Source organism: Momordica charantia, assembly GCF_013281855.1.
Source record: "Momordica charantia cultivar OHB3-1 chromosome 10 unlocalized genomic scaffold, Mcharantia_2.0 BLBB01000010.1, whole genome shotgun sequence".
Taxonomy (NCBI): Eukaryota; Viridiplantae; Streptophyta; class Magnoliopsida; order Cucurbitales; family Cucurbitaceae; genus Momordica; species Momordica charantia.
In genome coordinates this window covers 13,629,488-13,701,576 of record NW_028275158.1, presented here as the reverse complement: position 1 = coordinate 13,701,576, position 72,089 = coordinate 13,629,488, and the positions used below count along the sequence as shown (strand labels likewise).

At 38.8% G+C, this 72,089-nt stretch overlaps 2 protein-coding genes, 1 long non-coding RNA gene, 2 other non-coding genes and 1 pseudogene across 7 annotated transcripts; 1 reads left to right on the top strand and 5 right to left on the bottom strand.

The window, feature by feature from the left end:
- Positions 1–10,547: 10,547 nt before the first annotated feature.
- On the bottom strand, positions 10,548–10,654 carry LOC148208605 (small nucleolar RNA R71). The gene has a single exon (XR_015788577.1). It is a non-coding gene; the product is annotated as a small nucleolar RNA R71 (small nucleolar RNA).
- A 2,087-nt stretch (positions 10,655–12,741) lies between these two features.
- Positions 12,742–16,299, bottom strand: LOC148208604 (uncharacterized). The gene is made up of 4 exons (XM_088119124.1): positions 15,413–16,299; positions 14,695–15,196; positions 14,123–14,298; positions 12,742–13,588 (listed from the first exon to the last, which is right to left on the bottom strand). Exons 1-4 carry the CDS (start codon positions 16,297–16,299, stop codon positions 12,742–12,744), a joined length of 2,412 nt encoding a protein of 803 aa, XP_087975250.1.
- Positions 16,300–31,426: 15,127 nt separating this feature from the next.
- LOC148208602 (uncharacterized) lies at positions 31,427–42,493 on the bottom strand (annotated as a pseudogene). The gene is made up of 2 exons (XR_015788510.1): positions 33,055–42,493; positions 31,427–31,925 (listed from the first exon to the last, which is right to left on the bottom strand). The product of XR_015788510.1 is annotated as an uncharacterized LOC148208602 (transcript).
- On the top strand, positions 34,911–35,016 carry LOC148208603 (small nucleolar RNA R71). The gene has a single exon (XR_015788592.1). It is a non-coding gene; the product is annotated as a small nucleolar RNA R71 (small nucleolar RNA).
- Positions 42,494–52,094: 9,601 nt separating the features above from the next.
- LOC111025022 (fimbrin-1) lies at positions 52,095–57,643 on the bottom strand. Of its 2 annotated transcripts, none has more exons than XM_022302877.2 (15): positions 57,396–57,643; positions 56,940–57,059; positions 56,665–56,835; positions 56,235–56,473; positions 55,968–56,139; positions 55,808–55,846; positions 55,637–55,705; positions 55,438–55,554; positions 54,641–54,852; positions 53,984–54,139; positions 53,661–53,860; positions 53,390–53,547; positions 53,200–53,296; positions 53,011–53,102; positions 52,095–52,853 (listed from the first exon to the last, which is right to left on the bottom strand). In XM_022302877.2, the coding sequence occupies exons 2-15, from the start codon at positions 57,024–57,026 to the stop codon at positions 52,593–52,595; spliced, it is 2,070 nt and encodes a 689-aa protein (XP_022158569.1). In that variant the 5' UTR covers positions 57,027–57,059; positions 57,396–57,643; the 3' UTR covers positions 52,095–52,592. The 2 variants fall into 2 exon arrangements, with proteins under 2 accessions (XP_022158569.1, XP_087975002.1); XM_088118876.1 differs by having other exon boundaries at positions 57,454–57,643.
- A 6,938-nt stretch (positions 57,644–64,581) lies between these two features.
- On the bottom strand, positions 64,582–67,564 carry LOC148208601 (uncharacterized). The gene is made up of 3 exons (XR_015787277.1): positions 66,799–67,564; positions 66,674–66,714; positions 64,582–64,910 (listed from the first exon to the last, which is right to left on the bottom strand). It is a non-coding gene; the product is annotated as an uncharacterized LOC148208601 (long non-coding RNA).
- Between the last annotated feature and the right edge of the window lie 4,525 nt (positions 67,565–72,089).

Below are 72,089 nucleotides of genomic sequence, written 5' to 3'. Positions count from 1 at the left end.
GCCCACTTCCCTTCAGCCCCACTAAATCTACCATCCCTCCCTTTGTCCCAAGCATAATACCGCCCTCCATCACTGAACATCCACGCCTTCTCTTACCCAAGCGGCTGTCTCTCAAACCCCAACCAACCCCACTCCCATAACCACTGTCCACGCGCCCATCATCGTCGAGGAGATTCACCCATCGGTGGTCCCCAACCAACCCCACTCCCATAACCACCGTCCCCGCCTCGCGTACCCGTAAAACCAAACACCCATCACCCTCCTTGCCCAGCCCCAGCCTAGCCAAAAAGCAAAAAGCCCCAAAAGTAGCTCCGCCACCGCCCACCAAAGTGAAATCGGTAAAATCCGCTTCCCCATCTAATGGGAAGCGGTGCAGTAGCATGCCCTCTATTTTGCAGGTACCACCAACACCGAGCTGCACCAACGCATCAAAATTGTGCCGTCAGACCAGGCATCCTTTCAGAAGTTCGTGGACCCAGCAGCGCGAGCAAACTACAAAGCCATTAAGAGCAAAGATCTTTATCTAGAGAAGGACTTTGTAGAGGTGGACATGCCCCAGTTTGTAAAGGAGGGAGCAGCAAAGCTGAGGTGGGAGCATTTTTGTGTGCCCCCAATGCCAGTGCTTATGGAGCTGGTACGGGAGTTCTACTCCAACTTTGATGCTGATAGGGTGGGCCAAACAGTGGTAAGGGAGGTTGAGGTGGATTGGACACCAGGGAAGATCAACATAATCCTCAAGCTCTCAAGCAACCTGCGTGCTGATTTTAATGAGCTCGTCCAGCAGCCCTTTATCCGAGAGCTTGACCACGCCTTCTAACTGATAGTGGTGGAAGGTGCCTCATGGTAGGTCACAGACAAAGGTACCCGCTCACTCAAATCTAGTTAACTCACTGCCGAAGCTAACGTCTAGCTCTACTTTGTTGAGAGTCAAGTCATGCCGACAACGCATGATTCGTCTGTTATGAAGGAAAGAGTCATTCTATTAGCCTGCATCTTAGAGGGGCGCTCAATCAACGTCGGACAACTCATACACAAGGAGATCGCCCAATGTGCTTCCAAGAGAATTGGACGCCTGTTTTTCCCCAACCTCATCACCAAGCTCTACCTTGTAGAGATGTTCCAGTCCTTGATGACGAGGAGCCCCTTAAAGACAAACTGGTGATAGACAAGTATACGTTGGAGCGTTGGGCCATTGACAATCCAGCAAAGAAGAGGGATGCTAGAATCTTGGCAGTGCTGGACGTTTAAAGGCAGTGGCCCCGTCTGTATCAACTGCACCTCCTCCTGGCCTGAAAGTTCTGCTGGAGCAGTCTGAAAGCTCCGGAGAGGAATATCAATCTACGAGCGACTATTTGGAGGAAGAAGAGCTTAGAAGGAAGCTCTGCTTGACCAGCGAAAAGGAAATACCCTTCCTTTTTGCTTTAACAACTGAACCCCTTCAATGTGTTTAAATTTTTAGATTAGATTTCAATTTCTGCATTTTTTAGTTTTCCGCATTTAAATTTTGTCTTTATTTTTATGTCAATAGTTTGGTTCATGTTTTCCTGCCCATGCCCTAGCATCCCTCTCGTAGTACTGGCCCCAGGTAGCACCTTAGGGAGGAATTTCAATGGTTATCTATCCAAAGCCACCCTTATCTTTGTATAGCTAGCATGAACCTCTTCTTATCTATCCCCTTAGTTGTTAGCATTTGACTACCATACTCATGTACTTATGAACTTAGCAGCCATTCTTCTCATTCTAATATTAGTCTCGCTTTAAGTTGGGGGGTGTGCTAGAGCATTACATACTAGATGTCCTTAGCTGCATTGAGGACAATGCAACCTTTTAAGTTTGTGGGAGTGAAATTTCAGTTCTTATACCTTAATCAATATTTGTATATAACCATGAATCTTTCTAATCCTGTAATTCAGCCCTTAAACAAAACATTAAGAAAGGACGGGCTAGTAGCCCACATCTAGAGCATAAAGAGGCTGTAGGATGAGGAAAGGCTAGTGGCCCATGGTTAAAAAAGCCTAAGTTGGTAGTGCAAAGGGTAAAGGTTTAAGCTAGTGAAAAGGGATTGAGAAAGGAATCCCTAAGAGAAGTTAAGCTTGAGGTTGGGAAGTAGAAGGAAGCTATAGTTGGGAAGAAAATACCGTCTTCCAGAGAGTTTCATTTCTTTGCTCCAGCTGAAGTACTTAGTAGAGTATGTAAGTTCTAGCAATTTTTTTTAATGAGAGGTTGAGGCATAGGGTAGGATGCTTGAACTGTAAGTTTCTAACATTCCTCATTGGTGAACAAGGGAAAAATGCGTGTTCTTGCTTGAGGATAAGCAAGATTTTAAGTTTGGGGGTGTGATAACTCTAAAAAAGAGAGTCATTCTAGTATATATTTGGGTGTTTTTATGCAAAGAATTGCCGAAGTGTGTTAGTTTTAGCTCTTAAATAGCATAGATAAGATTAGAAAGCAGAATCCGATCTAAAAGTCTCTGGTCTTAAATGTTTGACTAAATATTGCGTTAATAACTCTTATTTTGGGCTTAAATGCACAAGTTTGGAAAAGGAAGACAAAGCATGAAGAGACTGCTGAGCCTAGAGAAGAGTGGTTGAAGCATGATCAAGACAGACTCGGAGCGAAGCAGAGCTAGAGCATGGAATTACTGCGCAATAATAGCATAGACACGGGAATTATCGTGTCCGTACAAGCTTCAGTTGAGAGCCCTAAAAACGAGACCTGATATTAAAGGGACATTTAACCCTAGCTGCCACACATAGATCCCAATAGAGGCACATCTTTTAGAGCTGAAACAACAAGGAGGAGGAATCTCTCAATTTTCTGGGATAGAAAGTTGACAACAGAGGGGATATTCGACTACTGCATCAAGCCATCATATTTTTCCTTGGGTTTCTGCTACTTCCTTGAAATGGGTTGTCTTCTTCCTTCACCCATTGTATTTTCTTCTTTATCCATGAGCTAAACCCCATTTCGAGGGAGATTCATATGTTATAACTGACGAATAACCAAACCTCTAGCTACTCATTTATTTTTAAATAAAGTTGTGTTTATTTCTTAAATGTTACATTAACATTGTTGACTGCTTTGTCTTGTCTGCTAGCTTTTGTATTGACCCAGGCGGGCTTACAGATTGCCGACATGCTTTTTTGTGATTAGTACTTTTCTATAGTAATTTGTGGATGTTCAAGAATTGGGTCCCCTAATCATGCATAGAACTTGTTTTTATTGCTTGGAAACTTTGCAACGGGAGTTGTGGGTATCTATGTTTGGGTGTCTCAGGAGGGAACAAGTCGAATTGGGCACTAATTAATGTATGTAAACTAGTGGGTAGGTCGAGAAGTCTGTGAAAGCATGTTGAATCTCCCACACTTTTTTATATCTTTTAACTCCTCATATTCGTATTATGTGTTATAACCTCTTCCTGTTAACAGTAGTGCGAGTGTCTACTATTGAGATTTTTTACTGCTTTGTTTATTATATTTCATGTAATCACTACACAAATGCCTATATTTCTGGGCTTTTACATTTTGGTATTTGCGAACATCGATTAGAATATTATCCAAAGTTCCTGTGGATTTGACCTCGTTTCATGCTACAATCGACAATTTCGTGTATACTTGCACGAGTTGTCAACAAGGTTGTGTGGACGCAACATCATCCTCATCCAGAACATCTGATAAGCTGAAGCATCAGGAACAACCCACTGCTCGAGCAACCACAACAGAATATGTTCCTATAATACCCTGCCCAAAAAGGCTGCAGAAAAATAACCAAGATGTGCAGTTTAAACGATTTCTCGAAGTGCTCAAACAAATACATATCAACGTCCCATTAGTGGAAGCCTTAGGTAGATGCTTACATATAATTTTTTTAAAGATGTTCTTACTAAAAAGCGTAAGCTGGGCAGTTTACTTAACCAATGAGTGTAGTACAATTCTGACTAGTAAGATACCCGAGAAAATGAAGGATCCTGGAAGTTTCACAATCCCAGTGTCAATCGGGGGTCACAAAATTGGTCAAGCACTATGCGATCTGGGAGCGAGCATTAATCTAATGCCCTTGTCAGTATATAAAAGGTTTGGCATGGGAGAAGTGATGCCAAAAACAATCACCCTACAACTAGTTGATCGATCCATTGCAAATTCAGAAGTACAAACCGAGGATTTATTGGTACAAATAGAAAAATTTATATTTCCTACTGACTTTATTGTGCTTGATTTTGATGCAGATGAAGAAGTACCAACCATTATGGGAAAACCATTCCTGGCCACAGGACGAGCCCTAGTAGATGTGCACAAGGGAGAAGTCACTATGAGGGTGCATGATTAAGAGATTAAATTTTTGATGTACGATTTTACGAAATATCTATCGGATGTTGAGGAGTGTGCTGTCCTCAAAGTACTAGATGAAGCTGTGATGGCAACACTAAGTTTAGAGGTTATTCTAGAGCACCAAAATAACAAGTTGAATAGAATGTTGGAGCAAACAGATGAAGATCGCCAAGAAATTCTCTATTTGGACAGTGACAGGGAATTTGCAAAATCATGGTCTATAGTGCTGAAAGTTTGGATATAGAGGAGATTGATCGAAAGCAGTTGAAGCCGTCTGTTGATGAACCACCTAAGCTAGAGTTAAAAGCCCTACCGCAGCATTTAAAGTTTGCTTATCTTGGTACCTCTAGCACCTTACCTATCACCATTGCTGCAAATTTGTCTAAGGAAAAAGAGAACGAGTTGTTGGTGGTGTAGAGAGAATATTGAAGGGCCATAGGATGAACAATCGTAGATATCAAGGGAATAAGCCCCAGTTATTTCATGCATAAGCTTATTTTGGAAGAGGACTGCAAGTATTCAGTGGAGCCATAGAGAAGGTTAAATCTAGTAATGAAAGTTGTGAAAAAGGTAATTATCAAATGGCTGGATGATGGGATTATATACCTTTTGCGTCCATACAACCATGTTGATAACACGTCCAAGTATTAAAGAATCAACATATGATGCTTATCACAACTCTCGAGCTTTGAATAAATAGAAACATATCACAAGAAACAGTTTATGCAAATGTTTAACTCTACATGTACCGTACATGTCAAACTCATCCTTACACATTAACTACCAACCTCTAGTTTCCCTAACATCTCAAGTGGCTCTACGCTTATCACAGCTATCCTAGCCTTCCACAGTTAACTCCTTCGAGTAGAGTCGGCCCCTGACCATTTATACCTAGAGCCCCGACACTGCTCCATCGGCCCTCGACCATTTATACCCGAGGCCCCGATGACTTCACCATCTATTGGCCCTTGACCATTTATACCCGAGGCCTCGATACTCATCCTTATCCAACATTGGTGTATCGACCCTCGACCGTTTTTACCCGAGGCCTCGATACCCAATTAGTGGCGTATCAGCCCCCGACCATTTATACCCGAGGCCCTGACACCCACCCATTCACTTTCTCCAAGAATCCAACTCTCACCAAAGTCTTACTATATACTTTCTTAAGCCACTACCCCTGCATCTTTCAACTCACAAATACAATCCAGCATGCTTCCACAACATAGACAACTTTCTAATAATGAGATAATAACCCAATCATGCTTAATATCCAACATCATTATTCAACAAGCATTACTAAGTATAATAACTCACAAAACCCGCCCAACAATTCATGCATATCCAGGCAACAAACATTACCACAGCAATACTCAACAGTTTAGCAAAGCAGAAATCTCACCATTTTCATCGACAAATATACAACACTACTCCAAGTATTTCGACCAACACAATGAGAATTATTTATCACGATGACGTAACAAATTAGCATTAAACGCCACAAAACCAGCACATTAGAGTCCATTTAGCATACATTAACGCACGCACACGCCCCTTGTCTACTTACTTTGTTATGTCCCAAAACTCTCACAAGAGTCCTACTTGCTACTACACCATGCCTCATGCATCAACAATCTCATAACAGTCCAATATGCGATACACCAAAATGATCATATGTAAAAGCCAATCAATCTAAAATAGTCCAACATGATCCAACAGCTCCAACAGGCATCGTTCACAGAAAAAGCACAATCAACCACTTAACCAAAATATAATTGATAAATACCCAGCATACATCAAACACAACCGATTTCTCATAAATATTCAATATGCCTTCAAAACAACAGATTATAGTACCGGTATACAAATTTCATCATGAAAACCAATTAGAACATAATAACAATTCAATCATAGTCATCCAAGATTACCTGGCTACAATTTATTCACACAACCACATAATTTTCCCAAGATATATCAACAGTTTTATCAACAATGACGTTTACTAAATGATAACAACGACAAGCAACATGCAAATATCACACGTGGGCACACGAGCAAACAACCATATCATATCAGCACACAACAACCAATCCCTCCAGTAAGAACTACTTACAACAAGTGCCCTGACACGTTACTAAGCTCGCCGAAGGATTTCCTAAACCATAGGCAACCAAACTTAAGTTAGAAACTAACTAAAACCACTTTAATTAAATCAAAATCCAATATAAGTGAGTTGTTACCTACTAACTCACACTAAAACCCCTTGGGTTAGGAGTGGGTCGACGTCGAGGGGGTTCGGGCTCCCAAATCAGAGTTCAAAAGGCCTTAAGCTTGTTGTTCCGATGTCTAAAAGCGATGGTTAATGCCGATTTGGGTCCGATTTGAGGTTGGTTAGCACCGAACCAATGCCGAATAGAGTGGGTATCTTGAGTTGAGCGTCGGTTTAGTGTGGGTAGGGGTCAAAAGTTGTTGGAACGAAGAAATCCTCACCAATCCGCCAATGTTTTCGTCAGAACCATAGCACAGGTCGTTGGAGACGCCGATTCGTGTGCTGGCCACGGAATAAGCATCGCCACCGTTGGGTTCGGGGTCATCGAAGTTGCTGCACGCAAAGAGAACAACACTGTGGGTCGTGGGTCGTCGGGTTTGGTGTAGACCAACGCCGGAGGAGCTGTCGCGCACGAGGCCGCTGGAACCAAGACGAGCCGCCGCGAAACTGGTGCAGGACGTCGGAGTTGCTGCGAAACTGGTGCAGAAGCCACCGCTGTCGCCGGAGGGCGTCGGGTCTGCTCGTGGAGGGCCGCTCGTCTTGGAGAAACGACACAAATCGACGTTGGCCGAGGCTTCCAGTCGCTGCTGCAGGAGGACGTCGGCCGCTCGAGCTGTTTTGCTGCCGTCGTCTAAATGCGTCGTATGTGCTGCTGCTGCCGTGACACCGTGAGGCGCTGAGTCGTGAGGTTGCCACCACCGTGGAGTCGCCAGAGAAGAGAAATCGGGGGACTGCGACGGCTGGTTTGGGGAAGAAGAGGAAGAAGAAATCAGGGGGAGGGGGCGGCTACAAGGAGAAGGAGGGGGGAAAGAGAGGCCACCTAGGGTTTTCTTTGTTTTATGTTTATGTTTATTTAATTTGCTTTTAAACCAAAAAGCCCACATTCCCAATTTTTAAAGAATCCTTTTAATTAGTTTTTAAAAATGAAAAGCCCAACTCCCAACTCTAATGAAAAGCCCATGGGCTAGAGGGAACTAGAATTCTATTTTAAAATAGTTCTAACGGTCCAAAACAAGAAACCCGAAATTTCACGTTAGTAGTTAAAATAAAACTCACCATAATTCGAGATAAAATAATTAATTTTAACTCTAAGACGTAAGAATTATAATTCAAAGAAAAGTAGAATTTATGAAGGAAAATCCTAAAACCCCTGAATTTAAGATTTAACTAAAAATCTCCTACACGGTCGAGAACTTAGATTATCTTAATCCAATGAAATTAAACTTAATTCCGAAGTTAGAAGATCCAAGAATTAAAGTTATCAACTTAGGGAAAAATCCAAACACACTATTTATCTCTTAAAATAAACGAGTCAGAGAACGCGGGGCGTTACAATCCATCTCTTGTACTTTAACTGCTCCATGGGGAAAGACGTGCGAGACCAAAAATGGGCCTGACCATATTGATTTTACTTTCCCTGGGAAAATTTTGAGTCTCGAATTAAAAAGCAACACTTGTTGCCCTTCCTCAAATCTCCTAGGATTGATTTTCTCATCGTGCCAACGCTTCGTCTTTTCCTTGTATAACTTCGCATTTTTCATACGCGTCTCTACGGAATTCTTCAAGCTCTAGCAGTTGTAAGCGGTGAACTGATTACGCTTGTTTACATGCGTAAAAAGAAGGTTTTAGATGCTGTTTTTACTATGTTTTAGTTTTGTTTCGGACTTTTCTCGGTCATTTGAGTTCCAATTCATGCAAAATTCATATATGATGGTTTGTGGTTGGCTTATATTATATTTATGACATTTTAGGACCATTTGGGAGTGGAAATTACTCAAAAGAAGCAAAAAGACGGAAAAGTACCTCAGGAGGCGCCAGGCACCTAGGCTGCTGCAGAAAACGTGGTTTTCTTCCAACTTTGCCCTTAATGAAACGCGTCTTCCAATGCGTTTTGGTGGTTCCAACCGATGCATACGTGTAGAAGAAGTGTTCCACTATCAGTTTGAGCAGATTTAGTCAGTCAAAGGAGTTGGAAATGGGTGATTCACCATCGTTTTAGGACCTACCTAACCAATTCTGCACAGCTATAAATTCCAGCAGCTTCTCCACCAAATTCATCAAGCCTTGCTTCCTTCTCTTGATCATTTTTAGTGTTCCATTGTTGCTTTCTAAGTACTTTTGAGTTGCTTTCATTAGTTGCTTTATGTTTTTAAATCCCGAGCACTTTACATTCCTTTATTGAGCTTTGTTTTGTTTCCATTTGTACTTAGTTATTTCTACTTATTCAAATATATAAAAATCCAGCACTTTGCTTATCTTCCTTTTGCCTTAACTTTATTTTTAGTTAAGAGAGTTGTGTTTTTGGAGGAAAGAGCACGTGACACTCCCCCTTGCTTGAAAGAGAAGGGCGAAGCACTCAATCCCGAGAAAAACTCTCTGTTAGTTAACTTTTTTTTTCACATATGCATTCCACATTCAACTATTTTACTTGTTGTATTTTCTTCAATATGTCTTTCTAAATTCCCGTCTCTAGCCCGGTTATGGATAGTTAGCTTTTTATTTCTAAAAAGGGTTGCTAATAAGTAGTGTTTTTGCTTTCCATTCATTGCTCAACATGTTTTCCCAAAAAGTTAGGATTTAGAGAAGGCCACTGTAAGTCTTAACAAGTCAATACTGAAAAGGTTGCTTATTTGCATTGTTGAGTGGTTAAACTGAGGAGAGGAGCGCCTTAGACATAAGGGTTCCGCTTAAGTAGCCTAGACATAGGACCCTAACCCGAGGTTGCGACTATTTCCATCCTAAAACTAAGATCTCTCTCATAAAAGACATATTATGGAATGTCTTGGGACTTTGAACTTACTTAGACATAAGTCAAGTGAAAAGCGTAGTCGTTGGTTCCTAAAGTAAAATGCATATCGTCCTTAGCATATCCTTCATTCTTTGTTGGCTAACTTGAAGTAATTCGGGCTAGGTTTTACCATTATAAGTCCAAATCCCAAAACCAAAACCATTATTTGTGACCACTTCCCATTTTACAAGAATCACTCATTTCAACATTCACTATTCATTAAAACTTTAGAGTTTGGAAATTATTTAGAAGTCCTTGAGGATCGATACTTGGATACTCCATCCATTTTATATTACTCTGAACGGTGTGCGCTTGCATCTATAGAATTGTTACCACGCTTAGTGCGTGCGTTCAGCATAACGCTAGTCAAGTTTTTGGCGCCGTTGCCGGGGACTTTAGTTTTAAAATTATTTTAAAATTATTTTAGTTTTTATTTTTGTGAATTGTTGTTGGGTGTAATTTCCATCCACCGTTTTTGTTCTATATTTTTGGTCGTTTATCTCACAAGGGTAAGTTAAAGTGCATGAGCACAAGATCTTTTCTTCTACCCCTTGACCCTGAGATTGAGCGGACCCTTCGAAAAACTCGAAAGGAGCAAAGACTTCGAAAACAACTAGAAAAGCAAAAAGAGAGAGAAGGTGAAATCAGTCCTCAAAGTGAGGTAGAGAGTACGAGCACATCAATGACAGATATTCCACCTCGTGATTCGGTTGATCCACCTGCTGTTGACGGTAATATGAGGGATCATGCAAGAAATGATGAATTCAACCACATCCAGATGGCGGACAACAGAGACGTGGCAATGCGAGAATATGCCGCCACGGCTTTTCAGAACTTTGATTCAGGGATAGTCAACCCTATTCCAGCCCACGCAAACTTTGAGCTTAAACCAACGATGTTCCAAATGTTGCAGACAATTGGACATTTTGGAGGGCAGGAACAAGAGGATCCACATGATCATCTGAAATCATTCATTCAAATTGCAAATGCATTTCGATTACCTGGTATAACAGACGATGCTCTTAGACTAACACTTTTTCCATTTTCTTTGAAGGACCAAGCTAGAGCATGGCTCAATGCATTTCCACCGGGATCCATCACCACATGGGGGTCGTTAGTGGAGAAGTTCTTAACAAAATTCTTCCCACCTACTCACCACGCTGATATCAGAGAGGAGATCATCTCCTTTAGACAGTATGATCGTGAACCTGTTCACGAGGCGTGGGAAAGATTTAAAGAACTAATCAGGAAATGTCCGAACCATGGCTTGCCGGCATGCATCCAGATAGAACATTTCTTTAGAGGTTTAGATCATCCTACTAAGATGATGCTAAACAATGCTGCCAATGGAGCCTTTACAAAGAAGACATTCAACGAGATAGTCGACATCTTAAATGACTTAGCTTCACACAACGAACTATGGTGTTCGCAAAGATCTAGGGCAGCACCAAAGAAGCAAGATCCAGCTTGATATGAACCAAGGAGCTACCGTTGTTATGCCTCATGGACCGATTACAAGATCGAGAGCTAGGAAACTTCAACAAGCTTTGCTACTTCGTGTCCAAGCGTTCTTGAACTCGACAAGAGAAATAAAGGAAGATGTGCAAGAAGTTAGAACTATGCACTTCAATTTGGTGCAAGTTATGCATTTTTAAGTGTTTTTATGGCAAGTTAAAGTCCACTTGGTCAAGGTCAAAGTCAACTCCATCAAGACAAGTCAAAGTCAACTCATTCAATTCAAAAACCAAGTCAAACACTCACATCCCTCATTATGGACGGGATTGCAATTATTTTGGTTGGCTTTCCATGTTCTTAACCTTTTCATTTGCTTGTCTTTTCATTTCTCGTAAGTTATGTCTTTTCATTTACAAGTCTTTTCATTTCTTGTAAGTTACAAGTCTTTTCATTTGCTTAAGACTTTTCATATGGCTTGTTAGGATGGCTATATATAGCCTTGAGATGTCTTGTTGTAACACAATTTGAAGTTGAATGAAAAGTGAGTTTTCTCATTAGCTTGGTTGAGAGATTTATCTCCCATTTCTTGTGCAATTTCTTGTGTCTTTAGAATTTGCATCTTAGGATCATTCAAGCGGTGTTGATCATACCTCTTGTGGAGTGATTCGAATCACGAGTTTAGAAACAAGTTTTCTCTACTCTTGATATTGATCATCAAGGTAATCCGTTCTAAAACTTTTCCTTGGGTTGATTCCATACTTGTTTTCGGGGTTTTTGGGATTGAGTTCTATGGGTCTTGTTCGTTAGCAAGGTTCTTAGATCCAACTCTCAAGGGTTTCTTTCCTCCCCATCTTCAGAAGGATTCGTCCTCGAATCGAAGTCATCAACTACATCAAAAGGAGACAAATCAGAAACATTAAAGGTAGCACTCACTCCATACTTACCTGGCAAATCAATCTTATAAGCATTATCATTGATCCGTTCAAGGACTTGAAAAGGACCATCGCCTCGTGGTAGCAACTTAGACCTTCGTTGAGTTGGAAACCGTTCCTTTCGAAAATGTACCCAAACCCAATCCCCTGGCTGGAAAACAAGGAGCTTGCGTCCTTTATTGATGCGGGAAGCAACCTTAGTGTTTTGCTTCTCAATCCTTTCCTTAACTTCTTTATGTAGCCTATGGACAAGATCAACCTTTGTGCTAGCATCATAACTCACAAATTCATTAGGAGGCATAGGCAACAAATCAAGTGGGGAGATAGGATTGAAACCATATACAATTTCAAACGGTGTGCATTTAGTAGTACAATGGACAGCCCTATTATATGCAAATTCAATTAATGGCAAACAATCCTCCCAAGTTTTAAGATTTTTATCTATGATTGCTCGAAGCATGGTAACCATTGTCCTATTTACTACCTCAGTTTGTCCATCAGTTTGGGGATGACAAGTAGTAGAATAAACAAGTTTGGTTCCCAACTTTCCCCATAACACACGCCAAAAATGACTTAAAAATTTTACATCGCGATCACTAACAATAGTTCTAGGAATGCCATGCAAACGAACAACTTCCCTAAAAAACAAATCAGCAATCAATTTAGCATCATCGGTTTTATGGCATGGTATGAAATGCGCCATCTTGCTAAACCTATCAACCACTACAAATATACTATCCCTACCCTTCCGAGTTCTTGGTAAACCAAGGACAAAATCCATAGAAATATCAACCCAAGGAGTAGTAGGAACAGGCAAAGGTGAATATAAACCATGTGGTTGTAACCTAGACTTAGCTTGTTTGCATGCAATACAATGCTTACACACTTTATGCACATCATGCTTCATCTTAGGCCAATAAAAATGTTCAGCAAGCATATCATAAGTTTTAGAAACACCAAAATGAGCCATTAAACCACCCCATGAGCTTCCTTTACAAGCAATTCACGAATTGAACAAGATGGAATGCAAAGTTTTCCTTTTCGAAACAAAAATCCTTCAAACAACATGTAATCATCAACAACAAGTCCTTTTTCACACGATTCAACAAAAGGAGCAAAGAACACATCATCTAGATACAAGGACTTGAGATGTTCAAATCCTAAAATCTTAGCATTCAAAGTATTAAAGAGAGCATACCTTCGTGATAAAGCATCTGCAACAATGTTCTCCTTACCTTGTTTATACTTAATCACATATGGAAATGTCTCTATAAACTCCAACCACTTGGCATGTCTGCGATTCAGTTTGCTTTGCCCTCTCAAGTGCTTTAGGCTCTCATGATCCGTATGAATGACGAACTCCTTTGGCCAAAGATAATGCTGCCAAGTGTGCAAAGCTCGTACCAAAGCATAAAGTTCTTTGTCATAAGTTGGGTACCGCAAAGAAGCACCACTCAACTTTTCACTAAAGAACATTAGTGGCTTATGGTTTTGCATTAGTACAGCCCCAATTCCAATCCCACTTGCATCACATTCAATTTCAAAAGTCAAATCAAAGTTCGGTAAAGCAAGTAGAGGAGCATTGCACAACTTATCCTTTAAAACATTAAAAGCATGCTCTTGGGATGTACCCCAAACAAAAGGAACATTTTTCTTTACCAATTCATTTAGAGGTGAAGCTAGGGTGCTAAAGTCCTTAATAAAACGCCGATAAAAGCTAGCTAGCCCATGAAAACTTCGAACCTCCCCAACATTCGTGGGAGTTGGCCATTCGCTAATAGCCTTAACTTTCTCACTATCCACCTCAACTCCTCGACTAGACACAATGAAACCAAGAAAATTAACCCTTTCCATGCAAAAATTACATTTCTTTAGGTTAGCATACAATTTCTCGTTTCTAAGTGTAGTCAGAACAGCACGCACATGCATTACATGATCTTCCAAAGACTTCGAATACACAAGTATATCATCAAAATAAACAACCACAAATTTTCCCAAATATTCACGCAATACATGGTTCATCAACCTCATGAAAGTACTAGGAGCATTAGTTAAACCAAAAGGCATAACAAGCCACTCATACAATCCATATTTGGTCTTAAATGCAGTTTTCCATTCATCTCCAACATTCATACGAATTTGATGATACCCAGATTTCAAATCAATCTTAGTAAAGAGACTACAGCCATGCAATTCATCTAACATATCATCTAACCTAGGAATAGGATGACGATATTTAACAGTGATCTTATTAATAGCCCTACAGTCTACACACATTCTCCAAGTTCCATCTTTTTTAGGCACTAAAATAACAGGCACACTACAAGGACTAAGGCTTTCGCGTACATACCCATGAGCTAACAATTCATCCACTTGCCTTTGAATTTCTTTGGCTTCAGTAGGATTAGTCCTATAAGCTGGTCGGTTAGGTATGGTAGCACCTGGAATGAAGTCAATCTTATGCTCGATGCCACGAAGTGGTGGCAATTCCTTGGGCATCTCCTCGGGAAACAAGTCCTCAAATTCCTGTAAAAGAGAAACAAAAATACTAGGCAAGGAGGTGTTAAGCTCGTTAGTAAGAAAACAAGACCCTTTGTACAAAAGTACAAGAACAGTCCGTTTCGCCATTAAAACATTCCTAACCTCACTTGAACTAGCATACAAGCTCACCGTTTTGGCTTTTCTCTCATTTTTCCCACTAGGCTGATTGCTACTCCCTTGCTTTTCACTCAAACTTTTTTTTTCTCTCAACTCATTTTCTTTTGTTTCTTTTTCACTTTTTGCTTTTGCATCAGCCTCTTGCCTCTTCTTTTCAAGTTTGCATTGATCAACATGCACATCTTTTGGTGACAAAGGTACAAGAGTAGTTTTTCTTCCATGATGAGTAAAAGAATAGCGATTGGCATACCCATCATACATTACCCGACGGTCAAATTGCCAAGGTCTACCCAACAATATATCCCCGGCATGCATAGGTACAACATCACACAAAACATCATCAACATATTTTCCAATAGCAAAAGAAACAAGAGCTTGTCTACTCACCTTTACCTCCCCACAATCACTCAACCATTGAAGTTTATATGGTCTAGGATGTGGTTTTGTCTCTAAGTTAAGCCTCTTGACCAGAATAGAACTTACAACGTTGGTACAACTACCACTATCAATAATCACACTACAAGGCACAGTTTGGACAAGACACCTAGTGTGAAATAAGTTCTCTCGTTGGTCTAGGCCATCCTCCTTAATTTGAGTACTGAGAGCTCTCCTAGTGACTAATGACATATGTGTAGGGTCCTCTTCACTATACTCCTCACTCTCACATTCACCATTGTCGTCCTCTTCTACCTCATCTTCCTTCTCATCTTCTGTTACAAACTCTCCTTCTCTAATTATCATAGTTCTTCTATTAGGGCAGTCTCGACTGTAATGTCCTACTCCTTGACATTTCCAGCATTTAATATCCCGATTCCTCACATTAGGTTCATCAACTTTCTCTTTCCCCTTCTTGGAACTCTCTCCTTTCTCAAACTTTTCTTTTGGTTTCTCATATGCCTCTCGATTTCTAAGTTTAGAATCAGCACTCTTACTATCCGTTTTCCATGTAGAAGATGAATGGGAAAAGGGCTTAGTAGAATACCTTTGAGATCGCCTTTGGAGCTGCTTCTCAATTTTGATGGCAAGGTGCAACATCTCTTCGATGTTAAAGTAAGGTTGTAGATCAACCTTATCCGCAATCTCCTTGTTTAAGCCATTAAGAAACCGTGCCATGAGATTCTCCATGTCCTCTTCAAGATCCAGCCGATTCATCAACGTATCCATCTCCTTGTAATAGTCCTCCACAGACTTACTACCTTGTCTCAACACTTGGAGCTTTTGCGCTGTGTCCCTGTGGAAATGTCTAGGAACAAATCGCCTCCTCAACAACTCCTTGAACTCATACCATGAATCGATTGGCGCCTCAAGGTTTCGTCTCCTAATTGACATTAATTTGTCCCACCATGTTACTGCATAATCTTTGAATTGAGCAAGACATAGTCGTACCTTCTTTTCTTCACTGAAATTATGGCAATCAAACACGAACTCCACTTCTTTCTCCCATTGAATGTACGCTTCCGGATCAGTCTTACCATAGAACTTCGGAAGTTTTAATTTGATGTTTCCCAAGTTTCGATCAACTTGAGCATTCGCTCGTGGGGCTCTTTGGAAATTATGATAGCCTCTTCCCCGGCCTCTCCCTCGATCTAAGCCACGACCAACGTGTCTATCACCCCCTCTTGGACCCGCTAAAACTGTAGCCTGATCGTCCTCCCAATGATCGGATCCATCACCTTCATACTCATCCTCATCCATAACACGTGGTGGTGGAGGTGGTGGAACTCTCTCCTGAGCTTGGTTTTGAGTCTCCAACCTTCCTATCCGTTCTGTCAATGCCTCCATGCTACGAATCATTCGTTCAACAGTTCCTTCTAGCGCCTCTCTCCTCCGGGCATCAGAAATATTGCCTTCATCTCCAAGATTAGCCATGCTGTAAAAACAAAATAGAGTGACAAGAAATGGACCTCACAAGCACTCCCTCACTAATTCACTCGTTAGTGAAGTTCACTCGTGTTTAACCCTCAACACTCAAAATAATGTATCGCTCCCTTACAATCTCTCCCTCACAACTTAGTACACTCTTATGCACTTCAAACAAATCGGTAAGTGAGTCTAGCAAAGTTAAAAGCTATGTGCATTTCAAGTGGTTTAGACAGCACATAAGAACTCAAACAAGAGTGTGATTTTGGGAGTAACCCGAATAACAACAAAGAAACAAGTTAAGAAAAAAAATAATGGACAGAGTTATAATGGAAGCTAGAAAGAAACGAAAGTAGAGTTAAAGATAAAGATGGTTGGGAATTAAGCAACAAGGAAGTAGCATGAGATTTCAATGCAAGGCTACACAAAGAAGTAATGACAAATGGGGTCTTCTATGTTTTTTTTTTCTTCTTTCTTTCGTTTTTTTTTTTTTCAGTTATGGATCAGCAAAAGCACAATAATGCTAACAATAAATGCTTTCACGTTCAGTTTTTTTTTTTTTTTTTTTTTTATAAATCAATCAGCAAAGTGCACGAATTTCACCACTAAGAAAGTCGAATCATAAGACTTCAAAGAAGACAGATTTGTAGATAAGATCCAGATCTATAATAATGCAGAAGACGAAAATTGGGAAAGATGAATGGAATTGATACTTTTTTTTTTGTAATTTTTTTTGACAGAATGCATATGCTTAGATATAATAAAACATAAGCAAGGAACACAGAATTCAAAGAGATAAATGCAAGGAAACATATATCCGATCAAAGAGCCTAATGCTCTGATACCAAAATGTTAAGAAACCCTTGAGAGTTGGATCTAAGAACCTTGCTAACGAACAAGACCCATAGAACTCAATCCCAAAAACCCCGAAAACAAGTATGGAATCAACCCAAGGAAAAGTTTTAGAACGGATTACCTTGATGATCAATATCAAGAGTAGAGAAAACTTGTTTCTAAACTCGTGATTCGAATCACTCCACAAGAGGTATGATCAACACCGCTTGAATGATCCTAAGATGCAAATTCTAAAGACACAAGAAATTGCACAAGAAATGGGAGATAAATCTCTCAACCAAGCTAATGAGAAAACTCACTTTTCATTCAACTTCAAATTGTGTTACAACAAGACATCTCAAGGCTATATATAGCCATCCTAACAAGCCATATGAAAAGTCTTAAGCAAATGAAAAGACTTGTAACTTACAAGAAATGAAAAGACTTGTAAATGAAAAGACATAACTTACGAGAAATGAAAAGACAAGCAAATGAAAAGGTTAAGAACATGGAAAGCCAACCAAAATAATTGCAATCCCGTCCATAATGAGGGATGTGAGTGTTTGACTTGGTTTTTGAATTGAATGAGTTGACTTTGACTTGTCTTGATGGAGTTGACTTTGACCTTGACCAAGTGGACTTTAACTTGCCATAAAAACACTTAAAAATGCATAACTTGCACCAAATTGAAGTGCATAGTTCTAACTTCTTGCACATCTTCCTTTATTTCTCTTGTCGAGTTCAAGAACGCTTGGACACGAAGTAGCAAAGCTTGTTGAAGTTTCCTAGCTCTCGATCTTGTAATCGGTCCATGAGGCATAACAACGGTAGCTCCTTGGTTCATATCACAGCTGGAGTTTTGGCTCTGGACATTGCGACCTCGATGCAAAAAAAGATGGTTACAATGAACTAGAGGCTGAAAGAGATGGCGTTGGGAATAAAGAATCCATTAGCCACGCCAACACAACCTGTGCAGTCGGATTATTGCACTCCTGCCCCTGTTTGCCAAGTCAACGATCTCATTTGTTCATTTTGCAGTGAAAACCATATTTATGATAATTGTCCACATAACCCTGCTTCCGTTTTTTTATGTAGGACATGGGAACAATAGGAACTTTAACCCATATTCGAACACCTACAATCCAGGTTGGAGGCACCACCCTAATTTCTCATGGGGAGGTCAAGGAGGTTCGAGCGGTTTTAATCAAGGGCAGAGCCAGCAGAACAAGCAGCCCTATGTTCCACCTACACAGCAATACATCCTGCCACCGCAACAGCAGTACAATCAGATAACATAGACTCCACCAGTTAAAAATAACAACTCAAATCTTGAGAATATGATGAAGAAGTACATGGCCCGAACCGACGCAGTGATACAATCCCAAGCGGCATCAATGAGGAATTTCGAGACCCAATTGGGACAGCTCGCCAATGAATTGAAGAATAGACCACAAGGTTCTTTTCCAGGCCATACTGAATTACCAAAACGAGAAGGGAAAGAACAGTGCAAAGCTATCACCCTTAGGAGTGGACTGGCATATGATGGACCAACAATGCCAACAACAGATGTACAGATTCCGTCCACTGAATCAACTGTAAAGATACCAGAGAATCCAACAACACCAGAAAAAGAAAATATTAGAAAAGGTAATGAGGACACCCCGGGTGTTCCTCCACAGGTACAACCTTCTTTTACACCTATTCCCCCGTTTCCACAAAGATTAGTTAAGAAAAATAATGATTCCCAGTTTAGAAAATTTTTAGATATTTTAAAACAATTGCATATAAATATACCATTAGTAGATGCTCTAGAACAGATGCCAAATTATGCCAAGTTTTTGAAAGATATAGTTTCTAGGAAGAAAAAGATAGGAGAGCATGAACTGGTAGCCATGACAAAATGTAGTAGTGAAGCCGTAGGCAGCCCGCTACCCATGAAATGTAACGATCCTGGCAGTTTTACCATTCCATGTTCCATACGAGGAAAAAACTTAGGCAGGGCATTATGTGATCTAGGCGCTAACATTAATCTTATGCCATTATCAGTTTTCAAATCTTTAGGCATAGGAGAAGCTAGAACTACTACGGTTACCCTCCAACTAGCAGATAGATCTATCATAAGACCTGAGAGAAAGATAGAAGATGTTTTAGTCCAGGTGGACAAATTCATTTTCCCTGCGGACTTTATCATCCTAGATTGCGAGGCGGACTTAGACGTTCCCATTATTTTGGGAAGACCATTTCTAGCCACTGGGGATACAGTTTTTAATGTGAGGAAGGGAGAAATTACAATGAGGGTAAATAATGAAGAAGTTAAATTTAACGTTCTAGACGCCATGAAATTACCAGGAGACTTTAAAGAGTGCTCTGCTATAACTAGCTTGAATCCTGTTATGTTTGATGAGTTTTATGACTTGTTAGTTACAGAGATTGAAGAAGAGCTTGATAAGATAGCAGAAGGATCAGAAGATGTGACTAATCCTGTTGAAAAAATACAAAAAGAAGAATGCAAGTCGTTACTTCCGTCCATAGTGGAACCACCCACTTTGGAGCAGAAGCCATTGCCGTCGCATTTGAAATATGCGTATCTAGGGGATAACGACACTTTACTAGTTATTATAGCTTCCAATTTATCACCTAGTAATGAATATTCTTTATTGCAGATTTTGGAGAAGCACAAAAAGGCCATTGGATGGACGATAGCAGATATCCGAGAGATAAGCCCGGCCTTTTGCATGCACAAAATCTTATTGGAAGAAGATGCTAAGAACTCTATTGAGAGTCAAAGGCGGTTGAACCCGAAGATGAAAGAGGTTGTAAGGAAAGAAATTCTTAAATGGCTTGACGCCGGTGTTATATACCCAATATCCGACAGCAGCTGGGTAAACCCAGTACAGTGTGTACCAAAGAAAGGGGGTATAACCGTGGTGGCCAACGAGGAGAATGAGCTCATCTCAACCCGAACTGTGAGTGGGTGGAGAGTTTGCATTGACTATCGCAAACTCAACAAGGTAACAAAGAAAGACCATTTTCCTCTACCGTTTATTGACCAGATGCTCGACCGTCTGGCAGGTAAGGATTTCTATTGTTTCTTAGATGGATATTCGGGTTATAATCAAATTACTATTACCCCAGAAGACCAGGAGAAGACAACATTTACGTGTCCGTATGGTACGTTCGCTTTCAGGCGAATGCCCTTTGGATTATGCAATGCATCCGCGACTTTTCAGAGGTGTATGATGACCATCTTCTCTGACATGGTAGAAAATATTCTAGAAGTTTTCATGGATGACTTTTCTGTTTTTGGAAATTCTTTTGACGCATGTTTAGTTAATTTGGAGAGAGTATTAGAGAGATGTGAACAAACAAACCTAGTCCTAAATTGGGAGAAGTGTCATTTCATGGTACTTGAGGGTATTGTTTTGGGTCACAAAATTTCCAAGCAAGGAATAGAGGTAGACTACGCTAAGATAGACATCATTTCAAAGCTACTTCCTCCACGAATGTTAAAGGGATTAGAAGTTTTTTACGGCATGGGGGATTTTACCGTCGCTTTATAAAAGACTTTGCTAAAATTTCTAAACCCTTGTGTCAATTGTTAGAACATGATAGACCATTTGTTTTTTATGATGACTGTTTAAAATCATTTGAAATGTTGAAAGTTGCTTTAAGTTCAACCCCTATAATTATCGAACCTAATTGGGATTTACCTTTCGAGCTCATGTGTGATGCTAGTGATTATGCAATAGGAGCTATGTTAGGTCAACGTAAAAACAAGATCTTGCATCCTGTGTATTATGCTAGTAAGACTTTGACCGGTGCACAACTCAATTACACTACTACTGAAAAGGAACTGTTTAGCAGTTGTGTTCGCTTTTGATAAGTTTAGGTCTTACTTGATAGGCACAAAAGTCATTGTTTTTACTGACCATTCTGCTTTAAAATATTTATTTGCTAAAAAAGATGCGAAACCACGTTTGATACGGTGGATTTTGTTACTTCAAGAGTTTGATATTGAAGTTAGGGACAGGAAGGGTACTGAAAACCAAGTTGCTGATCACCTGTCTAGATTGGAATCCCCGCTCTGTGATGATGGAACTGTTATACGTGAACAGTTTATTGACGAGCAACTCTTGCGAGTTGATTCAGTTCCGTGGTATGCCGATATAGCAAATTATTTGGTAAGTCGAATAGTTCCTTATGAGTTTAACAAGCAACAGGTAAAGAAATTTCTAAATGAAGTTCGATTTTATCGTTGGGATGAACCGTTTTTATATAAGCTAGGACCTGACAATATCTTACGCAGGTATGTAGCAGAAGAAGAGCACAAGGCGATATTAGACGCATGTCATATGTCTCCATATGGAGGACATTTTGCAGGAAACAAAACCGCAGCCACAGTTTTGCAAAGTGGGTTCTTTTGGCCCACTCTGTTCAAAGATGCACATAAGTTTGCACAGGTTTGTGACAAATGCCAACGGACAGGTAATATATCTAAACGCCACAAAATGCCTCAAACCCCGATCCTGGAGATTGAAATATTTGATGTGTGGGGTATAGATTTCATGGGTCCATTTCCATCTTCTAATGGTAAGCTTTATATATTGTTAGCAGTAGATTATGTTTCGAAATGGATAGAAGTCATTGCAACTGCTACCAATGATTCTAAAGTTGTCATTTGTTTTCTGCAAAAGCACATTTTTACGCGTTATGGAACCCCGCGTTGTCTGATAAGCGATGGGGGGGCTCATTTTGTGAATAGGTCTATGCAAAAGTTGCTGACTAAATACAATGTGCGTCATAGGGTTGCAACAGCATATCATCCTCAGTCGAATGGATTAGCCAAAATATCTAATAGGGAGATAAAAAATATTTTAGAAAAAACTGTAAATCTTAACTGTAGGGATTGGTCTTTGAAGCTTGATGATTCACTTTGGGCATATAGGACAGCATTTAAGACTCCCCTCGGCATGTCCCCCTATAGGCTAGTTTTTGGAAAAGCATGTCATTTGCCTCTTGAGCTAGAATATAAAGCATTTTGGGCTACTAAGAAATTAAATTTTGATTTGTCGGCTGCAGGTGAAGCGAGGACGTTACAATTGTTGGAATTAGAAGAACACAGGCAATTTTCTTATGAGAATGCTAAAATGTTTAAGGAAAAAACTAAACAGTGGCATGATAGGCGTCTTCGACCGAACAATCTTCAAGAAGGTGATCTGGTTCTATTATTCAATTCTAGGTTGAAACTTTTTCCTAGGAAACTTAAGTCTAGATGGTCTGGTCCCTTTAAAATTTTTAAAGTCTACCCATATGGGGTAGTGGATCTAGTTGACTCTAAGGGAAGTATTTTTAAAGTAAATGGGCAGAGACTTAAGCCATATTTTGGAGAACCAGTGGATAGAGGAAAAACCTCTATTCAACTTTCAGAACAATAAATTTTTGGCAAAAAATGTTTTTCCTTCTTATCCGATTTGAAAGAACAAAAGTAAAGGAAGAAAGTCTTTGTGTCTTACATTTTTTTTGTTTAATCATAAAAAGTTTTGCTTATTAAGAATGTTCTTGAAAACGTTAAAAAAAAAGAAAAAAAAAGGAAAAAAAAACGTTGAAAAAAATTACACAGGCGCCTGGCGCCTGCCCTGTTTTTTCGAGCATTTCGAAAAATATTAGGGAATGTTCTAGTTATGGAAGAGAAGAATATTCGGAGAATTATCGCCCATGCACTACAAAGAAGGGAAGGTACTGGGACGTCTCCTACATCGGAGATCCGTCGTCTCCGAGAGGAGAACCAACAGCTGCGAGATCAGGTTCGAGAAGTCGTGCAACATATCTACAACTTGAGGGTTTCATTGGATTTTGCGGTTTTACCTTCATGGCCTCCAACGCTAGCTGCTATCCTTGGTCATCCATCTTCCAGTACCGACATTGATCCTAGTCCACAACCTCCAACTTCATGAAGGGGAGGTTCTTTCTTTGCTATTTTTTTTTTTGTGTATTACTCTTTTGGTTAATGACGTAGTTTGCATATTCTAGCATTACTACGCATGTTTTTTTGTATTGATTATGTTTTGAGCTCAGCTGAAGCATGAATAAAATAGTATCGTTTATCTTCTTATCACTTAAAGTATGCCTTCACTTAACCTTAGTTTAGCTTTTCACAGGCCTACTTTGAAGCATCTGTGCTGTGCATGTGATTTCATGTCAATGATGATTATAAGAAATTGTTGAGTTTTCTGTTCTATGCCTGACTAAGCTTTGAGCTATTTCCTTCGTTTATGTGATAAACTCATTTTCTTTTATGTCTTTTTGATCTTTACAAACTTTAAGCTTTTTCTTTGCCCCTATATAGGAAGTCCTTGTCCTTTTTACTGTTAAGCCTTTTTCATCCGATGCAAAAGTCTTTTCCCAGTAAGGACACTGTCTCTCTCAAGTTTGGAGGGGACAGTCGTTGTGTCAGTCATTGTTTCAGAAAGATAAAGTGTTATTTATATTTGAAAAATCATGCTATTTTCTTTTGAAAAAGAGTCAGTTGGAAACAAAGAAAGTGTTGAAAAGCACTTAGCTTAAAAAATAGAAAGAAAAAAAAGAAAAAAAAAGAAAAAAAAAAGACAAAAGTTGCAAAAGAGTAAAAAGAGTCTTGTTCAGAGAAAATAAGAGTGGGGAAAAGACTTGTGTTAGAAAGAAAAAAGTGGTAAAAACAATGAGAGTTAAAGAAAATGTATTTATGATTTTCGAGTCCTACTGTAGACACCCATTTAGTTTTAGGTTGGGTGTTGACTTTGAAAATAGCAGTAAGGACGGTGATAAGTGACTTCGTGTTTCTCATTGTCGTCGTCTTATGACCTAGCTGTTAGTTTCAAAGTCTTTCTACGAGTAGTTGTGGTTGAAACCGATGTTAGTGTGTGGAAACCTCAGGGGCTAGTAGCCGGTCTTTCAGATGTAAAAGTCTCAATGTAAAAAGGGAGTGTGTAGATTCCTTAGGGGTATTTGAAAACGTTTTCTGTGTTTGAAAGGAAAAAGGATTTTGAAAGAGAAAATTTTTATCATTTCAAACTTGGTTTATAGTGACTAAGCTTACAAAAGCAATAGAATGGTAGGCTTTGACATCTTTTCCCTGAGACAATTTATGATTGAACATCTCGGTTGTTTTTGCTTTACCTTGTCCATGTGTTAGAAAGCTGATTAAAGTTGCTAAGTTTTGCTTGAGGACAAGCAAAAAGTTAAGTTTGGGGGTGTGATTACGCTTGTTTACATGCGTAAAAAGAAGGTTTTAGATGCTGTTTTTACTATGTTTTAGTTTTGTTTCGGACTTTTCTCGGTCATTTGAGTTCCAATTCATGCAAAATTCATATATGATGGTTTGTGGTTGGCTTATATTATATTTATGACATTTTAGGACCATTTGGGAGTGGAAATAAATCAAAAGAAGCAAAAAGACGGAAAAGTACCTCAGGAGGCGCCAGTCGCCTAGGCTGCTGCAGAAAACGTGGTTTTCTTCCAACTTTGCCCTTAATGAAACGCGTCTTCCAATGCGTTTTGGTGGTTCCAACCGATGCATACGTGTAGAAGAAGTGTTCACTATTAGTTTGAGCACGATTTAGTTAGGCAAAGGAGTTGGAAATTGGTGATTCACCATCGTTTTAGGACCTACCTAACCAATTCTGCACAGCTATAAATTCCAGCAGCTTCTCGACCAAATTCATCAAGCCTTGCTTCCTTCTCTTGATCATTTTTAGTATTTCTTTGTTGCTTTCTAAGTACTTTTGAGTTGCTTTCATTAGTTGCTTTTGGTTTTTAAATCCCGAGCACTTTACATTCCTTTATTGAGCTTTGTTTTGTTTCCATTTGTACTTAGTTATTTCTACTTATTCAAATATATAAAAGTCCAGCACTTTGCTTATCTTCCCTTTGCCTTTACTTTATTTTTAGTTAAGAGAGTTGTGTTTTTGGAGGAAAGAGCACGTGACACTCCCCATTGCTTGAAAGAGAAGGGCGAAGCTCTCAATCCCGAGAAAAACTCTCTGTTAGTTAACTTTTGTTTTTCACACATGCATTCCACATTCAACCATTTTACTTGCTGTATTTTCTTCAATATGTCTTTCTAAATTCCCGTCTCTAGCCCGGTTATGGATAGTTAGCTTTTTATTTCTAAAAAGGGTTGCTAAGAAGTAGTGTTTTTGCTTTCCATTCATTGCTCAACATGTTTTCCCAAAAAGTTAGGATTTAGAGAAGGCCACTGTAAGTCTTAACAAGTCAATACTGAAAAGGTTGCTTATTTGCATTGTTGAGTGGTTAAACCGAGGAGAGGAGCGCCTTAGACATAAGGGTTCCACTTAAGTAGCCTAGACATAGGACCTTATCCCGAGGTTGTGACTATTTCCATCCTAAAACTAAGATATCTCTCATAATAGACATATTAGGGAATGTCTTAGGACTTTGAACTTGCTTAGACATAAGTCAAGTGAAAAGCGTAGTCGTTGGTTCCTAAAGTAAAATGCATATCGTCCTTAGCATATCCTTGATTCTTTGTTGGCTAACTTGAAGTAATTCGGGCTAGGTTTTACCATTATAAGTCCAAATCCCAAATCCAAAACTATTATTTGTGACCACTTCCCATTTTACAAGAATCACTCATTTCAACATTCACTATTCATTAAAACTTTAGAGTTTTGAAATTATTTAGAAGTCCTTGAGGATCGATACTTGGATACTCCATCCATTTTATATTACTCTGACAGGTGTGCGCTTGCATCAATAGAATTGTTACCACACTTAGTGCGTGCGTTCAGCATAATGCCAGTCAAGTTTTTGGCACCGTTGTGAACATCGCCAGCAGTAGAATAATCCAAGTTTAATTTTTTCATAGCCCAAAAGGCCTTATGCTCTAGTTCCAATGCGAGATGGCAAGGTTTCCCAAAAACTAACTTATAAGGAGATGTTCCGAGAGGTGTCTTGAATGTTGTACGATAAGCCCATAAAGCGTCATCCAACTTCATCGCCCAATCTCTTCGATTTGTGCCAACCACTTTTTCCAATATGCTCTTGATCTCTCGATTGGATATCTCAGCTTGCCCATTTGACTGAGGGTGGTAAGCTGTGGATACTTTGTGCCTTATATTATATTAGCTAGGAGAGATGCTATAACTTTGTTGATGAAGTGGGAGCCTTTGTCACTAATCACAGCTCTGGGTGTACCAAATCGTGTGAATATTTGCTTGTGGAGAAACTTTGCTACTACTTTGGCATCACTGTTGGCGCATGCCACTGCTTCGACCCACTTTGACACATAATCGACTGCCAATAATATGAAGATGTTTCCATTGGATGGAGGGAACGAGCCCATGAAGTCCATACCCCATACATCAAAAAGCTCCACCTTAAAGATGTATGTGAGAGGCATTTCTGATCTCTTGGAAATATTTCAAACCCTTTGACATTCGTTGCAATGGTGGACTAGCTTATATGCATCCTTCAAAATGGTGGGCCAGAAGTATCCGCTTTGGAAAACTTTTGCTACTGTGCGCTACCCTCCAAAGTGGCCACCGTATGGTGCCGAATGACATTTAGCCAGCACTTGTCGTGCTTCAGCCTTGGCGATGCATCTTCTAATCACTTTATCTTGGCCAATCCTATAGAGATATGGGTCATCCCACAAATAAAACTTACTCTCATACAAAAACCTTTTCAGCTGTTGCTTGTTCATGCTTGCTGGCAGAATTCCACTAACAATATAGTTGGCTAGAACTGTAAACCATGGTTCCTCATCTTCATTCCGAAACCCAATAGCCAACACTTGCTCATCTGGGAAGGTTCCTTTAATTTCAATCCTATTCTCGAGGCATTCCAGAGTAGGCAGCCTGGACAAGTGATCAGCAACCAAATTTTCTGTCCCTTTCTTGTCCTTGATCTCTATATCGAATTCTTGCACTAGTAAAATCCAACGAATCAGTCTTGGTTTAGCATCCTTCTTTGTCAGTAAATATTTCAGAGCCGCATGGTCCGTGTAAACAATCACCTTTGACCCGACTAGAGGTGATCTGAATTTTTCAAAGGCAAACACCACTGCTAATACTTCTTTCTCTGTGGTGGTGTAGTTAATCTATGTCTCGATCAAAGTTTTGCTAGCATAGTAAATCGGCTACAGCAGCTTCCCTCTGTGTTGAGCAAGAATTGCTCCCACAACATAGTCGCTGGCATCGCACATTAATTCGAAAGGCTGGTTCCAATATGAAGCTGTCATTATTGGAGCATGGGTGATGTTATGAAACCCTTGAGAGTTGGATCTAAGAACCTTGCTAACGAACAAGACCCATAGAACTCAATCCCAAAAACCCCGAAAACAAGTATGGAATCAACCCAAGGAAAAGTTTTAGAACGAATTACCTTGATGATCAATATCAAGAGTAGAGAAAACTTGTTTCTAAACTCGTGATTCGAATCACTCCACAAGAGGTATGATCAACACCGCTTGAATGATCCTAACATGCAAATTCTAAAGACACAAGAAATTGCACAAGAAATGGGAGATAAATCTCTCAACCAAGCTAATGAGAAAACTCACTTTTCATTCAACTTCAAATTGTGTTACAACAAGACATCTCAAGGCTATATATAGTCATCCTAGCAAGCCATATGAAAAGTCTTAAGCAAATGAAAAGACTTGTAACTTACCAGAAATGAAAAGACTTGTAAATGAAAAGACATAACTTACGAGAAATGAAAAGACAAGCAAATGAAAAGGTTAAGAACATGGAAAGCCAACCAAAATAATTGCAATCCCGTCCATAATGAGGGATGTGAGTGTTTGACTTGGTTTTTGAATTGAATGAGTTGACTTTGACTTGTCTTGATGGAGTTGACTTTGACCTTGACCAAGTGGACTTTAACTTGCCATAAAAACACTTAAAAATGCATAACTTGCACCAAATTGAAGTGCATAGTTCTAACTTCTTGCACATCTTCCTTTATTTCGCTTGTCGAGTTCAAGAACGCTTGGACATGAAGTAGCAAAGCTTGTTGAAGTTTCCTAGCTCTCGATCTTGTAATCGGTCCATGAGGCATAACAACGGTAGCTCCTTGGTTCATATCAGGTGAGAGCATACTTCAATGTATCGAACGCTTGCAAATAGTTAGATGTGAAGTTAAATTCTTTATCCATCTCAAGCAAAGAACAAAGAGGTTTAGAGATTTTCGAAAAGTCCTTTATGAATCTATGATAGAAACTGGCATGTCCCAAGAAACTGCGGATTCTGTTGACATTCACAGGTGGGGGCAATTTCTCTATTGCTTCAATCTTTGCTTTGTCCACTTCTATGCCCTTTTTGGAGACTTTGTGCCCTAGCACAATTCCTTATTGCACCATGAAGTGACACTTCTCCCAAATCAGGACTAAGTTTGTTTCTTCACATCTTTGCAACACCCTCTTCAAATTATCCAAAAATTCTGCAAATGATTTTCCAAAGACTGAAAAATCATCCATAAACACCTCAATTACAGATTCAACAAGGTCAGAAAAGATGGCCATCATGCATCTCTAGAACGTTGCTGGGGCATTACAAAACCCAAATGGCATTCGTTTAAAAGCGAACTTCCATAGGGACAAGTAAAAGTCGTTTTCTGCTGATCTTGAGGAGCTATTGTAATCTGATTATAGCCACTATAACCGTCTAAAAAACAATACTATCTGAATCCAATTTTAAAAATTGGATTGCTAAATTTTATAAAAAAAAAAGAACAGAAATTATTAATGAAATTAAGATTATTGTGTATATCAAATTGAAAGGAGTAACATTATTATTACTGATCAATAATAATTTATAAAAAAAGGAGGGTAAGGAGATTTAATTTTATGGTAAAAAATTCATTCAGCTCAGTTATTTCGCAAGAAGAAAAAAAAAGAAAATGCAGGATCTGTTGAATTTCAAGTATTCAGTTTCACTAAAAAGATACGAAGACTTACTTCACATTTGGAATTGCACAAAAAAGACTATTCATCTATACTCTTGACCTGCCAACCTGTCCAACATTTGGTCGATGAAGGGGAGAGGAAAGTGGTCTTTCTTTGTGGCATTGTTCAACTTGCGGTAATCCATACATATACGCCATCTAGACACTATCCTCATGACTCACTCTTTGTGTTTTCCACTACAGCCATACCTCCTTTCTTAGGCACACACTGCACTGGACTTACCCACTCGCTATCCGAGATCGGATATATGATCCCTGCATCCAACCACTTGATAATTTCTTTCTTTACCAACTTCTTCATAGTCGGATTGAGTCTACGCTGGGGCTCTATAGAGTTCTTGCAACCCTCCTCTAGCACTATCTTATCCATGCAAAAACTGGGGCTTATCCCCTTGATATCCACAATAGTCCATCCAATTGCTCTCTGATGTGTCTTGAGTACATTCAACAACATTTACTCCTTTTCTAAGGGTAAGTCCGCTGCTATGATGATTGGTAATGTCTCTAATAAACCCAGGTAAGCATATTTCAGATGCTGCGACAATGCTTTAAGCTCTAGCATTAGGCGGGTCCTCAATAGATGGCTTGGGTAATCTAAGCTCCTAGTTTGGGAGGTCTAGGGATTCATATATTTTCTTCACAAATCCTTTGTTGGTGTTCAAGCATTCTGATTTAACATCTTTTAGCTCCTCTTCAAACGCATCAACTGAAGGGATGTGAATCCAGGAGCGGAAGCGGATCTTCGTTGCTGATTTTCGGGATACAATACCGAAATTGAAAGAAGGAAAATACAGAGGAAACTCAATACCTCTGAAGAACGTTTCTTCAACAAATTTCCGACAAACACCACCACCGAGCCTTCCTTGCTATCCTCTGGGTACGAGATTCTTGTGGGAGAATCTCTTTGGAACGATAGAAAGATTGAGAGAGCTCTTGAGAGAATTGGTGGGGGTTTTCTTTTCTTTGTCCTGTTCTGTTTTCTCCAACCCTTGAAGAAGAAGAACAATGACGTGGGGTAACTCCCCACGTCACAGCAACCTCCCACTCCCCTGCAATATTGTAGGGGAGTTTAATATTATTATTATTATTATCATTATTATTAATAAATAATAATATATATATATAATAATTAATATATATAATTAATTAATCAAATTAATTAATAAATATAATTAATTATTAATCCAATTAATAATTAACATTTAATTATTTATTATAAAATTAGAATCATATTCTAAAACATTTCTCTCGTATAACCTATAGTTTTAATGTACATCTTATGCACATTATTTTTAACCTATAGTTTTAATATGAATCTTATTCATATTAATTTTATTTGAATCTCATTCAAATAATATCTCTCATAATATATAGTTTTAATTTACAATTAACTATATATTATAATGTATCAATATACATATAATCCCTTAAGTAATTTGAACAATTCAAATTCATCCAAAAACTTGATCCTTGTTTTACCCGTTATGAGCTAGCAAGGGGACCTAATGGACCTACAGATCCGAAGCTCCAACGATGCAAGATTAATCGGTCAAACTCATTGACCAAGTTAATCTAGATTCGTTAACTACGGGTCATTCCACTAAAGACCCACAGTTGCACTCTTCTCACTGCATAATGTTTTCGTGTCCATGGATATACGACCATTAATGACGAGTCAATCCTTCACGAGTGCTCGTAACTCAAGTTGGGTCAAATTACCGTTTTACCCCTGAGTTATATCTTACTCCTTAAACACCACTACTCCTCTAATGAACAACCCGGTTATGATTCAACAAATAACTGGAAGTCCCTCTTGGCCAATGAGAGGGTGGGGCCCCTTGTTAAAGTCCCGAAGTCAGCATTTAAGGGAACACTCATCTACTCCTCTAAAGTCGGGGAGGAGTGAATTACATCTTGTGAAGTTATGTTCCCAGCTCCTCACTCGGTCTCGTCCCCAAAATGGTAGGAATGTTGAGTCGGCGACTCGGGCCACTCTCACCCATACAGATCAAAGGACGAGCCCTCACGGGCAGGAGTCCATAACTCACTCAGGATTGAGAATGAGTTGCCTGGTCATCCTAAGAAATAGCAACCTATTAGTTAACTGTGTTACATCTAAAGATTGCCTATTTCGTGGTCCGGTCTTATACAAACTCATTGTATAGGATACCCCCACTCGCATGTCTCCACACGAACAACCTGGATCGAGTCGTTTGTAACTTTTACAGAGTGGGTCGTATCTATAGTGTTGCTAGGATAAGGTAGCCAGCCTTATCCATATACTATAGACCCTTTAGGTTATTCACGGGACATTATCCATTCATATATCAGGGGTATATCAAATATATACCCCGTATATCAACTATATACCCAGTATATATACTGTCCCGATTACATCATAAATAACCTTGGATGTTTAGTTTATTGGATTTTGGACAATGCAAAGCTATGATTCAACAACAAATTTATTGAATAAAACTTTATTAAATAGACATTTGTTTTTACAAAATAAAAACTACGAGTTTAGGGCAACACACCCAACAACGCATCGGCCACACTTTCGGCACCAACTGCTTCTGGACTGTAACACCCCAAGACTTCCCACACACTTTTAGGTCACGTTAACTACCCAACTGTTTAAACTTAACCCCAAAATAAAATAAACAACAAGTGGGAACCTCCCAATTATTCAAATAAGAATAAATAGTTTATCGACCAAAACGTAGGGTCATAACCATCCAAAAACTTAAGCTAAGCAAAAGTAACTACGCAGCCTATGGTCCTCACTCGTCATGTCTCCTCCGTCTCATCATCATGGTCGCAAACAAATCCTTCACCTGAAACAATAATTGCAGAGGGGGGGGGGGTGAGTATATAAATATACTCCGTAAGTAGCCCTCACCAACACACGCAAACATCATGCTCCACAAAATCATGAAAACATTCATAGTCATGCTCTCCATCACATTATGCAGTCAAACATAGGCACACTCCATAACATTAGGCGACAACCACAACCATGAACAAATTAACTACCAACCTCGAATCTCCCTAACATCTCAAGTACCTCTACGCTTATCACAGCTATCCTAGCCCTCCACAGTTAACTTCTTCGAGTAGAGTCGGCCCCTGACCATTTTTACCCAGAGCCCCGAAACTACCGCATCGGCCCTCGATCATTTTTACCCAAGGCCCCGATGACTTCACCATCTATCGGCCCTTGACCATTTTTACCCAAGGCCCCAATAACTTTCCTTCCAAAAGACTCCTCGCATCGACCCTCGAGCATTTTTACCCGAGGCCTCAATACTCAATTAGTGACGTATCAGCCCCCGACCATTTATACCAGAGGCCCTGACACTCACCCATTCACTTTCTCCAAGAATAAAACTCTCGCCAGAGTCTTACTATATACTTTCTTAAGCCATGACCCATGCGGCTTTCAGCTCACCAACACAATTCAGCATGCTTCCACAACATAAACAACATTCCAATGATGAAATGATAAACCAATCATGCTTTCACAATATAACATTTCTTAACAACAGCTCCACTATAAGTTTTGTCACAACAAAGCATAACCAAACAAATTTTAAACAATTAGAGCCCAACACAGTTCACCCAAAACACTTAATATCCAACATCAATATTCAATAAGCATTGCTAGATGTAATAAACACACGAAACACGCCGAACAATTCATGCATATTCAGACAATAACATCCCCACAACAATTCTCAGCAGTTTAGCAAAGCAGAATTTACACCATAACCAAGCCCAAGAGCAAAAGAAACCGAACATAACCAAGCCCAAGAACAAAAGAAACCCATCCCAACTTAAGACAAAACCAACCGCACGGAGCCCGATAAATATAAATTTAATTAGAGTTTAGAGCCCGATAAATATAAATTTAATTAGAGTTTAATTTAAAAGAAAAAAAAATCTCCTGGTTCGAGACTAACTAACCTGAGGGACTCGGGGGGTTACATGGACGTTCAACATGGCTTCTGTTTCCAGCTCCTCCAGTAACGCTTCATCCAAGATCTTTAATACGAGCACTCTTCAGATTCAGCAGGAAATTTCATGGAGTCATGCACCAAGAATTTCACTTCTTGATCTTGTACACGCATTGTGAGTTCGCCCTTGTGGACATCTACTAAAGCTCTCCCAGTTGCGAGGAATGGTCTTCCAAGGATAATAGGTACCTCCTTATCTGCATCATAATCCAAAATAATAAAGTCAGCAGGGAAAATAAATTTATCTACTTGTACGAACACATCTTCAATTTTTCCCTCTGGATGCGTAATGGATCGATCCGCCAGCTACAATGTCACTGTTGTGGGCCTTGCTTCCCCAATGCCCAACTTGTTCTAAATTGATAATGGCATAAGATTGATGCTAGCACCCAGATCACATAAGGCAAGCCCTATCTGTTGTCCCCCAATTGAAACTGGTATGGTGAAACTCCCAGGATCTTTCATCTTTGCAGGAATTTTGCTCGTGAGTATAGTGCTACAAGCCTTAGTCATTGTTATTGTCTCATACTCTCCCAGCATTCTTTTCTTTGTGAGTATTTCTTTCAAGAACCTCACATAATTCGGCATTTGCTCTAGAGCTTCCACCAACGGTATGTTCACGTGCAGTTGCTTCAAGACATCTAAAAACTTCTTGAACATTTTGCTCTTTTTTCTGCAACCGTTTAGCATATGGTGGCGCTGGCCTATATTCTGCTTGAGCATTTATATGCTCTGCCTGTTTTCTTTTCTCGAGCACTATATTCTGTGTAGACCCTGTCTCAGGTGCTCTAACAATTACTGGATTGACTGATTGTTTAGATGTGTTTTGACCATCCTTTGGTTGTCCAGCTGTTTGTTCTAGTGGAGTGGTCACGAGTACTTCTGCTGGCTTACGTCCTGTTCTGACTGGGTTTCTCCATGGTTAACTCGAGTATGTTCCTTGCTCAATGCCGGGGCATCAGATGCACCAGAGGTAATGCTTCCCCACTTCACAAAGTAAGGGTCTTGCATTGTTCCTTACCATCTCTTTTTGGCATTTCTGTGTCGCTGGGTAATGCTCCAATCGGTCTGCTCTTCATATCCGTAACTAACTGGCCTACTTGCAATTCTAGGTTCCTTAATGATGCAGCTTGGCTTTTCACAGTGGCATCATTATTGGCCATGTATTGCTTCATCAACTTTTCCAATGATGCAAATGATCCTTCAAATTGCCTCTGTGCTACCACCTATCCTTGATTTGCAAAACTAGGAGGATAACTTACCTTCTGCTGAAATGTTGGAGCATTGGATGTTCCCGCATCGTGTCCTCCTCGATTGCCACTCCAACTAAAATTAGGGTGATTCCTCCAGCCAGGATTGTACGTGTTCGAATACGGATTATTTCTATTATTCTGCGGGTTCCCCAGATAATAAACTGACTCTGGATTTCCAGGGCAATTGTTGTAATGGTGGTCTCCTTCACAGAAAGAGCAAGAAATTTCTTGAATTTGATTAACATTAGCTAGACCAACTGATGCTCCAGCTAGACTTTGCTACGTCATACTCCTTATTACCAAGCCCGTCAGATTCTCAATCTTTGAATTCAATGCAGTATATGATTCGGACTCAACCAGCCCATTACACGATTTTCCTTGAATAGCTCTGGGATCAGACTATGAGTGATTGTTTGATGATATTCTTTCCAAAATATTAAATGCTTCAGCATAGGGTTTTGCTAGCAAAGCCCCATTTGCAGATGCATCAATCACTAGGCGTGTGGCATCATCCAGTCCTTTGTAATATGTCTCTATCTGTATGCATCTTGGGATCCCATGGTGAGGGCACCTCTGCAATGATCGTTTGAACCGCTCCCAGGATTCACTGATTGATTCCCCAGCAAATTGCTGAAAATTGTTGATCTCATTGTGATACTTAGAATTTTTGTTGGGTGGGAAGTACTTCATCAGGAACTTCTCAACCAAGTCATCCCAACTTGTAATAGATTCTGAAGGAATGGACTCCAACCACGTTCTGGCTTTATCTCTAAGTGAATAAGGAAATAGCTTAAGCCTCAGCATCTTTGCTCAATCCTTCATCCTTGAATGAATTGCAAACTCCCATAAAGAATTTCAGATGCTGATGCGTGTCCTCCGTAGCATGTCCATGAAATTGACCCACTGTCTAAAGTATCTGAAACATCACTAGTTTCAGCTCAAATTTGGAAGCTTCAATTTATGGCTCCGTGATAACTGGGTTGAACTTGTAAAATGTCGGAGCTGCACATACTCTGATTTCGTTGTCGACGTCGTCTGCTAAGAGTACAACGTTGAGAGGGGGCACTGCTACATCAGGATGAGCAGCGACAGGAACCCCGTCTACTATTTCCTCTATTCTCACCTTTGGTCTTAAACGCACATTAGGCGGAGCCGACTGATTTACTCTGTCTATATTGGTTGCCGCTTGTTCTCGCCTCTGCTCTCGTATATTTCTATGGAGGGTGCGCTCTATTTCGTGATCAATAATATATTCGAATCCTTCGTAATCGTTCATGCACCTCGCAAAAACACACAGCAAAAGACAAATGTGAAAATGAGAAAAATCATTTCAACACCGTATCTACAAATATCAATGTTAAAATAAAATCGCAAAAATCCCCGGCAACGGCGCCAAAAACTTGTTGCATCCACACAACTATGTCGACAATGCGTGCAAGTATACACGAATAGTCAATTGTAGTACGTAACGAGATCGTATCGACAAGAATTTTTGGTTTATATTTTAATGATAAAAGCAGATACCAACAATTAAAAACATATACAGAGTTGAGTATGAATATTATCTAGAAGAATTAAAACAAAGGAATAACAAGACGACAGAACGTTGCAAGAGAACACAGTTTCAAGGCTATCGATGCAAGGAAATAGCAGCACACGAAGCGATAATGGGGGATTAAAAGATATAAAGGTGGCGAGGGAGATTCAGCATACTTTAACACGTTATCAACCTATACTTTAGCGTAGCTAACGTTTATTAGTGCCCAGTTTGACTCGATTACCTTCCGAGACACCCCAAACATAAGTAAATACAACTTCTCTTGCTAAATACCCAAGCAATAAATCCAAACTATAGGCATGATTAGGGGACCCCATTCCTAAGTATCCTTATAGCTATAGAAAAACGCTAATCACAAGCAAAACAAATTAGCACCCACAAGCCCTTCCGGGTCAATATTGGAGCTAGCATACACGAAACAGCGGCCATCAGTAATGCGAAGAATTGAGAAATAAATTCAGATTTGCTTAAAAATAAATGTAGCATGCTAGAGATTCGGTCTCAAGTCAGTTACAATGTGTGAGCCTCCCCCGAAATGGGGTTTAGCTCATAATGGGTGAAGAAAACAAAATGGAAAAAGAAGAAATACAACCCATAGTAGAAAATCAGCTAAATGACAGAGAAGAAGAGCAGCCAACGCAAAGCAGCAGACGAGCTTCCCCTTTCTGGCGTCAGCTCTCCTCTCGAAAATGGGTATATTCCCTTCCTTGGTCTTTTCGGCTCTCAAATTTTGTCTTCCTTGGGATCTGCGTGTCCGTCGGCTATGGCAACCTTTCTTTTAAATATCGGGTCCCATTTTTAGGGCACCCGACTGGGGATTGTATGAACATAAGTGAATCCCGTGTTTTTGAATTAACTGTACGGCACCCCTGCCCTGATATCTCTATGCTCCAGCTTTTATATGCTTCGACTTGACAATGCTTTGGCGTTTCCTCTCTGGTTCCGCACTTCTTTCTCTTCTCGGCTCCTCCTTAAAAACATGTGCAAAAGAACCACAAATATGAGAGTTTATGCTGTTTTTGGCCAAAGTTCTTAATACTAAGTATGTTTAGCTATGAGTTTGCAATTAAACACTATTTGTGCTAATTATGACCTAAAACCGACACACTTTGACATTTTAATGCACATGTTCACCTAAATAAACACCAGAATAACTCTCTTTTGAAGAGTTATCACATACACAAGCATATAGTTCCTTGTTCTCCTAAGATTTAAGGATTCACTTAATAGTAGTCCAGTGATCATATCCTTGATTGGATTGATACCTACTGACAGTCCCTACTGTATAGCAAATGTCAGGCCTAGTACACAACATGACATACATCAGGCTGCCTACTGTTGAAGTATGGAGAATGTTGCTGAAGCATAGGGAATGCATCTCTTATCCTCAACTTCTTGAGGTGTCTTAGGACATTGTTTCTTAGACAGAGAGATTCCATGTTCGAATGGTAGTAAACCTTTCTTGGAATTCTGCATCGAATATCTGACAAACATTTTTTCGATATAAAATGCCTGAGATAGAGCTAGCATTTTGTTCTTTTGATTCCTTATCATTTGAATCCCAGAACAAACTGAGCGTCTCCCAAATCTTTCATTTGGAATTCAGTGTCTAGGAGCTTCTTAATGTCAGTTAGAAAACCTACATCATTCCCAATGAATAGTATATCATCCACATACAACACCAAGAAAGCTACAGTGTTGTTGATGAGCATCTTGTATATAAAAGGCTCATCAACATTCTGGTCAAAACCATAAGACTTGATTGCGGTATCAAATCTTATAATCCAAGATCGAGATGCTTGTTTTAATCCATAAATGGATCGTTTAAGCTTGCAAACCTTTTGCTATTGACCTTGCTTAATGAACCCTTCTGGTTGAGACGTATAAATACTCTCTTCAAGATTACCATTTAGAAAAGTAGTCTTGACATCCATTTGCCGAATTTGATAGTCATAAAATGTGGCAATGGACAAGAGTATTCTTATAGACTTTAGCATGACAACCGGGGAGAACGTTTCCTCACAGTCCACCCCTTCCTTTTGGATGTAACCTTTTGCCACGAGTCTAGCCTTAAAGGTCTGTACCTTTCTTTCAACATCTTATTTTCTCTTGTAGATCCACTTACAACCTATAGGTTGGACCACATCAGGTTGATCTACAAGGTCTCCGACAGAATTGAAGTACATAGACACCATTTCATGGTCCATAGCTTTGATCTATTTTGTCCTTATCAACATCTTTCATTTCCTTTTTGTATGTCAATGGATCCTCAATGCCATCATCAGGTATGACCACCTGAGTTTCTATTAAACCCACCTAACGATCAGGTTGTGACACAATCCTCCCACTACGTCGAGGCACTCTCAACTCTTGAGATGGATGTGACTGACGTGATGTACTAGCGCCATCAACAAGTCTTGTTGAAGAGCTAGCTTTATCAACAACTCTTGTCGATGTATTTGTAGCTTCATTGGAAATCTCATTTAACACAACCTTGCTTTGTGGTTTTATGATCTGTAATGTGGTATTCTTCCATGAAGGTAGTGTTTGTCGATATAAACACTTTGTTTTCTTGTGGATCGAAGAAGAGTCCACCTCTTGTTTCTTTGGGGTAAGCTACGAATAGGCACACTTTTGAACAAGATTCCAGTTTCTTCGGGTTTGTCACTAACACATGTGCTGGACATCCCCAAATTCTGAAGTGATGTAAACTAGATTTATGCCCCATCCATAGTTCAAAAGGTGTTTCAGAAACACTTTTTGATGGAACTATATTCAAAATGTATACTGCAGTCTCTACTGCATAACCCAAAAATGAGGCAGGAAATTGAGCATAGCTCATCATAGATCGAACCATGTCTTATAGGGTTCTATTTCTCCTTTCTGATACACCATTCTGTTTAGGTGTACCAAGTGCTGAGAGTTGGGATGTAATTCCATGTTCTATCATATAGTCTTGGAATCTTAAGTCCATATACTCTCCACCTCGATCAGATCGAAGTGTCTTCATCGTCTTACCTAATTGGTTTTCAACTTCAGTCTTGTACTCCTTAAACTTTTCAAACGCTTCAGACTTATGTTGCATTAGGTAGAGATATTCATACCTTGAATAATCATCTATGAAAGAGATGAAATACTCATACCCTCATCTGGCTTTAACATTTATCGGACCACAAAGATCTAAATGTAGTGGTTCCAAGGGTTCTTTGGCTCTGTAACATTTTCCAGTAAAAGGTCTTTTAGTCATCTTACCTTCAAGACAAGATTCACATGGAGGTAAGGAATCATCTTCTAACTTGCTTAGAAGTCCATTCTTAACCAATCTCTCAATCCTATTGAGATTTATGTGACCTAATCTTAAGTGCTTGGAGAAGTTCTTTGCATTTTCTGTTGAGTTTTAGCATTTTTAAACAACTCTATATTTAAAATTACTGTAGTTATGGTTGGTCTTAACACATATAAGTTGTTTTTTAGTTTTGCATAACAAATGTTAACACCATTTTGTGAAATGAACACTTCATTTAATGAAAAGGAATTAACATAACATTGTTCCAGTAGACAAGAAATTGCAATTCACTTCTGTACACAACAGAAGACGATTAGAAACTTGCACTTCAAACATCCAGCCCTATGCCTCAACTCCTTACTTTAATCAGTAACGCTAAAGCTTACATACTCTGCTATAATACTTCAACTGGAGCAAAGAAAGGAAAGCAGCTTAATTTTGTTCACACTCTGGAAGATGTTATTTTCTGCCCAACTCTAACTTCCTTCTAAAAGAAGGTGTCTAAAAAAGGAAGCATAGGTCCCTACCTCAAGCTTAACTTCTCCTAGAGATTTCTTTCTCAAACCCCTGCCATTAGCCTAACCCTTTAACCTTTACATTACCAACTTGGGCTTCTTTAGCCATGGGCTACTAACCCTTCATAATCCTGCATCCTCTTTATGCTTTGGATGCTAGTTATCAGCCGCTCATTTATTGATGCCCTTTTTTTTTCAATAAGACTAAATTAGAGGATTATAAAGATTCATGGTTATATACAAATTAGCTTTAGAATATAAGAACTGAAGGTTCACTTCCCCAAACTTAAAATAATGCATTGTCTTCAATGCAGCTAAGGACGACTAGAATATAAAGCTTCAACACGCCCCAAAACTTAAACGAGGTTGTGAGAAGAAATATTAGATTTCTCGCTAAGAGGATAGGTACAGTAGGTATGGCTAATGTTAAAATCTAAAGGGGTCTATAAGAGGTACAGGCTAGCTATACAAAGATAAAGTCGGTGCTGGATAGATGGCCATTGAAATTTCTCCCTAAGGTCAGCTACTTGGGGCTAGTACTACTATGAGGATGCTAGGGCATGGGCAGGCAAGCATGAACCAGAGAGTGCATAGAAGAAAGTTAGCAAACATTTAAAAGCTCCAGCATCAACAGAAATAACTGTGCACTTGCAGGCTCTAGCATGAAGACTATCCACAAAGGGCAAGGTAAGAGGCAGATGTTGAGGACACAAGATTGCTAAAGCTAGACTAAAAACTAAAGATAATAACATTGGGGGGGGGGGAGGGGGGTTCAGTTGTGAAAGCAAAAAGGAAGGGCACTCCCTTTTCGCGATTCAGGTAGAGCTTTCTTCTATATCTCCTCTCCCTCTGAAAAGTTGCCCATGGGCCGATATTCCTCTTCAGAGCTGCCAGATTGCTCCAGCAAAATATTCAATCTAGCAATGGCAATAGCCAATGTGGATGGGGCCTTCATTTTTAAACGCTCCAACGCTGCAAGGATGCTGACTTTCCTTTTCTTTGCTTGTTGGGCGAATGCAGATTGCGCCTCCTCTGTATGTGTCAGCTGCTTTTGGATCTTTACAAATTGTGCCATCATTTCATTGATGGCCGTTGTCGGTAGAGTTCCACGTCTGGTTGGGTCTTGGAGCATCAAACGCTCCAGCGTAGTTTTGTCAATCACCAGTTTGTCCATAATTGGCTCCTCATCCTCCAAGACAAGAACATCTCGGCGCGAGCATAACTCGGTGATGAGGCTAGGGAATAAAGGGTGGCCCGTTTTATTTTGAAGCGCACTGATCGATCTCTTTATGGATGAGCTGCCCCACATCGATTGAGCGTCCTTCCAAAATGCACACCAACAACAGGACTCTGTCCTTTGTAACAAACGAGTCATGTGTGGTAGGCATGACTCGGCTCTTAACAAAGTAGAGCCAAACGTTGGCCTCTATCATGAGCTGGCCAGACTTAAGAGAGTGGACGCCTTTGTTAGTTCTCTGCCAAGAGTCGCTTTCAACCCCTACCAGTTGTAAGGCGTGGTCTAGCTCACGGATGGAGGGCTTATGGACTTGCTCATTAAAATCTGCGTGTGGGCTATTGGGAAGCTTCAAAATCTTGTTGATGCACTCTGGTGACCAGTTCAGCTTGACCCTCACACAACTGTGCGGCTCATCCGATCTGGATCAAAGTTTGAGTAAAACTCTCGAACTAGCACAGGAATGATACAACTTTGGAGGCGCCCGGTTGATTGATCTCTGTTTTTTTTAATAACATCATTCCATCCAAGGGGGCGCACAGAAATGCTCTCACTGTATCCTCTTCGCTCCTTCCTAGCTTGATGAATGGCGGCATTTCCTCCGACTTAAATCCTTTCTCCACATACAGATCCCTGGCTTTGATAGCCCTGTAGTTGGACCTAGTTGTTGTGTCCACAAACCGCTAGAAGGTCGCTTGGTACGAGGGCACTATGTTGATCTTTTTGACGGAGTTGAACGGCGGCAACACCTGCAAAAGAGAGGGAGTACCACTACGCCGCTTCCTTTCGGATGGGGAAGCGGACTATACCGATTTCTTTTTCGTGGGTGGGGATGGAGATACGCTCAGGGCCTTCAATTTCTTTGCAGGGTTGGGGCTAGGTAATAAAAAAGATGGGCGCTCACTCTTTTGAGTTCGCAAAGCAGGGCCAGAGGTAGAGCTGCCTTTGGGCACTACCGAAGGGTGGATTTCTTCAACTATGATGGGAGCGAAGGAGTTAGAGATGGGTGTTGGGTCGGCGGAGTTGGTTGTGAGCGCTGTTTGGGTTAAAGATGGGGGCAGATTTTTTAGAGAGGAGGGCAATTTAGTAGTCGGAGCGGCGGGAATGGCGGTTGATTTTATGGGGTTGAGCACGGGAGGGTTTTCGACAAGATGAGGGGGGATGCTCTAATCGGGCTTGTGTGAGAGAAGCTTTGGGGTCAGGGGGACGTACTTGAAGGTTAGCAACATGATGGATAATATACATACATGCGTAGCGGAGGTGAGCAAGAATCGAAATAACAATCTAGATGCATAATACAACCTAGGATTAAACATGCATGATCATACATTATGATGCTTAGAGATAAGTAGAGAAAAATACAAACCTTTGTAGCTTTTCAAAAATCTTCAAATAGCTCCAATGAAGGACCACCAAGAGATCTTCCTAGCTATTCTCAAGGCTTGGAATAGAGTGGTGAGACTTTTTTTAGAGAAGGAAAAATTTAGAGAAAAGTGGAGCTAAAAAGAGTTATGTAAGCTTTTTTTTTTTTTTGAAAAAAAAGCCAAAGGTTCCAAGCCCTTTAATGTTTGAATAATGGCCTTCTTAAATAAGCAAATTATATGCAACTCTTGCATGTCAAAGTTCACCAAAAGCTTACAACACATATTCCACTTATGCATGGCATGGCTAAGTGTCAAAATGCATGTCTAAGTTCACCAAAACTTTACAACACACATTCCACTCATGCATGGCATGGCTAAGTGTCAAAATGCATGTCTAAGTTCACCAAAAGCTTACAACACACATTCCACTTATGCATGCATGGCTAAGTGTCAAAACGTGGATTTTTGAGATTATTTAAATGTTCCACTCAACAAGTTAGTGGAATTTTCCACCAACTTGGTTAAAAACATTATTTTAATCTACTTTAGTCAACCTTTGACTATCTCTGGTCAAAGTCAACTATTTGACTTTTTCCAAAATCCGATGTTTGATGAAATCCATGCCTCCGATTATGAATCCACATTCATAATTTTAATATTTAAATCCTATTTAAATATTTTGTCCAAATTTCTCAAATTGATATCATATATCAATTACTTAATCATATCTCATATGATTAACATAATTCGTACGATTCGAATTATTCCTTCAAAATATTCCAAGTTTATTCCTATATGAGCTAGCTAGGGGATCTTATGGACCTACAGATTATGAGCTCCAACGATCCGAGATTAACCGGTTAAACTCTTTAACCTAGTTAACCAACATTCGTTAACTACCGGGTCACTCCACTAAAGCCCGTAGCTGCACTCTCTTCACTGTAGATATATTATGTCCATTTGATATAACCATGATCGGTAAGTCGACCCTTCACAAGTTGTTCGTAATTACAGCTAGGTCAAAATACCGCTTTACCCATGTAATTACCTCTTCTTTCTTAAGTCCCATTGATCCTCTAATGAACAATGATTTGTAGTCCAACTATAAAATCAAAAATCCTCTCAAACCTTTTGATGAGGGTGGTGCCTATTGTTCAAGACTTGGATTCAGCCCTTAAGAGAACAACCTTTCTACTATCCTAAAATTGGGTAGAAGTGAATTCCTTCTTGCACCCTATGTCCCTAGCTATCTACCGGGCCTTACCCCTGAAATGGGAGGCTTATTGAGCCAGCGCTGTTGAGCCGCTCTCACCCATGCAGATCTAAGGGTAATCCCGAGTAAACAGAAGTTCATAATTAGCTCAGGATTAAGATCGAGTTACCTAGGCCATCAAAGTCGAGATAGTCAGTTTCAAACAGTAAAAGGTGTTATAAAGTAAAAGTGACTATCTCATGGTCCGGTCTTATGCAAACTCTTTGCACGGGACACCCCCACTCGCATGTCTTCACATGAACGAATTAGGATCACATCGTTTGTACTAGCTACAAAGTGGGCCGCATCCATAGTGTCCCCAGAATAAGGCGCCCAACCTTATTCCTATACTATAGACCATTTAGACTGTTAACTCAAACTTGATCCATATTTATGTCTCTTACATAGAGTTTGAGTCTCAGTTAATAGTCTAGGATCCTTTATTTTATTGGATTTAGATCTAGTAAGAACATTTTATTGGATCAATAACTACTTATTGATTAAAACCTTCAATAACAACTTTATTGAAAGATAAAAGTATATCTGGCATTTTCAAACTATGAGTTTCAGGACATAAAACCCAACACAACAGACAAAGGCGGCGGCGGAAGTTCTGAATCAGCAGGGCCTGCTCGGAGTTGATGGGAGTTTGTTGTGCTGAACTTCACTTGTCTGAAGCGTAAGGTGGCAGAATCATTTCACAGGCTTCTTAAAACTCTAGCTAGACCCGTCGCTAGCAAAGAGCTGCATCACCAACGCCCTCTTCCTGTTTGCCTTGTGCTTGATCCGGGGCATGTGGGGTTAGGGTTCTCTTTGATCGCAAGGAGAGAGGAAGGAATTTGGGGAAGCTTAAGGATGAAGAGGAGACGATTATAGAACGAAGTTGGGGGAAGGTGTTGTGGGCGTGGGTCTTAAAAAGGAAAATAGATTTAGCATTAATAGAAAAATCTCCCCCACAATTTTATTTCCCAATTTTTAAAATCCCTCATAAAATCATTAACTCCCCAGATCTTTTCAATCCTCTTTATCTTCCCCAAAATTGTAATAATAACTAACCTCTCTCCTCAATTTAATTAGCTGAATTTTGCTTTAATATCACCCTGCATGTATGCCACGCTTCAACGCTCTTTCTTCATCAGCGATATCACTCCCATCATATTGCTACCCACCTTTGCTTGTAAACCACTATCTGCCTCATTGAAACCTTATCCCTTTGCAAAATAAAATTAACTAAATTCAATTGCAAGAATTAAAAGCAAAAAAACGAAGTATCGAGAAACTTAAAATTAAAGTGTGGGAGCAATAAAATGATCTGCCATTGAATCCTGCTCCGTTTATTCCTTCATTGATCATCCTCAATCTACTGGGAAGTGGTGAGATCCGACAACTCTCATCACGTTCTCGCCATAGATTGCTTCAACCTTTGACCGTTTACTATGAATTTTCTTCCTGAATCAATTTCCTGCACCTTAATAGCTCCATGAGGGAATACGTATGAAACCAAAAATGAGCCTGGCCATCTGGACTTGAGCTTTCCTGGTAAGGGCTTCAATCTCGAATTGTAGAGCAACACTTACTGGCCTTTTTCAAAATGTTGTGGCTGGATTCGTGCGTCATGTCATCGCTTTGTCTTTTCCTTATATATTTTTGCATTTTTCGTACACATCTCGCCTAAACTCCTTGAGCTCCAGCAATTGCAAGCGACATAAGTCCCCTGCTACAGCATGATCTAAATTAACTTCTTGAGGGCCCAAAATGCCTTATGCTCCAGCTTCGATGGGAGGTGGCATGGTTTCCTAAAGATCGGTTTGTAAGGAGAAGTATCCAGAGGTGTTATAAACGCTGCACGGTAGGCCCATAAAGCATCATCTAGCTTCATTGCCTAATCTCTCCTGTTAGTGCTGACTACCTTATAAAAAATACTCTTTATCTCTCTATTGGATATCCTAGCTTGCCCATTCGATTGGGGATGGTAAGATATGGATACCTTGTGTCTAATGTTGTATTTGGCCAGGAGCGATGCTACAGCTTTGTTAATAAAGTGGGAGCCTTCGTCACTGATCACGACTTTGGGAGTGTCAAATCTTATTAATATGTTCTTATGTAAGAACTTGGTAACCACCTTTGCATCAATGCTAGGGCAAGCTACTGTCTCAACCATTTTGGCACGTAGTCAACTACTAAAAAAATGAAAAGATGTCCATTGGAAGGAGGGAAGGGTCCCATAAAATCCATGCCCCAGACATCGAAGAGCTCCACCTCTAGGATGTATGTGAGCTGCATTTCTGATCTCTTGGAAATGTTTCCAACCCTCTGACATGCGTTACAGTGCTGGACTAACTTGTATGCATCCTTGAAGATCGTGTGCCAAAAGTATCCGCTTTGGAAGACTTGTGCAGTGCATTGCCCTCCAAAGTGCCCACTATAAGGTGCATAATGGAATTTGGTTAACACTTGGTCTGCTTCAGCATTGGCAATACACTTCCTTATCATCTTATCTTGGAAAATCCTATAAAGGAATGGATCATCCCAAAGATAGAATTTGCTCTCATGCAGAAACTTCTTCAGCTGTTGTTTGTTCAGATCTGATGGTAATATCCCACTAGCGATGTAGTTAGCCATATCAACAAACCATGGCTCATCCTCCTCCTCATTCAAAACCTTGATTGTTAATAATTGCTCATCCGGAAATGTTCATCTAATTTCTGTTTCTTCATTGGAGCTTCCTATATCCGTCAACCTAGATAAGTGGTCAGAAACCAAATTTTTCGTTCCCTTTTTGTCCTTGATCTATATATCCAACTCTTGCAACAACAAAATCCAGCAAATCAACCGTGGTTTGGTGTCCTTCTTTGTCAGCAAATATTTCAATGCTGCGAACACCACTATTAATAACTTCTTTTCCGTTGTGGTGTAATTTATCTATGCTTTTATCAGAGTTTTGCTGGCATAATAGATCGGATGCAACAACTTTCCTCTGCGTTGAGCAAGGACTGCTCCTACAACATAGTCGCTAGCATCGCACATCAATTCAAAAGGATGCGTCCAATCTTATGTGGTTATTATCGGCCCATGGGTGAGAGCATATTTTAGCGTGATGAAAGCCTGCAAACAATCAGATGTGAAGTTAAACTCTTTATCATTCTCAAGAAAAAAACAAAGAGGTTTAAAGATTTTCGAAAAATCCTTGATAAATCTACGATAGATCCCGGCGTACCCCAAGAAAATTTGAGTGCCTTTGACATTCATAGGTGAGGGCAACTTCTCTATTAGCTCGATCTTCGCCTTGTCCACTTTGATGCCCTTGCTGGAGACCCTGTGCCCTAGCACAATTCCCTCTTCTACCATGAAGTGGCACTTCTCCCAATTCAAAACTAAATTTGTTCATTCACATCTTTGCAACACCTTCATCAGATTTTCCAAGCACACTGTAAATGACTTTCCAAACACCAAAAAATCTTCCATGAACATTTCGACCACTGATTCCACCAAGTCAAAGAGGATGGCCATCATGTAGCTTTGGAAGGTGGCTGGGGCATTGCAAAGCCCGAATGGCATTTGTCTGAAGGCAAGTGTTCCATAGGGGCATGTAAATGTCGTCTTCTGCTGATCTTGAGGGGATATTGTAATCTGATTATACCCATTGTATCCATCTAAAAGTAGTATTCCTGGCCTGCTAGCCTATCTAGCATTTCTCGTGGTCCTTCTTGGTGGCTTTGTTCAGCTTGCGGTAGTACATGCATATGCGCCACCCCCTCATTGTCCTAGTGGGGATCAACTAATATTCTTTACATTTTCAACTATAGTCATGCCTCCTTTCTTAGGCACACACTGCACCGGACTTACCCACTCACTGTCTGAAATGGGGTATATGATGTCTGCATCTAACCACTTGACAATCTCCTTCTTCGCTACTTCCTTCATTGTTGGGTTAAGCCGACGCTGGGGCTCGATGGAGTTCTTGCTTTCTTCCTCCAACACGATCTTATGCATACAAAATATTTCTCGGGATGGTCTCGGGTGAGATCACTCCGATAAATGTAAAAGTGCTTTAATGCTCGAGGTACCACGAGAAAGAAATCATCCCGAAAGTGAAACCCGCGCCAAAAACTTCAAATCCCTAACCAATTTCACCCGAAATCAAAAAAGAGCTCACCTCCCACCACCTCAAACCACTATTTACAGAAATCAGTCAATATAACAGAGAATCCACGTTTGTTAAACCCTAAAAGCTACTTCTCATGTTTACGATGGGAAACAACAAATCAACCAAGGCAAACAACAGTTCAACGTATAAATTAATAGAAATCCCTTACTAAAAGAATAAAATTGGGGAAATTTTTTACATCGATTTCACCGATGAGACGCGAAAAGCCAAGATTTTGAGACACACAACTGAAGGACATGTGGGTTTTAAGCATGAACAAAATGGGAAGAAAGAAACCGAATAAGAAGAAGAAAAACGAGAAATTGACTCAAATGGCCTAGCAAAGTTTTCACTTTGTTCAAATAACATACTCCTCGAAAATTGTTTTTCTAACCCAAAACAGCTTTTTTCTGATATGTCAGTACAGATGAAAATACAAAATTGTCCTTAATATAATTAAAAAACTTAAGTTCGAAATAGAAAAACTAGACTAAATCTCGAGTGAGATCGAAGCCAACTCACCCGAATTTTGTGAAATTCAACCGAAATTGTTGGTTAATGGACAATTTTTTTATAACTTAGGAGATCTTATACAATTTAAATTAATATATACTAATTGTCAACATAAACTTATCTATGTCTGGGTAGTGTGAATGTTAAGCAAAGCCACATTTTTGTTACTTGAAGCACATAGAATATCAATATATTATAAAAGTTGACTTCATCCGAAATACATCACAAAATATAGAAACTCGCCCGTGAATCAATTATTTCGGGCAAATTTTACAACTCGGGCGAGTTTTCTTGGAACTCGTCCGAGTTTTCCATTAATCTCTGACAAGTTTTCTTCAAACTCGCCCGAGTTTTACTTGAATCTTGGGCGAGTTTGTATGAATCTCGAGTGAGATTTATGAATTTTGGGCGATATTTATGCAATTCCGAGTGAGATTCAAGGCCAGTGATAATTTAATTTCAACGACTCCAAACTTTAAAAAAAAATCAAGGAGTCCAGATTTATGCGGATTGAAATCCAAGATTTAGTTTTGTTTTGATTTTAACAAATAGTAGACTCTCTGACTTCGTCAGAACAGTACACCAGTTTCCATTTTTTGTAACACTGAATCTCTCTTTCATTGTTATAACAAAAACTCAAGAAATTTGAAACAAAGCAATAAAAAAATATAAAGGTGAAAGAAATAGGAAACAAAACGAAAGGGTATTTTGTATTTCCAAAATTGAATGCCAAAACGACTTTCACATAGAAGAAGAGCTTTCGGTGTTTCAAGCGCTTTTGGTGTTCAAGAAAATAGAGGAGAAATGTGGAAAATGGGGATGAAAAACCAAAAAGGAGAAGAAGAGAAAGAGGCGGAAACCGGGAGGGAGAAATTTTTTTGACTTCAGAGTACAAATGCAATTTCAATTATTTTTAAATTAATTAAAATAATCAATAGATTAGAAAAAAAAAACAATTTTGGAGGGATGGATTAATTGAGCAAAATGAAAACCAACTGAGTCATTTGGGGGAAATTGACACAAATGACCCAGCAAAGTTTTTACTTTGCTCAAATAACCTACCCCTCAAAAATTGTTTTTCCTAACCACAAACAGCTTTTTATGACAATTCGGTGGAAGTAAATGTACTAAATTACCCCTCATTTTATATTCATTACAGCATTAAAGAAGCCCCAGACCTCGGGCAAGTTCAAAGAAAACTCGCCCAAATTTTTCTCAGAATTTGTTCACAGACGAGTTTTTTTACTTTAGGTATCTCAAATAAGTTTAAAATTGAATTTATAATTTTAATTGTCATTCTCACTAGTAAACTAACATCTGGCCCAGTGGCTTCAGACCCCACTTTTTTTTAATTGAACCTCAGCACAAGCAGATATCAACATGATATACAAAAGCATATATATATCGAAAACGTTACCTAAAAAACAACCCAAGTCATGGAAACTCGTCCGTGAACCGATGTTTTCGGGTGAATTTCATAACTCGGGTGAGTTCGAACGCCCGAGTTTTGGCCTCTCATTTTGGCCCTTGGATAATTTATCGAGAAACTTTCTCGAGCGAGATCATGCCCGAGAAATAAGACAGAAGTCTTGCCCGAGTTTAAGCCTCTTATATATATATATAGAGCAAGTACCAAAAATGTACTTTTTATAGATTGATTCTTATGCGCCAATGTGGAGCTTCTTATTATAGAAAAAACGACCCATAAAATATACCATGGTCCGGTAAAAAGGGATAAAACATAAAAGAAAAAAAGGCAAATATCAAAAATCAAAGTAGGAATTAAAAATTTATTCGTTGGAACACGATTCAAATGTATATACCACCATGAAGATAACACTCTAAGTCAAATTCGGGGTGACATTGAAATTTCGAAAGCACATACACAAGTTCCAAACTAAATTAGGAGTGGTGTTGGTAGAGTGGGATGATAACTGAATGAACAAGTCACTAAGTTAGGTAATGCTCCCACTATCGCTAAGGGTCAGCCCTCAACGAACCAAAATTTTCTCTTCGCCTCAATTTCTTGGGGAGATTCCCCTCTTCAATGGTTGTTGTATGATTTTTGCCATTTTTCCTCTCATTCTCTTCGTGGCCCTCGTCGTCCACTTTCTTGACTGTTTTGTGTTCTTTTTATGTATATGCCTTTAGGGTTTGGTGCTTCACTCTTTATACCATTCAAACTTGCTCTCACTACTGCTCCAATATTACTTGGCGCATATGCACTTATAAAAAACTATTGGTACAATGTTTCAACAAAAACCTAACAATTTCTCTTAATATGCATGAACCTCACAGAACATTATAAGTTCTAGAAATATTTTGTTTACACTAACTTATTTCATAAAAACACTTCTTTTCTTTGGAAGATAATGGGCTAAAATAGAGAAATAAATAGCTCTTTCAAAGAGTTATCAGAGCCCTCGAGCAGAGGTGGAGGCAAAATTGGCCACCTCCAACGACAAAGTCGAGTAGACCTTACTGAGGTCTCGACATTGGAAGAGGTGAGGTTGAAACTCCTATGCCTTACTGATTGAGTAAACCTTATTGAGAACTTGGTCGGGGCATATGTAATAATGACCACCTCAACCAAATCGACACGCATAGAAGCAGAGGCACACCTATGGATAAGACTTGATGAACCAGAGAAGGAGATGCCTGAGACCACAAATCAGGGCCCAAGCGTAGCCTTGGATTTGAGAAAGTCGAGCAAACCTCAAGCCTCGACACCAAGTGGCCAAGACGACCCCCGAACCTCAGAGTCCAATAGGCCGACCGACCTTGAGTTTTGAGAAAGGACGAACCTTGGGGTAATAATGAAGCTAAGTCGACCACTTGAGTCCCTAGGCCAGAACGAGGACGGGCATTGCTTAGAAAATGGAAGGCCTAAAGGCTTGGGGACATTTTATAAACAAAATCTATGCCCAAAACGTGACTTGAGGAGGTTACAAGGGCATCATGCAATTCAAACCAAGGTGCGTGAGCTTGAGGCCTAAAGCGTCCAACTCGACTTGTCATGCATCAAGTCTAACACTATGATCTCAATGCACCGAACTCGTGAAAAAAAAATGTGAAAAGTTGTGCCAGCGCTTGAGGCAAGAGGCAAGAAGCCTGCGCGCCTCGGGTCACGCATTAGACCTTGATATTAAAATAAAAAGCCACTCAGCGGATCTGATACCCTTAAAATAAATTGAAAATTGAATATAACAAGTTTTGTGTATCTGCACTAAAATCCTTGGACCAAAGGCCTCCCTCTTTCTTTTATATATATGTCATAAAAATACATATATAAATATATACAGGTTCTAATGCCCAAGCTTAAGATCAATTAGAGGCATGTGTTGATGTCCGAGGTCATGTATATATGTACATGTGATGTTTCTACATAGCAGTATCAAATTACCTCCTCAAATTTTCAGAAAACCAAAGTTATGAAAGCGATATGAGTCGAGTCGTCTGTGTCAAATTGCGAACCACCCAACAAGATCAGACTTGAGCTGACCCAAACTCGGTCGAGCCGATCCATCCCAAACCGACCCAAGGAGACTCTTTAGAGGAGAGATCCTAGACGCAAGGTATGCTCTTACAACTCTACTCTTGTTACTCTCAAGGGTGTTCAACGAAACTCAAGAAATATTTTATGTAATTTAACAAAAATAAAATAAAAATCACTTAGGATTTAGGAAGTTAATCCAAACATATTCTAAATTTCACTAAATTATTTTAATAATAAGAATAATGACTTGTTGAAATAAAATTAACTTCAATATTGGATTTTTGCAATATCGTTATTGTTTCCTAATGGTATATATCGACCATAATTCAATGTTAAGATAAGCAAAGGATTTAAACGGGGTGAAAACCATGAAACGAAAAGAAAGATGAACTTTTTTTTTTTTTTGTCTTTTTTTGGGCATATTAGAGATATGGCCAATGTAAGGGTAATTGAATGTTGTAGAATAAAAGAAAATAGTTTTCAGCAGTTTAGAAATGCTGTTGTTCCCAGAAAGAGGAGGTAATTTATATCAACATTACTTTACTTGCTGAAAACCAACTTTTCTATTATCTACAATATAACAAACTGTTGAAGAAAATTTGGGATTTAACCCATTTTATTTCATCCCCATCCCCTCCTCCACTTTCTCCCTTTGGAAGGATATATAAAACTTCCTGATTTACCATTGAAAACCTTCTCGTCTCTTCTCTTCTCTTCTTCTCTTTTTATTCTTTCTTTCTTCATCAGAAGCTTGTGTTTTATATGTATGCATTTGCAGCTTCGACTCGAGCCCAGATGCTGATGTAACCACCACTTTCACCTTTCTTCTTTCCAAGTCGAATGAATGACTCAACTCATCTCGTCTCGGCCTCACATGAGGTTGAGGTCCCTTTCATTCTCGACCACAGACGAGACTGTAGTATCAGAGGCAGTGTCGTCTATACTCAAGTTCAAAACTTCCCCGCAGAGGGAGGAGCTCTCGTCTTCACCATTGATGGATGATGTCGTCGACCTATCCGTGATTGTACTTGCTGTGGCAGGAGAAGGAGAGGCATCCAGTTCTTCAACAGGCTGCTGGAGGCTCCAGTACATAATGCTGGCAGTTAATGTCAGGATCATTTTTGGATTCACCTGCCAGCCACAACATAAAAGAAAACACAAATAAATGGCCATTTCAGCCGAAACGGAAACGCCTGCTACTTACGACCTTCAACCAAGTATTCGACCCTTATTGAATAAGAACCAACCCACCCATCCACATTTTAATCAAATCAAAGTTGGATCTAACCTCTATTATGTCATCAGGTAACAAGAAAATGGAGCACCCCAACTTTCGTGCAACGCTGATAATATATGTAGCATTTAACCTCTTTTCGTCGTCTGTTGTTCAGAGCAGAAACAGAAACAGAGTAAGGAATCACACACAGAGTAATTATTCTTTAATATTAAGGAGAACACATGTAACAATGAAATATACCAGTTTCACCCTTGGTAACAAGGTTCCAGTTCACCACTCTAGGCTCCACAGCACTCAGAAGATCAAGGAAGAATATTCCATTGGACAAACTCTTATCCTGAAGAGAGAAATGTCCAAATCACAAACAAAATCCCACATATTATTCACTTTTGAATGAAATAAAAAGTGATGTGTTTCAGTTTCTTTATACCCGAAAACTGTCGATTTGAGAAGATCTTCCAGTGCCCTTCACTTTGGAGTTTGCCCACTTTAGGATGTCGCCATCTGTCATCTCTTTTCCGTGGGAGAAAGATCTTAGATTCTTTAAAAGTTGAAGAATATTGAACCTCATTAACTGCCACAGGAAAGCTGAATGCACCGCAACAAAATATTATCAAAAAGAAGCAGTAGAATGAAGGAATAAGGAAACGATATTTTATGTTTCGGAACATCAAAATTCCAATGGGAGAGAATATGATTACCAAGGATGAGCTTCTTGTTTCCTTGTACAATATCATTTCCAGCCACATTAACCAATGAAAATTTCAGCTGCTTCCCAATCCGAACCACTTGATTGCAATTTTCAACTTTTTTAAAAGGCATCTTGATAGGAGGTTTCGATGCATGCTTCCAGTTAACTGACCCTGGAGAAACTTTGTCGACCACTTCTAAAAGTACCCATCTGCATAGCATAATATTGTAAAACCATATTATTAGCAAGAGAAAGCAGCAGTAACTAACACAATTTTGTAGACTTTTTTCTCCAACTCTAAACTGGCGGATTAGCCCCCATGACATGGCTTACCCATTTCTGACATCCTCAAATACATTGTTAACAAAAGAAGCAATCCCAAGACTGTTAATCCAGAGCCGAAAGCATCTTTCTTCTCTACAAGTTAGCACATCATCCGTCATCATCTCCGCATATGATACCTTCTTTCCATCTATTGATAAACCACTCCTGCACGAAAAATTCAACAAACCTTCTCATCAAATTTGTAGCAAATATACAAGGGGATGGGATGGGGTTGTCAAAATTATATCTAGTTATTGTTTTGTCGAGCCCGGGCGAAAAAGCACAAGGTTCATTGAGGTAAAGCTCAAAATATATAGAATATAAATCAATGAACACAAAAATGCAAATTACTTTATCTTTGATCATTATATGCAAAAATGAAACCCAAGTTCCAAGGGAGAGAGAGAAAATGACGAAGAAACAAAGACTTGGCTTTTTTTCTCTTTCATTACATCTTATATTCTATATAATACATGTTATGCTTTATATAAAAAATCATTTAATTATTTGTTTAAAAAAACAAAAAGTAACAGTAATCACCATATTCTTCTAAATTCTATCAAGTAACATCTATAGATGTCTGGATCTTAGAGAAAGTAATAAAGGAAATAAAATCCTGGGAGCAGCCAAACATTGAATGAAATATAAAAGATACTAAAACTTTACCGTTGGTGAAATATTTGTGCCATAAAAGCAAGATTCAAATTGGATGAACCCTCGACAATATCTTTTGGAGTCAAGTATCGTTTGCAATCCATTCGTTCGGCATGATCAAGTACAAGTTTCGCCCTTTCATTACGATCCTTAGTAGCCAATGTGGATGGATTACAGAATTCAGGGGCAAGAACATTTAGCAGGTAAGCATAAGCCTCTCCATCCTGCATGCATATGATACCAAAAAAACGTTTAAAGGGACTAATTCAGGAAGATAGGTAAGTGAAGAGCATGGGAAAACTAAGATACCAATCACTAGATTACATACGATTCCAAGTTTTCATATCTATAAAAAATAAAACTGTAACGAAAAAAAATTTAAGAAATAGGAGGCTAGAAAATAATTGAAACTGAGAATAATTCCATTATTTCAGTTCCAACTCTCAGCTACTTTCTTAGGGTGTGTTTGGAAGTGATTTTGACATGCATTTTGCCATTGCCAAAATCACTTCTATTTCCATAGATCATATTTGGCAAATTAAAAAATTGACTTTAGGAAACCATAAAATCACTTAAAATTGATTTTTAAGGCATCACTTGGATGGTGATTTTGGAAAATCAATTATTCTTAAATCTCTTTTTTCAAAATCACTCCTTCCACCATCACTCCCAAACACACCCTCCCTTTGACACCCTTTGACAGTTTTAAGAAGTTACTCACGTTCATGGACAAAACCAAAGTATAAAACTACTCCCCTCAATGGCAATGCATATCCGAACTAGTGATATGAGCAGAGCAGCCTAACTACCTTCAGATCAGATGAGAAATTTGAAACAGTTTTCTTGTATCCTGCTTTCTGAAGGTGGAAATTCATCCATTTTAACAGAATCTTCTCTGGAGGTAAATTCATAAGCTCCTCGATATCCTGGAAAGCAAAGCAAACGGCAAACTGTGAGCCTCCAGCACTGATAATTAGGTTTTTACAGTTCACAAGACAAATTTATTACCCCGCCATCCTGAATCAATTCCAAAAGTTGGGGTGTCTTCCTCAGGTTAAGATCAGCCAATAGTTGGATCTGTAGTTTCCATAGCAAGCGAATGAGCAAAACAAGACAAGAGTCATTTAAATAACTTCTGGACCATTAGCTCAAACAATTTTTCATATGTAATGAAGAAACCTTTATAAGTTGCGAAATCAATCCCAAGATCAGATGCGGCTGCAAAAGATGAACTTTCCGTCAAACTTTTTTGGCAAGCATAATACACAAAAGACTAATAAATAGAGGTGCATAATACACCAGAAGACTAATAAATAAAGTTGATAGGCATATAACGTACTCTTCCTTCTACCAAGTCCTGTTCACCAATATTAACCACTGTGCAGCCAATGGCTTTGGCAGAGTTGAGGCAAAGAGTATGGTTTTCATTCCTTTCCCATGGGTTGAGAACTCTTTTCATATTGATAGTTCGTTCGTCTATCGTCCCAGGTACAGCAACATTGATAAGTTTACTGCATGGTCATGGAAATACGTCAGTGCCACTGCAAGAGAATGTCAGCTTCTTTTTAAGTTAGAAAACAGAGCAAGGCAATCCCTACAGAAATACCAGAGAAGAACTCCGTCTTTTGCGAGATCAAACAAATCATTTGAATTTGGGTCTAATGGGAGATAGTTCTTTAGAAATGGATCATCTCGAAGAAAGCCATTGATGTGAGCGACATAGAGTGATTTTTCAGATTCACTGATTGTATGAAGAAGGGTGGTTGTGCTGGCCTTGAGAAATGATGAAGAGTTGTTTGCACCACCCACTTTTTCTGCTGATCGGCCATGCACATCTAAATATGCCTGCATAGTTCACATAATCAACATTAGCTTCGAAATAAATTCTGAAATTTCTTCTTGGATCCGACTAAAATCAAATACAAATCCCCCTCACTTCTAACTTGAGAACAACAAAAATATGAACAAAATTACAACCATTCAAATACTCGTTTCAAAAAATAAAAATAAAATAGACGTGAGCAGAATTGACTTGCCCTGAGAAAGGATTCAAAATCAATCTCATTGCTCAACTGAGGATCTGACTCGCTCAAGATTCCCATGATCTCCTCTTCGCTGTGCAATTCCTTGAACGCCTTTAATTTCACCATTATATGCGGCAAATCTCGGGTTGTCAGTTTGCCATTATGATTCTTTGCTGATGTAAACTAAAACAAATCGTGCATTTAGTCAATGAACATCAAAGGAACATATTCGACGGCAATTGATCGAATATCAAGAAGAATGAGACGGAAAATTCACGAATACTTACTCTTGATTTGAGGCTTCGAAGCTGAACTTGAGTGAACTGACTATGTAGCCATTGGTCAGAAACTAAAACACCTTCAAAGCTTGACATCTCCACAGATCTTAAATGTGGAGACTAACAACCCTGCAGAAGAAACTTCAAATCAAAAAGGTAATCGGACTCGGAGGCACCTTTACGAGAACCATCAACAATTTCTCAATAAGAATAGAAAAAGAAATCAAACCCATTGCAAACAACACGAAACTTGACAATTTTCTCAAAGCGCAAACAGAAGATACAAAAAATAGAGTTGCGCATTGCGGGATGAATAAATCAACCAAACCACCAAAATCAGAACCAGAATCATAACAACGACAAGTCATGACATTCATATTCAACATATTTCTGATAAGAAACACGACGAAAGAATCCAAGTTGATGAAGAAAACACAAAATCGGAGAAGACCCAGAATTGCGTACCGAGGAAGGACCAAAATTGGTAGTGAAAATGGTTGTGGGGGGAATACTTTTGACGTACCAAGAAAAGTTTCAACTAGAAGAGAGAGAGAGAGAAGGGATCAAAATTCCTTGGTGGGAGAGGAATCAGGAATGAAAGGGAGTCATTTGGAGGCGCGAAGAACCCATTCCTGAACACAGGATTGACGATATCTTCTGGCGCCTCTCGAGAATGGGCATAGGGAATTGGGTATGTTTGGAAACTCGCTGTTTCTGTTTTACAACTCACCAAATTTGGGTTACACCTGTTTCTTCGCTTCTCTTCTCTTCTTTCTCCCACGCAAGATTGTCCCAATCTTCATCTCCCTTAAACCGATTTCGCCCAAATTAGTCATTCTCTAATAATAATTACCCTCTCTCTCTCAATGATTAACCGATTAAATATGGTAACAAGATGCAAAATAGGCACATGATCTTTTTGTTTCTGCTCTCTCTCCCCATGTGATTGAGATTTTCTTTAAAATTCATTCTATCCTTTTTCTTAAAAAAAATTAATATTTGGAAAAATGTGTTTTTAGGTTCAATTATAAAAAATAAAAAATAAAAACCATCGAATTGTTTAAAAAATGCTCCATTTTTCTCAAAATATTCAATATTACCCCTAATCTTTCGTAAACATTTCAAAAAATGAGATCATTTTAATAGAAAATTGACATGACTGAATTGAGATGATGTAGTGACCAACGTGGATGTTTGCTGTGACAATTAGCTTACACTACAACAAATACGGTCTTTATTGACCGTTAAAAAAAGTAAGAATCAAATTCATGGTTGATTAGCAATGATGAAATGCATAATCATCCACATTAAAGGTCAAATTTATTATAGTGTTAACTAATTGTTCTAGGCAAACTTCCACGTTGGTTGTCATGTTATTCTATTTCTACAACATCAATTTTCCATCCAAAATGTTTGGGGATGAAAATACCCTGGACACGTGGAGGGCCCCCATTGGTGCTCCAAGATGACTCGTGAGTCATGCCCAGCTCGGACGGTCGAAACCACCACTACTAGCGTTGATAGATGCTAAGTATGGGGGCCGAGGTGAACCTGGCCGAGGTCCGACCTACCGGGAAGTTTGGTGGGGGCCGATGCGAATTACTGACACCAGCGTAATTATCGGGCATAATCGTCGGTCCCGAGATTACCGGGCGTAACCGACGATCCCGAGATTACCGAGCGTAACCGTTGCGAGATTAGCGGGACTACCACCCATAAGTAGAGGACTTCACTCTATGATCAGGTACGATGATTTTTGACCTCGAACTAAACTGGGAATCCGACCTATACTGACTTGATCGTCGGAGTGCTCACCTTTTTGTGCAGGTCCGCCCAAGTGTTCAGATCGGTCCGGAGGCCGAGTTCGAGCCGCAATCAGAAATACACTGTTGTGAATATCCTTGCATAAACACAAAATATCATTGGGTGTTTGCTCAATGGATATTTTTTAAATATTTATGAAAGGTCGAGACTTTTTAATAAATGGCAAAGTTCAAGATTATTATTATTATTATTATTTGTAATTTAGCATTCTTTTTAACTTAAATAAGGAGCATAAATTTAGAGTTATTATTTTTAAGATAATCATACTAAATCTTTAATTAGTTAAGTCTTCGATAAAATATGTTATAGATTATAGTGTAGACTAGAATTTCAAATTTGGAAATTATTAAATGGAGTATGGAGAAAATTGTAACTCTAGATAACACACATTTCATAAAAATGTAATAAAAATATAAAATTATAATGGTATAATTTATTATTGGAGGACAACTTGAACTTAGTTATATTCGATAAAAAAGAGTCGAGTTCAAGTCCCCAGCGTTGTTGTATTGAAAAGTTGAAAAGAAAATTAAAAATTTACTATTGGATATTAAATTTTATGTTTATCTATTATCTCTTTTGACTATTGGGATGTTACATTTAATGGAATATTGGATTTTATCATTTTGAGATAAGATATAACATTTGATAAGTATGTGTGTGTTTTTTTCCCTCTTTCCTTATTCATTTCTACTTCTAAATGCAAATTAATAGATTTCTAGATCAGATAGAAAATAAAGGAATATAATTGAACTATCATTATTTTTTTTAATACGACAAAAAGTTAGATACAAATTAAAACTCACAACTCTTTCAGTGAAGATATATGTTGGATATATGTCTTCAATGGGAGGAGAGTAAAATTTAAAATGTTATAAAGGACTAAAAAGATAGTTTTATTCATTACCATTTTTTTAAGACATTAATTACCATCTAAGTAGTACATAAATAAACTTTAATACAAAGTTAAATTAATATCATCTTACTAAAATATTATATCAATGACAATAGATATCAAACAAAAAAAATTCATAAAATCAGTTTCATTAAAATGATTACCCATCAATGAAAAGAATTAAATACTTATCTAGAAATTATACATCATCGTCCTTAGTTTTTATATTCATAAATATTCGACCAATCTAAAGATAGCTCAACTGTTCAAGGTAGGTCTTCGATCAAAAAGTCGTGAGTTTAAATCCTAATCCTCACCTATTGTACTAAAAAAGTTATCCATAAATAATATCTGTATTCTCAACATTTTGTAAATAATTGTTTAAAAAATATATTGTCCTCAATCCTATTTCAATTGAAAATATCTCACAAGTTGAATGGAAAATTTATTTACCAAGCAAAAAGAAAAAGAAAATAATGAAGAGAGATAGAAAATTGGAACGGAGAAAGGGTGAGAATGTCTTTTGGGAATAAAAATGAGAGTTGCACTTTGCAAACGAAAATGAGAGTGGGCCCAATAGATTTGTTTTGAATCAGAAGGGTGGACCACAAGTTGCTTTCACACCAATACTTGTCAAGCAATGGAAGCAAAGTGGCACTCAAATTCACGAATAAGTTTTTATTAATTATTTAATTTTTAACGTGAAGGCATTTGTTTAAGACTACCCAAACATCATAAAATATTGATGTTTAAGTATTTGCTATATTGAGTCTTAACACTCTTACAAGTTTATAATATAACTTAAATTATATATAAATTTTTATGATTTTATTAAACATTGATCCATGATAGCATACTCTTTATTTTATTTAGAACATACTAACCAAAGACATGATTACCATTAGGGACGCTAGGTTGAATTGTTCTAAAATGATTAATATATTATAACTTTTTTTAGGAAATATCTTGCAACGTCCACATCCGCGTTTCTCAGTTAGATCAATTTTAACCCATGGTTTATTACTTAAATTTAATGATAGTAGTGAAATTAACTTTGCTTTCTACTTGCTTAAAGTCATTGTGAAGATTTTTTAGTTTAACCAGGCCATTAGCTAAAGAAACGAATTTCAAACTTTTGGAAAAGTAATTTAGGTCTTCAACATCCCTTGGCAATCCATCATTTAGGTTTCTAAATTTTGGTGAAAGAGAAATGTTAGGGAAAGAAAGGATTTGAGAGAAAAATTTGTTAAACCCCTCTTGATTTAAGAGGTGAATAAACCTCCATGACATCATCTTTTCTACGGAAAAAAAAATTCTTAAGTTCAATTCTTCCCTTTTAAGCTTAGTCGCGCAGCCCATGAGTGCCCAAATCAAGATAAATTGAGTGCATTAATCGCAGATGACAGACAGAGGGAGAAGTTCCATTCTTACCAATATGCTTCACACATTCAATCTTTCTACTCCCTTACGTGATAGGGATTGTGATAGGGATCTAAAGCCAAGTGCTTACTTCAATTATACCTCTAAATTGAATGAGGTGCGAAAAATATTCAAAAATCAAGTTTTTTGCCCGAACCCAGTATCAATGAGGAAATGAAGGACTTCTAAAATAGGGAGTAACTAAGGGGGATCTTTGCTTAATTAGAAATTTGACCTGGACCTTCTTTCTTCTCGTGTGGAGCATTAAGAAAGTCATTGGCGACACCTTTTCCAGCTAGATAGCGAACAATGACTTAGCAATGAACATTAACAGAAAGCGGTAGGAAAATAGTACCTATCCCTTATGGGAATCGACCCTGTGTCTTTGACATGAAAAGACGATGTCCTAACCACTGGGCAAAAGGGACCAAAAGGAACGACGACGATCGACAACTCGTAGCAGCAATCCATGACGGCGAGCAGACTTGCAGCGGTTTCCCCCTCACCGACGATAACTTGCGACGGTCTAGCTAGATCGATGATGGGCACTCAAAACCCCTGCAACAAAACCGACGAATCTGACGGCGTTCGACGACACTTTTGAACGACCTGAGGTTCGAACTAGCAGCGATGCCCCTCACCTGGTGTGAACGGTGACACGACTCCCTCTACAAACACAAAACTGCGACACCTAGACCTTTAGCAACTAGATTTGCAACCTCGAGCTCAGATTTGCAGCGGTCCATCCTTTTGGCTACTTTTGGCACTGACCCACCTCAAACAAACCTAGATATGTGTTATCCATTTACATTTAATACCATATAGGCAAGCTTGAACCTCATCGACCTTAGATCTGTAGTGTCAGACTCTGTTGGCACTAAACCAACCTTAACCCGAGAGGTTTTACTAAGGTTCAGTAGGTAACAGAGCGTTTACCCTCTTTCAATTTCAATTAAGTGTTCGAATTGGATCCTAACTCAAAACATTATCTCTTTTGTTTTAGGTATCAGTTTAATAGGGTTTCAAATCGTGTTAGGACCCTTTGTAAGCAGACATTACTTGGGGGATGTTTGTTGTATTGTGGTTGTTGTTGCTATTGATATTAATGATGAGTTGTTGTAAATGCATGTTGTTTGTGTGAATAAGTGCATGGTATGAGTATGAAAGCATGTTGGGATATATTCTAGTTTGGCTAGGTTTTAGATTGGTGTCGTGTTTCTGATTGGGTTGTATTTATGGAAGTTATGTTACTCGTTGCGTATGATTAGTTATGTTTAAAGCATGTTGGTGTTGCTGTGGGTATGTTGTAAATGATGAGATGTGAATCCCAAGCAAAAGTAGTAGAACATGTTTTTGAATTCTCGTTTGAGATTTAAAAAATATAGAAGAACTAAAACAGAGGAAAAAAAGGGTTTTTTTAACCTTTGAAGACTTTCTTCACTTAAAACCAAAAAAGACACATCCAATGGATCTTCCTTGCTACATCTCCAGTGAGAACCCAATTTCTGGGAACCAAGATACAAATACAGGGAGAGATTTGAGAGAGAGATTTCGGTTTTGTAGAGCAGGGAAGAATAAGAAGGGAACTGCAAAACTCTTCTGCACTCTAACCCACGTATAAGTACCTTGTGTCAGAATCGAGAAATTCTATGGCTCGAATCTTTAGTATTCTCTTATTTATTACCTATGTCTACTATTTAGGCAGAATACCGTCACCCATTGTTACTAAGAAACTAAAAGAAACCTCAAAAACGGAGGAAAGGGGAGTTATATTTAATTAATAATATAAATTTAATTATTATTTAAAATAATAATTAATTTAATTATTAATCGAATTATTAATTAATTAATTTAAATTTAATTAATAATTAATAATTTAATGAGTAATTAATTAACTAAATATAAATATTAATTAAATAAATAATTAACAATTAATTATTTAACTTTTAATTAAATATCACATATTTAATTAAAACTATATATTTGAATCATATTCAGATGCATCTCTCTTGACATCATCTCTTCTACCGAAAAAAAAAATCTTAAGTTCTCTTCTTCCCTTTTAAGCTGCGCAGCCTGTGAGTGCCCAAATCAAGAAGTGCATTAATCGTAGATGACAGACAGAGTGAGAAGTTCCCTTCTTACCCGTATGCTTCACACATTCAATCTTTCTACTCCGTTACGTGATAGGGCTCTAAAGCCAAGTACTTACTTTAGTTACACCCCTAAATTTAATAAGGTGGGAAAAAAGGTTAAAAAATCTAGTTTTTTCCTGAATCCAATGGCAATGAGGAAATGAAGGACATCTAAAATAAGGAGTAACTAAGGGGGATTTTTGCTTCATTAGAAATTTGACCTGGACCTTCTTTCTTCTCTTGTGGAGCCCTAAGAAAGTCACTAGCGGCACCTTTTCCAGCTAGATAGCAAACGGTCACTTAGCAATGAACATTAACAGAAAGCGGTAGGAAGAGTACCTATCCCTTATGGGAATCGACCCTGTGTCTTTGACATGAAAAGACGATGTCCTAACCACTAGACAAAAGGGACCAAAAAGAGCGACGACCTATGGTGGCTCTCTTCGAACGACGACTCCAACGGTGTCGACGTCCTCGACTTATATGTGACTTAGACCACGCCATACCCTCACCTTCGTGCGAGAACCTCTAGAAACCCACGAACAGTGCAAACCCCCAGTGAGATCACCAACTCGTAGCAGCAATCAATGATGGCGTGAGACAGCAGACTTGCAGCGGTTTCCCCCTCACCGACGACAACTTGTGACGGTGTAGCTAGATCGATGATGGGCACTCAAAACCCCTGCAACAAAACCCACCAATCTGACGACGTTCGATGACACATGTGAACGACCTGAGGTTCGAACTAGCGGCGATGCTCCTCACCTAGTGCGAACAACGACAGGACTCCCTCTACAAACACAAAACTGCGACACCTAGACCTCTAGCAACTAGATTTGCAACCCCGAGCTTATATTTGCAGTGATCCATCCTTTTGGCTATTTTCGACATCGATCCATCCACTCCTCTACAATTATGCAGGGGATTTATATTTAATTATTTTTTAAAATAATAATTAATTAATTTAATTATTAATATAATTAATAATTAATTAATTAAATGTAAATATTAATATTAATTAAATAAATAATTAACATTTAATTCTTTATCATTTAATTAAATATCACATATTTAATGAAAACTATATTGTAACGCCCCAGGCATTTCACCATTTCCAAACAGGGACCGTTACTAAGACTACCTAAAATTTTTCACATAAACAAGAGAATTGTCTCCACAACAATACTAAGCAATAAAGCCACCACGCTTCTCCTGCGCTACTCTGATTTTCAACACTCACGAGAGCTTGAACAATTAGAACAATACCACTAAATATTTAAGAGAAACTCACATCCTATACAGATAAACCATTAAATACCGACTTCACAGCAACCAAACCCTTCAAGGAAACCTCTACTAATTATAAACCATCCACTAAAAGAAAATTAACATCTCGAATGACAATGAAGCATAAACTAATTCAAGTACGATCAACTTAAACAAATGTATCCATAAATATCCTAAGTAGGTTACAATCCCGTAGTTCAAGAACTAACAAAATTAATGCTCTAAAAAGAATAGTGAATCGGCAACCTTACAACATTCTTTAGACAATAAAACTAAACAAAACCAACCACTAACAACACAACTACAAGATTAAATAGCCACAACTATCCTAACTAAAGAAAATTAATTGCACGCAGCATAGCTAATGATCTTTCCGATCAAGCCTCACACCATCCCAAGAGCTAGCTCGATACCTGCAAACTGGAGGGGAAAACGAGGGATGAGTACAACCACAGTACTCAGTAAGCAGCCCTTATCTGAAGGGTCATGCACAAACAGCATACTTATCAAGGAACAACGTGTCATGCTTATTAAAGAATCAACATATCATGCTTATCACAACTCTCGAGCTTTGAGTAAATAGAAACATATCACAAGAAGCAATTTATGCAAATGTTTAACTCTACATGTACCGTACATGTCAAACTCATCCTTACACATTAACTACCAACCTCTAGTCTCCCTAACCTCTCAAGTACCTCTACGCTTATCACAGTTATCCTAGCCTTCCACAGATAACTCCTTCGAGTAGAGTCGGCCCCTGACCATTTTTACCCAGAGCCCCGACACTACTGCATCGGCCCTCGACCATTTTTACCCGAGATCCCGATGACTTCACCATCTATTGGCCCTTGACCATTTATACCCAAGGCCCCAATAGTATTCCTTTCAAAGACTCCTCGCATCGACCCTCGACCATTTATACCCGAGGCCTCGACACTCATCCTTATCAAATATTGGTGTATCGACCCTCGACCGTTTTTACCCGAGGCCTCGATACCCAATTAGTGACGTATCAGCCCCCGACCATTTATACCCGAGGCCCTGACACCCACCCAATCACTTTCTCCAAAAATCCAACTCTCACCAGAGTCTTACTATATACTTTCTTAAGCCACTACCCCTGCATCTTTCAACTCACAAATACAATTCAGCATGTTTCCACAACATAGACAACTTTCTAATAATGAGATAATAACCCAATCATGCTTAATATCCAACATCATTATTTAACAAGCATTACTAAGTATAATAACTCACAAAACCCGCCGAACAATTCATGCATATCCACGCAACAAACGTTACCACATCAATACTCAACAGTTTAGCAAAGCAGAAATCTCACCATTTTCATCGACAAATATCCAACACTACTCCAAGTATTTCGACTAACACAACGAGAATTATTTAGCACAATGACGTAACAAAATTAGCATTAAATGCCACAAAACCAGCACATTAGAGTCCATTTAACATACATTAACGCACGCACACGCCCCTTGTCTACTTACTTTGTTATGTCTCAAAACTCTCACAAGAGTCCTACTTGCTACTACGCCATGCCTCATGCATCAACAATCTCATAACAGTCCAATATGCGATACACCAAAATGATCATATGTAATAGCCAATCAATTTAAAATAGTCCAACATGATCCAACAGCTCCAACAGGCATCGTTCACAGAAAAAGCACAACCAACCACTTAACCAAAATATAATTGATAAATACCCAACATACATCAAACACAACCGATTTCTCCTAAATATTCAATATGCTTTCGAAACAACAGATTATAGTACCGGTATACAAGTTTCATCATGAAAACCAATTAGAACATAACAACAATTCAATCATAGTCATCCAAGATTACCTGGCTACAATTTATTCACACAACCACATAATTTTCCCAAGATATATCCACAGTTTTATCAACAATGACGTTTACTAAATGATAAAAACGACAAGCAATATGCAAATATCACACATGGGCACACGAGCGAACAACCATATCATATCAGCACACAACAACCAATCCCTCCAGTAATAAACTACTTACAATCATTAGCCAATATTCATAAGACACAATTAACTTACATATTAATAAATAATAAACACACCGAAAGCACCACACAATTCATACATATTCAATCAGCAAACATTCCCCAAGTAAGAACTACTTACACAAGGGTCCTAGCACGCTACTAGGCTCGCCGAAGGATTGCCTACGTCAAACGCAACCAACTCGGGTTAGAATTCATCTAAAAACATGTAATTTAAATCGAAACAAGGTTTAGGTGAGTTATTACCTACTAACTCACTCTAAGACCTCTTGTGTTAGGAGTGGGTCGATGCCGAGGAGGTCCAAGCTTCCAAATCCAAGTTTGAAGGACTTTGCGCTTGCTGTTTCGATGTCAAAAAGTGATGGGTAACGCTGGTTTGGCTTCGATTATGGGTGGGTCAACGCCGAACCAACGCCGGAGGGGACGAGTAATGAAAAACGAGCTTCGAACGGGTGTGGGTAAACTTCAAACGGGCCGGAAAGCTACTGCTAGCGTCGGGGAGGGCTGGACGCACCAGATCTGGACTAATCGAGGAGTTGCGTCACCATTTCAACCGCTGAAGAACGTCGGGACGCCATGAACTGAGGCAAACATCGTCGGAACGCCATGACCCGCCGCTGCAGCACCGTCCAGTGCTCGGGCTGCCGCAAAACTGACGCAAAACACCGGAGAGAAGATGACCGCAAGGATGCGCCACCGTAGGAAGTCATCGCGCGTCGGGTCAGTTACCGGAGGAACGTCGAGGGGACGAGCGTGTTCGGATTCGTGGGTCGCCGCCGAAAGAGTAGATTGCCGTGGGCCATGGTGTTGGGCATCGGGGTCGCGCTCTGTCGGGTCCGTCGGATCTGGGTCTCGCCGCCGCAGGGTTGCACTGCTGTCACGGGCTGTCGGATCGTGAGCCGCCGTGCAAGGATCTGCGTTGCCTAGAAGGAAGAGCCGCCGGAGAAGAAAGTTTGAAGGGGGGGTTGACGACTAGAGGAGAAGGAGGGGGAAAGAGAGGCCACTTAGGGTTTTCTTTGTTTTATGTTTATTTTATTTATTTTGTTTTTAAACCAAAAAGCCCACATTCCCAATTTTTAAAGAATCCTCTTAATTAGTTTTAAAAATGAAAAGTCCAACTCCCAACTCTAATGGAAAGCCCATGGGCTAGAGGAAACTAGAATTCTATTTTCAAATAGTTCTAACGGCCCAAAACAAGAAACCCGAAATAAAATAGCTAACTTAAACTCTAATAGCCAATAATAATAATCCAATACGTAGAAATTAAGAGTCCCAAAAACCATCAATTTAAGATTTAACTAAAAATCTCCTACCCAGGTCGAGAACTTAAATTATCTTAATCCAATGAAATTAAACTTAGTTCTACTTTAGCCAAAAATTAGAATTTCAAAATTATAAAATCCAAGAATTAAAGTTATCAACTTAGAGAAAAAAATCCAAAGACACTATTTATCTCTTAAAATAAACAAGTCAGAGAACGCGGGGCGTTACATATATATTCGAATCATATTTTTAATGTTCATCTTATGCACATTAGTTTTAACCTATAGTTTTAATATGAATCCAATTTATATTAATTATTATTTGAATCATGTTTAAATATTCCTCTAATAATATATAGTTTAATTTTGAATCTTTAATCATTCAAAATAAACTATATATATATAATGTATCGTTATATACATTATAGACATTTCCTTATTTATATAATTTGAACGTTTCAAATTCTTTCATAATTCTTGATCCTCGTTTTACCCGTTGTGAGTTAGGAAGGGGATCTAATGGACCTACAGATCATAAGCTCCAACGATACGATATTAATAGATTAAACTCATTAATCATATTAAAGACCCAATCTGCACTCTTCTCATTGTAGAATATTTGTGTCCATGAAAATAAACCATCAATGGTAAGTCAATCCTTGACGAGCGTTTGTAACTTCAGCTGGGTCAAATTATTGTTTTACTCCTGAGTTACATTTTGCACCTTAAGTACCACTACTCCTCTAATGAACAACCTCTTTATTGTCCGACCATTAAACAGAAGTCCCTCTCAAGCCAGTGAGAGGGTGGGGCCTCATGTTCAAGTCCTAAAGTCAATATTTAAAGGAACACTCATCTGCTTACCCTAAAGTCGGGAATAAGTGAATTCCATCTTGCATAGTTATGTTTGTTGGTTTTATGCCCTAAACTCGTGGTTTATAAACATAAAACAAATATTCATTCAATAAAGTTTTTATTGATAGAATTGCATTAACCCCCAATAAACTAACATCCGCGGTTATGTGATGTAACTAGAACAATATATAACAGATATACAGTATATATTTAATATACAACATATATATTTGATATACAGTGAATTTATATACAGTATATATTCGATATACAGGTGGATAATATTCTAGTAGTAACCTAAAGGGTCTATAGTATATGGATAAGGTTGGGTACCTTATCCTGATAACACTATGGATACGGCCCACTTTGTAATAGTTACAAATGACTTGATTCAGGTTGTTCATGTGGAGACATGCGAGTGAGGGTATCCTATACAATGAGTTTGTATAAGACCGGACCGCGAAATAATTAATCTTTAGCTGTAACACCGTTAGCTAATAGATTAATATTTCAATAGGATGATCAGGTAGCTCGATCTCAATCCTGAGTGAGTTATGGACTCCTGCCTGTTAGAGCTCATCCTTTGATTTGTATGGGTGAGAGTGGCCCAAGTCGCCAACTCAATATACCTACCATTTTGGGAACGAAACCGAGTAGGGAGCTGGGAACATAACTACACAAGATGGAATTCACTTCTTCTTGACTTCAGGGTAAGTAGATGAGTGTTCTGTTAAGTGCTGACTCCGGGACTTGAATAAGGGGCCCCACCCTCTCACTGGCCCGAGAGGGACTTTCGGTTATTGGTTGGACCATATCCGGGTTGTTCATTAGAGGATCACCGGTATTTAAGGTACAAGATGTAACACAGGGGTAAAACAGTAATTTGACCCAATTATGGTTACGAACACTCGTGAAGGATTGACTTACCATCAATGGTAAAAATCTGTGGACGCAAAATATTCTACAGTGAGAAGAGTGCAGCTGTGGCTCTTTAGTGGAGTGACCGACAGTTAATGAATGTTGATTAATTTGGTTAATGAGTTTAATCAACTAATCTCGTATCATTCGAGCTTCTGATTTGTAAGTCCATTAGGTTCCCTTGCTAGATCGTAAAGGATAGTTAAGAACACTTAGTCTTTAAAAGAATTTGAATTGTTCAATTTCATTAAAGGGAATTAAGGTTAATTTTATGAGATTCAATTAATATAATGTATGTTGATACATTATAATATAAAGTTAATTTTGAATTGTGTTCAAAATTATGAGAGAGAAGTATATTAGAATTTGATTCTAATATGGTTGATTAATTTAAGTTTAATTTAATTTAATTAAATATAATTAAATTAAATTAATGTGATTTGGTTAAATTAAATTAGATTTAATTTAATCAAATTAATAATTATTTTGTAATTAATTAAATTAGATTTAATGAAGTATAATTAAAATGGTTTTAATTAAATTAAATAATAAAAAAATAAAAAATAAAAAGGCGAACCACCATTAATGGTGGAAAGTGGGGGATGTTTTCCCATAGTGGGAAGTGGTGACTTCCCCCTCACTCTTCCTCCGTTATAAAAGGGAGGTTCTCCCCTTTCGGTTTTTCCCCCCCAATCATCAATTGTATGAGTTTCAGAAACTCTAGCAAACAACCTCTCTCTCAATCTCTCGATCCCTTTCTCAGTTTTAAGACGGTTCCCACAAACCGAGTTCTTAACTTCAAGAGGATAGCGAGGAAGACTTTGTGGTGGCATTGGTGTCTACACTAAAGATGTGTCTTCAAAGGTATGTATCACTAACTTCCTTTTACTCATGCTTATGTTTTTTTCTTTGTTGTAATTCTAAGACAAGATCGAAGCACAAGTGTTAGCGCGCTTTCGCTGCGGGATCTATCCCTTCAATTAGTATCAGAGCCTATGCTCTACTTTCGATCTTGTTTTGAATAACAAGGAAAAGAATGGTGGGTGTTTTGTGAATTGCAAATAGATGTTTTTGGGTTTTGGCATTAGATTTACAATTTTTCCATTGATTCGATCAATGTAAAAGCCCGTTGTTTTGGGCGTTTAATCCTGTAAATCGAGTCTGTAACTTCGTGTCGTTCGTGGCAAGGAGTTGCTGTGAAAGAGTACTAGAAAAGTGAAGAAAAATCGGAGGAACCGGGCATACAGTGCCTCAGCGTTGGGGGCGGCGCCTAGGCGCCGGACAGTGGCGCCTATGCGCTGCCAGAGTTGCAGAAATTCGAGAGCTCGGGCATCTAGGTGCCGGGTTTTAAAAAAAAAGTTTCTTTTGTTTTGTTTTATTTCTTATAGGAAGCCAAAAACCTGTCTATTTTGCTATTTAATTATTATGCTTTTTGAATGTATACTTAATTAGTTGTATATGTTGCATAAAATATGCCATATAGTTTAAAATCCCACCAATGGTTAACCATGTTCATGCATCATATGTATATAATAGTTATAATGTATGATAGCTTGATTTATTTTCATGATTAATTAATATAAGTGTTGTATTAATTAGATGAAAATAAAGTTGTATTGAGCATGACATTAATTTAGTAGATATAAATGTTATATTTATGTATGTTATTGATGCATGATTATAGTTTCAATTTCTTTAAATTTATAAGTATTATAAGTTTGGTGAATAGAAATTAAAGTCTATAATCAAGAATTGCATGCAAACCCTAGGTCTTCAATAATTAATTTTGAAGGGGTTTGAAAATGATTATATCCTAGGTTATATACTTTTTTGTTTTGGTTTTAAATAGGTTTAAAACGACGAAATAAAAGGTTAATATAAAATATTGCCTATAAAGGAACCTTGTCTAAGGAAGGTTCTGTCTCGGTTGAGGTACTTAAGCTGACCGTAAGGGAACACCTCTACCTGGGAATCGACCTATGGGTTGAGTTAGTCAATATTTTATAACATGCAATGATGTGGTTAGTTCGTTAGAGTGTTTAATGAACTAAAACATTAAGTGTTAAATAAATCAAATATAAAAGTTATATTGGGCAAACTAATAAACTTAGATAATTTCATTTAGTCGGATTTTACCTAAGTAATAACCCTAGTTGTAAAATACTAAGTGGAAGGATTAGGTGTATATATAAAATATACAAAGTATATGAGATATATGTGGTATACATATACATTGTTTCACTCACGTTCTCCGTATAAGTTTACACCGTGAGTTCCATGCTCGACCTCGTGTCACCCTGGGCGTGGCCTCCCTACGGAAGGTGTTTGCATGGTTCAATACCAAGGTGGATGGAGAAAGTATTTATAGGAATTGGGAGAAGGACGTGTGACAATACATCTTGCGGTCTCCTCCATTGGTTTGCAACGTGAGGTTTCATACACGGCCTACGTGTTGTCCTGGAGTGACCATCCCTACGGATGGTCTGTTGTATGGAATCAAAA

Coding starts and splice junctions, on each gene's coding strand:
- LOC111025022 (XM_022302877.2), bottom strand. CDS start 57,026: ATGTCAAGCTTTGAAGGTGTTTTAGTTTCTGACCAATGGCTACATAGT. Junction 55,847..55,967: donor AGGACTTGGTAGAAGGAAGA/GTACGTTATATG, acceptor CATCTTTTGCAG/CCGCATCTGATCTTGGGATT. Junction 54,853..55,437: donor ATTTCTCATCTGATCTGAAG/GTAGTTAGGCTG, acceptor ATATGCATGCAG/GATGGAGAGGCTTATGCTTA.
- LOC148208604 (XM_088119124.1), bottom strand. CDS start 16,299: ATGGCTAATCTTGGAGATGAAGGCAATATTTCTGATGCCCGGAGGAGA. Junction 15,197..15,412: donor CTCCAAAGGCGATCTCAAAG/GTATTCTACTAA, acceptor AGGACATTACAG/TCGAGACTGCCCTAATAGAA. Junction 14,299..14,694: donor CTTGGCAATTTGACCGTCGG/GTAATGTATGAT, acceptor TCTCTTTTACAG/GAATTTGAGGACTTGTTTCC.